General features: G+C 46.5%; 1 protein-coding gene across 9 annotated transcripts; it reads left to right on the top strand.

Moving 5' to 3' along the window:
- Nucleotides 1-6943: 6943 nt before the first annotated feature.
- On the top strand, nucleotides 6944-10919 carry LOC123117641 (uncharacterized). Of its 9 annotated transcripts, XM_044538384.1 has the most exons (7): nucleotides 6967-7381; nucleotides 7479-7768; nucleotides 7847-7925; nucleotides 8025-8067; nucleotides 9666-9703; nucleotides 10385-10473; nucleotides 10574-10919. In XM_044538384.1, the coding sequence occupies exons 2-7, from the start codon at nucleotides 7508-7510 to the stop codon at nucleotides 10631-10633; spliced, it is 570 nt and encodes a 189-aa protein (XP_044394319.1). In that variant the 5' UTR covers nucleotides 6967-7381; nucleotides 7479-7507; the 3' UTR covers nucleotides 10634-10919. The 9 variants fall into 9 exon arrangements, 4 of the variants coding, with proteins under 4 accessions (XP_044394367.1, XP_044394319.1, XP_044394418.1 ...); XM_044538432.1 differs by having other exon boundaries at nucleotides 6944-7768; XM_044538483.1 differs by having other exon boundaries at nucleotides 6969-7768; nucleotides 10442-10473.
- The last annotated feature ends 56425 nt before the right edge of the window (nucleotides 10920-67344 follow it).

The following is a 67344-nucleotide window of genomic DNA, read 5'->3' as shown; positions in this document are numbered from 1 at the left end:
AAGTTATAAAAATCCTACTGAGTGAAGAGCAACCCTCTCACTCGGGGGCTTAGCTGCAGCCCTATGCTCGCCTAAGTTATAAAAATCCTACCGAGTGAAGAGCAACCCTCTCACTCGGGGGCTTAGCTGCAGCCCTATGCTCACCTAAGTTATAAAATCCTACCGAGTGAGGAGCAACCCTCTCACTCGGAGGCTTAGCTGCAGTGCAAGCACTCGCCTAAGTTATAAAAATCCTACCGAGTGAAGAGCAACCCTCTCACTCGGGGGCTTAGCTGCAGCCCTATGCTCGCCTAAGTTATAAAATCCTACCGAGTGAGGAGCAACCCTCTCTCTCGGAGGCTTAGCTGCAGTCCAAGCACTCGCCTAAGTTATCGAAATCCTACCGAGTGAAGAGTAAAACTTCTCACTCGGGGGCTTAGCCACAGCCCAGTGCTCGCCTAAGTGGATTAAAGAATAAGTCGATTGCAGAAAAGGCGCCTTGCTTTGAACCTGCAAAAGACATTTTGAGCCGAAGGCAATCATATTCAAGCGCCAAATTCAAGTTCGAATCGATATCTAAAGGAACCGAAAGTGCTCAGGCGTCAAGCCCGTTAAGGTTTGTCGGTTACAATTCCACTCGGCATACCGAGGCAAATTTAAAGCGTCGAGCCAGAAGAAGTTTTTTACCCCTCCTGTGGAGGGCTGGAAGGTGCAACAAATTCATCAAGGTCAATTCCGTCGGCGATCCGAGTGGCAGCTGCAAGGAAAGTCTCCATAAAGGACCTGAAGTCGTGCTTCTTGGTATTGGCCACCCGAAGGGCCGCCAGCTTCTCTTCTCGCACATCTTTGCAGTGGACTCGGGCCAGACACAGAGCGACATCTGCACCACACCGAGCCAAGGACTTCTTCCACTCCTGCACTCGACCAGGGATCATGTTCAAGCGGGTCATCAGCGACTCAAGGTCATTCTGAAGTGTCTCCTCAGGCCAGAGTGTCGAGTCGATGCGAGATGTGGCGGCCTTCAGCCGCGAGATAGTCCACGACAGCTGCAACACGAGACTCCAGTCGGAAAACATCCATGGCAACTTCGTCGTTCACCGGAGAATTGACGGGGTCGAGGTTTGGCTCCAGTCGGCTGGTTTCTTCTTCAAAGTTCTGACAAAATTCTGCAAGGATGATCACTAAGTCAAGAGGATAGTCGAATGGAAAAAGCCACAATTGGAAATATTTGCCAAACATGGAGGTTTACCTTCAAGCATAAGAAACAGCTTCTTGGCAAGGCCACTCAGGAAGGCCTCCAGTGCAGTTTTCTTCTCAGTCAATTTGCTGACTTGGTCGGTCAGGGCAGCTTTATCAGTTTTCAGTCGACTGACTTCCTTGTTGGCAATCCCAAGAGCAGCTTTCAGATTGGTATTGTCTTGTTCGAGCTTGGTGACTGAAGCTAACTTCTCGTCAGCAAGCTTGATCTTCTCAGCTAGCTCAAGGTCTTTCTTCTGCTGGGCCTCCCTTACCTTACCTGCAAGTTACAGCAAGATCAGATTCTGAAACAAGCAAGGGGAAAAGCAGTCGTCAGGGTCTCACCAAACATACCTTCAGTCTCCTCCTTCGCCTTTGTCAATTTCTCCTGAACCAGCTTCAAGCTCAGCTCGACTTGAGTATGTTTTTGTTCCAGCTCTGAGTAGCGAGCCACAAGATCACAAGAGTTCTGCGAAGAACCAATCGACTAAATGTCAAAAATAATTCACTTCCGAGTGAAAAAGGGAAAAAAACACACGTTTCTAAGACTACAGCCAAATACAAACATTCGACCGTAGTCTCGGGGACTACACCCAGTGGGTGCACTCAGCGTGCCCCCACTAATCCTGTTGAAGACAAAGTCGACCAGTCGACCTCAAAAAAAAGAAAAAAAAGGAAAGAGATGCATTCTCTAAGACTATGATCAACTGCAAGCAGTCGACCACAGTCTCGGGGACTACACCCAGTGGGTGCACTCAGCGTGCCCCCACCGGTTTGTGAAATCCAGTCGACCAGTCGACTGACGGAAAGATTGACATCATAAAGCCTAAGGCCGACTGCAAGCAGTCGACCTTAGCCTTGGGGACTACACCCAGTGGGTGCACTCAGCGTGCCCCCACCGGTTTGTGAAATCCAGTCGACCAGTCGACTGACGGAAAGATTGACATCATAAAGCCTAAGGCCGACTGCAAGCAGTCGACCTTAGCCTTGGGGACTACACCCAGCGGGTGCACTCAGCGTGCCCCCGCTAACACGGAGTTTATTCGACATACCCAGTGGGTGACTGCTATAAATTCCGGAAAAGAAAAGTTTTTGGTAGCATATCCAACAGAACAAACAACGGTCGACTGACCTGGACATTGCTTTGGAGGGCAGAGCTGGCGTCATAAGCTGCCTGGCTCGCGTCCCGGATGGTCTTCAGCTGCTCCATCATGAGTCCCACCTGGCGTATTGCTTCCTTCGCTACACCAGCTTGGTCCTCTGGGACGTGGTGAGTCGTGAAGAGGGAGGGCTGCTGAGCACTCGTCAGTGGATTTGCGAAGGACACCGTGTGTCGAGTGGTGTTCTCTTCCTCCACAGTCAGAGTCTCAGGCGCCGTCACATCCTGAGGCACCTTACTGGCGGGCGTTTTCCGACTCTTCCTGCGTGCCAGTGGTTCTTCATCCTCGTCGTCGTCAGGAAGATTGATAACAGTATTGGGCGGAGCTGCGGAGAAGAATCAGGATCAGAGGTCGCGAGTTAGTCGACTAAAAACGGTGTTAAGAATACAGTACCTGGGTTCGAAGTTGCCGCATCCTCCATCTCGTGGTCATCGGCCCGGGCCGAGGTCTCAGAAGTAGCAGCACTGCAACTCCAAAGGATCAGTCGACTAACTTAAGCGTCGACCAGAGATAAAGTTCACACAGAATAAGAAAATATGAGCAGCACAGTTACCCTGATATGGTGGGGATAGACACCTTCATCTTCGGCAAGAGCTTGATCGGCTTCGACGAGGCCGCCCTGGGCTGCTTCGGCGCCTTTTCAGTCGGCACCGGAGAGGTGGTCCGAGGGCGCTTGGTCGACTGAGTGGCGGTCGCAACCCCCTTACCACGTTCGGTCGAAGGATCGTGGACAAGCTTTGACCGCCTTTCTGAGCGCGGTGGTACGACCTCCTCCTCCTCTTCTTCTTCGTCCTCGACGTCGTCTTCGTCACCGTCATCATCATCGTCGTCGTCATCGTCTTCTGCAACATCCGAGTCCCATTCCTCCTCTTCCTGGCTCTCGCCCCAGCTCGCCTCGCCCTCCTCAGTCGAAGCTTGTGCCCCATTGGGCATCGAGTACAGTTCGGTGAGGGCCTAGCAGATGCCCAGACAAGGATCAGTCGACCAGTCGACAGGGTTAGCAGAAATGAATACGACGAAGGCGCAGTGGAGAGCAGAGCAAGTGTACCTTGTTTGAGTCGCTGTTGTGGTCGAGTGGAGGAATCCTTCTGGCTCCGCGTGGGTTGTCCTTGTTTCCGGTGACGGCTGCCATCCATCTTTCCAGAGTGACATCGTCGACTGCTTCTGGATGGACTCTAGTCTCGTCTTCGGTCCCACAGTACAACCACATGCAGTGACTCCGGAACTGGAGAGGCTGGATGCGACGCCTGAGGAAAACCTCCAGGAGGTCCATGCCCGTCACTCCCTCCCGAACCAACTGCACCACGCGCTCCATCAACATCTTCACGTCGGCTTTCTCTTCCGGAATCAGCTTCAGAGGGGAAGGCTTGCTCACTCGGTCCATGGTGAACGGAGGGAGTCCACTCGACTGCCCTGGCGTCGACTGGACCTGGCAGTAGAACCAAGTCGACTGCCAACCTCTGACGGACTCGGGAAAGGTCATGGGCGGGAAGGTGCTCTTATTCCTCACCTGAATCCCCAGGCCCCCGCACATTTGGATGACTCGGGTTCTCTCATCACCTGGGCTCGCCTTCTTCACGGTCTGAGATCGACACGTGAATATATGTTTGAACAAACCCCAGTGCGGTCGACAGCCCAAGAAACCCTCACACATGGACACGAACACAGCAAGATAGGCAATGGAGTTTGGGGTAAAGTGGTGGAGCTGCGCTCCGAAGAAGTTCAAAAAGCCACGAAAGAAAACACTCGGCGGCAAGGAAAACCCACGATCGATATGAGTGGCCAAAAGCACACACTTACCCTCTTCTGGCTGGGGCTGCCACTCCTTCCCCGGAAGCCTCGCAGCTCCGTGGGGGATCAAGCCCTCGTTGGCCATGTCGAGGAGGTCATTCTCCGTGATGGTCGACTGGATCCAGTCTCCCTGGACCCAGCCCTTCGACAGGCGGGATCTGGACGAGGATCCTCCGCGGCTGGTGGATCTCCCCTTCGCCTTCTCCGATGCCGACGCCTTCTTTGCACGCTCCAGCGCCGCCGTCTTCTCCTTGGCCATGGTCGCCGGCGAGATGCGCGAAGAGAAGCGGTGCAGGGGCGAGAGCGAGCACGCTGAGCAGGGAGGAAAGAAGCAGAGAGAAAGGGAGAATGCTAAGGCGCAGCACAGAAATCCTCGCCGGGCACATTTATAAGGTCCCTTCCGAGTGGATGACAGGTGGGCCCGGTCGATCTAATCATATCTGGAGCAGTTATGCGGACGGGGTACGTGGCGAAAAAGGCGGCGCGGAGATCGAGGCGTCCATGTCCCGTCCCATCCGAACGCCGCGGTCCGCCCCGCTTCGCGCGCGTCCCCAAATTTCGCATCCCGCGAAATCCGTGAACAGCAAATCAGTCTGTCAGGCGCGGTGTTTCCGGCGATCCGTCGCTCGGAGATCGTCGAAGCCTGAAAGATCACTCGACGCAAAAGCAGAATGGATCAAGTCGACTGAAGGCAAGTTGTTTCCTGTCGACGAAGAGATTCTTTGGTACAGAACAGCGCACAACCAGAGCGCAAAGGTTAATCGGAAACGACATCAACTCCTTCTTCACTCGAAGCCTCAATCCATTCGGGGGCTAATGATGGGGTTATGTACCTAGGGGAGGGTCATGGACCTGATCCAAGTAACTTACCCCAGGACATCCTTAGATGAGGTCGCCTTCCAGTCGACCAACGAGGATTCACTCGACTGGCCTGAAGGACTCGACCACGAAGACTCACTCGACCACCAGGAGGTCAAGAGGCACTCTGCACTGCAACGGCCTGTAATCAAGTAGACTTTATGATAGTAAAGGCACTTTATGTGGGGCGTTACCAGTAACGTCCCAGACTTAACTCACCTTAAACCCTCTCCTTCGTGGGCTGGCTGGGGTCCTGGCGTACTCTATATAAGCCACCCCCCTCCACAGGCAGAAGGGTTCGGCACCTTGTAGTTCATACACTCATAATCCACTCGACCGCCTCCGGGCTCCGAGACGTAGGGCTGTTACTTCTTCCGAGAAGGGCCTGAACTCGTACATCCTTTGTGCTTACAACCTCTCCATAGCTAGGACCTTGCCTCTCCATACCTACCCCCCACTCTACTGTCAGGCTTAGAACCACGACATGATGCAAAATGGACGTATCAACTCCCCCAAGCTTAGACCTCGCTTGTCCTCAAGCGAAAACCGAAATCGAAAAATATGTCCACATGTTTGGAGATAGAGGTGTCGATAAAAATAAAATACGGACATGAGGGCATCATGATCATTCTTAGAACAACAACATATGTATATATTGTCATATGATCTCTTATGCTAAAGTAACAATTCAATCACAATTTCAAGTACGAATCATAAACTTCATTGAAAACTAACAAACTCTAATCTCAGTCATTAAGGCAATGGCAATTTATCATAACATATGAAAGAGTTAATATAGGAGCTTTTCAGCAAGTCCACATACTCAACCATCTTTTAGTCTTTCATAATTGCTAACACTCACGCAATATTTATGGGTATGAAATTTTAGTCGGACACAAAGAAAGATAGGGGCTTATAGTTTTGCCTCCCAACATTTTACCTTAAGGGTAATGACAACAATAATAGTTCATGAAGACTCACATCCAATTAGCTATATATATCAGGATCTTTCCAACACATTGTGCTTGCCAAAGGATAAAATTTAAAAGGAAAGGTGAAGATCACCATGACTCTTATATAAGGTAGAAGATAAAAGTAAAAGATAGGCCTTTCGCAGAGCGAAGCAGAGGTTGTCATGCGCTTTTTTGGTTGGATGTGCAAAATCTTAATGCAAAAAATGTCACTTCATAGTGCCACTTGTGATATGAACCTTTATTATGCAGTCCGTCGCTTTTAGTTCTTCCACATCACAAGATCGTATTTAAACCAATAATGAGGGTGGGCAAGTCGCTCCCAGAATGCTCCCCCGATCGCTTCCTTCGATGGCCGTTCGATCCTGGTCAACAAAGTCTTTTTTTGCCTCCTGCCCGTCGGATCTTTGCTGGGAATTGACTTCTGCCGTTTTGACCGCGTGATGAGATCTAGACAGTGTGTGACCTGTGGGCTCGGGCTGGATCGAATTGGCTGGGTGCCAGTTTGTTGGGTGCGCGATGCAGCCTGTCCTGCCGCGCCACGTGCACGCGAGGCCTGCGTCATGGGCGCGGGTTATGCGCTGCTCCCCGTGTTTCCCCTCGCTGGCTAGTGCTGCGGCTACAGGTGGGCTTGCCTTCCGCATGGTCCCGTGCGTCAGCTTCGTGGTCTGTTTTTCTCGTGTACGCGTATTTCCTGGTTAACTCGGTCAACTGCTCCTAGCACAACGCTCCTCAAGCGCTTCCCGCTCGTGCGTCATGGGAAGTTACTTTGTCCTGCGTCAGCATCAGAGGGTGGATCGACGCATGTGCACCCAGATTATGCACACGCGTTTGTGCTAGCACGATGACGGGTGGGCCACCGCTGATCTGGTCCCGCTCGTCGGCTGCTACTCCTGTGTTAGTGCGCGTGTACGCCTTTCCTGTGCGCGGTGTTGCCTCTCGCCTGCATTTGGACTTTGGAGAGAGAGGATGGACTGCAGATGCCCGATGCATGTGCTTGTGGGGCTTGGCTGACCGATGCATCGTGCGTGCCTCACCTCCATCTGCAGTTGGAGAGAGAGAGAGAGATGGACTGGCACCTACGATGCTCTGGTCGATGCCGCGGCCGCCGCCGTCCACGAGCTCGGGTGCACGGTGGTGCTCACGGACCTCCACCGCTGCCTCCACGCCTTCAGCAATTCCTGCGACCGAGCCGAGGGCCTCGGCCCCGCCGCCTCCCGCCACGACGACCTGTGCCGCGTCGTGCGTGCGGTCGACAAGGATCTCTGGGCTGCCTCTGGCGGCCGGGAGGAGAACGAGATGGAAGAGGAGAAGAATCGCCCTCCGACCACGCCACCGGCGGCTGAGGACAAATAGCCCAATCGATCTACCTCATCTCCTGTTGAGGTGATGTTCATCGTTCTTGTTTTTTCCATGTGATGTGATGTTCATCGTTCCTCTTATTTTCTTGGTTGATGTGCTAACCGTGTTAGTCATCTAGAAGATGAATGAAACTGTGACGGGAAAGGAGAGATGGACTGGGATATTTTGCCTTGCCGTGCCGCATGTTGGACGAGATGCGGTAGCCCCATGCTTTGTTCTGATGGGCCTCCTCTGCTTGATGGTTGCCGCTGGTTGAGGTTCATCTTTCTCTGGTTCGCATGTTCTTTGCCGCTGCTTTGGATTCGTCGTGCTAATTTCGCATGTTTGCTTTGTTTCGTTCATGCACAATCTGGTATGGTTTCCTGTTATCGCTTCCGTCGAGCCTTGGGTCCGTCTCTCCTTCTCATTGAGGTTAGTCCACTCCTCTTGTGCTTGCCTATAGAATGTTTGATGAAATGTATGTGTGCTGATGCTTGTTCTACGGTTCAGCCTACTTCTCCTGTCACTGGCGCTTCTTCTTCTCGTCCGTCATGCTGCTTACCCAACGTGCTTCTGCTTGCTGCCTCAGGTAAATAGGCCGTTTTGTTGCTTCTGTGACCGGCGAGTGTTCATTGCATGCATGTGTGTCATTGTGCTCTGACCGGTTGTTTTTTTGTGTATTTTGCAGGTTGTATGATCTCTTCTGTCGCTGCGTCATTCGACTCATCAAGGTTTTCTTCTTTCCTTTCTACTACATGTGTGCGTATTTTACTTTCAGTATCTTCTGTGTCATGTTGTCTGCGTTGGTGATCTTTTAAATATCTGTATGTCGTGCTGATCGTTTAAATATTCCGGATATGTTCGGGCGCTGTGTGTTGTTTGTCCTCGTCCTGCTTATATTTCGTGTATGGGTGTGAGCAGCATTTGTCCGCTTGTTTCGGTTATTATACCTATTTTGGAGGCCGTGGTAACTCGATGCCCCCCGCGCTCACTCTTTCTGTTGTACACAGAAGCATATTTGTCCAATTCTTGGACTAGTTTTTTGAAAGAAACCGCACTTCATTAGAACGCCAATTATGGATATGGATCCATCTTGTTGCGCTGGATGAAGGACTGGATTGCATGTGACAATTGCTCATGAATAGTATTTGTTGTACAAACATCCAGTTAATTCTTGAGATACAATAGAGACACTATAATAGTACTACTTTAGTCAAATACATTATCCACTGATTGTTGTAGTGAAATGCCGCTCTAGCTATTAATTTGCAGAATCTTGCACGACAAACTATAGGCATGTGATCTCTATGGTGTTCCAGTAAATAAAGAAAACTGGAACATGTGCCTTCAAATTTTCTATTTATATACAAAAACCATGCATTGGTACATATGAACCATATGAATAGGACTGAAGAAGATCTATTTTTTTGTCATGTTTGTGAGTTTTCTGTTATTTCCGCTCAGTGTGAATAGGACTGAAGAAGATGGACATAGCCCTTTAGGTAATTTCACTTTTTTTGAATAGCAAACCGTAGAACAATATTTCTATGGTATATTTTCATTAAAAAACAGTATGTTACAAAGGGAAAGGAGAACATAGAAACAAAAGAAAAAAGATCTAAGCTAATGGGGCAGAGCTGTTATCCAATTTTAGTTTTGGGCAACATGACAATCATTTTAAAATTGATCTGACAGCCTGCTTGAACAAGGTGGAATGCTCGTCTTTGATCTTGTGTTGAAGTAGAGTAGTTGAAGATCCTTTTTTACTTCAAGCCTCCAATTTGAGACTGTCGGCTTGATGTTTCTGAAGACCTTGCCTCACTTTGTCCTGGATTAATAACAGATTACAAATTTAGTTGTTTAAATAGGACAGGTTATTTACGAAGGTATACCATTTCTATTGACTGGATAATTTACATGTTGGCAAGGACTTATTGGTGCAGCCTGGTCATAATTGCTCAGCCAATTTCCCAACCCAAATCCAGAACCGCTTCATCTTTAGATCTTTACATGATTGATGAAATGCCTTAGAGACTAAGATCTGCACTTTGTTTTTCTCTGTTCTCCTGCTCACGTAATAACTGATGGCTATAAGACCCAGAGAAGCATTAGGAACTGGTCTGCAGTGTCTTCCAGTGTATGCGTACACACAATTCACTTTCCTTTTCTTTTTGCCCTTTGTATAGATGATGTGGTTGAGTTACGAAGCCTCTTCTTGCAGTGTTGTCTGCAAGGCCGAAGGGAAGTTATTAATGCATTTGAGCTACTCTATCTGATTGTTCATCTCCTGAACCTGTTTTAGTTGATATAAAAGTGTTCTCTATTTCAGAAAGCCACAACACGAGATTGTGCCCCCTCTTGCTCCAGGTGCATGTTGCTGCCCTCCTTTCCCCTCTGATTTGACTTGCTTTACCTTGTATGAAGTTTTATACTTTCAACTTTACAAAGCTATATCAAGTTCGCTTTCAACTGTACTTGGCTACACCTGTAACATGATGCATTTCTCTTTCAGTTTATTGAATACATTTTGAAGGAGTGAATGCTCTATCTAGTACTGTCCTATGACTCATTTAACAGTGTGTCAATTTGCTCACAAACCTCCTCATGTACATCATACAATGAGTATTCTGTCACATATCACACAACATCTAGATCTTTCAGCTAATAATATGCTGTAATTTTTTAGGCATATCACTGTTTGCAGCTTTTGGGTTCCTTATGTGTGTTGGGAGATAATGCTCTTAATAAACTTTAGCTTTCTGCAATACTAGGCCGGAAAACTTCAGTACTGAAAATCTAGACTGTTCTTTCCACTCTGTAACAACTTCTATGCTTGCACCACCATGATATCACTACAACATTTCCCTGGAAATTTTTATTAGTTGCATGTAAACTGAATTGATTTACCAGTAAAGTTGCAAACAACAATTTGGCATTACCAGGATATGTCATGTATGTGCTCTGAGTCGTAGTAGGATGCAAAAAGTACAATAAGAGATAGAATGTATGCACTATGGCTAGCAGTAACATTTTTATTGACTTGTGCAGTATTCGATACTATCTATTTCTGTAGGCTATTCCTCATGTTGCAACCTTTTCCTGTAGAATGGAAAGGAAGATGGAAGAAATTGCAGGAGGTATACTTTGTGTTCCATTAGTCTTACTATCATATTTCCATGTTAAGTTATTCACACTATATTATTGCTCGATATCTATAGCATGCTATTATTTGATCAGGAATGGTGTTCCCAGCGTGACATTGAAAACCAGTACGTCAAGACTATAAAGGGGCTGTGAAGGGCAAAATGTTATGGATCTAGACTGGGAGATGAGTTACCAACAATGTATCAAGGATAAACCGGGACATGGATTCCTAAGTTCCAACTTACATAGCAAAATTATATAGGGAGAATGCCCGCATTTTGAAAACTCTATTACATAGTTTGAAGCTATGTTTCTTTCAATTTGTATTATTAAAAGGATCTAATTATTGCCAATTTGTCAAGCATTTATTGTCGAATAACTCTTTGTTTCAAATGAGACCTGTGGCGCAAGAGGTAAATTTATTATACATCTTATTGTAGACAGCAAGTCTCTTCTATTTTTATTAAGAGGAGTTAAATTTGCTACCATATGTGCTTTCTCACAACTAAACCAACTAAACCATGAATTTTCTATTCGATATGTTTTTTTTTAAATTTAGATATATAATCATTATAACCATATTTTCAACTAAAACAATGCTTCCTTAGCTAGTTTGTACATGTTATACAATTTTTTTTCAAACTCAGAATTTCGCACCGTGATAGCCATATTTTGAATATAACATGGTTTAACACATGAGCTTTGTACTACCAATATTGAATAGGTTCTTGCAAAATGAAACTATTTTCATCGACAACATGGCTTTAGCGGGTCTCTGCGCCTAGCACCATTTGGCGCAACGGGTCAACTAGTAAAGCTTATTTTCTCCACATTAATAAGTCATACATATTTAGAGAGCAATTTTTATTGCTTGCACCGATGACAACTTACTTGAAGGATCTTACTCAATCCATAGGTAGATATGGTGGACTCTCATGGAAAAACTGGGTTTTAAGGTCATTTGGAAGCACAAGTAGTATCTCTACTTGGTGCAAAGAAATTGGATAGAATGAGAGGGGAAGGACTCTCATGGAAGCACAAGTAGTATCTCTAATTTATCTCAGATGTAAGAAAACATAACCCATTACATTGTCTTCCTTGTCCAACGTCAACTCTTTAACATTTCTTACTTTAATGAGTGCTCACAATCATAAAAGATGTCCAAGATAGTATATTTATATGTGAACCTCTCTTTCTTTATTACTTCCTATTAATTGCAACGATGACCAAAACTACGTTTGTCAACTCTCAACAACTTTTATTCATCATACTCTTTATATGTGAGCTCATTACTCCTCATAAGATCCATATGATCTCTTTATTTCTTCTATTTTATTTTATTCCCTCAAGTTCATAGCATGGTAATCAAGCCCTGGACTCAACACTAATCTTTATTATATATAGCTCATGGACTCGATTACATAGAAGGATCATAAAGCAAAACTCACAACTAGATCATACTAAATTTTATTCTACTAGATCAAGATATTATCAAAATGATCGAACTAAGAAAAACGGTAAAGATAAAAGTTGTGATGGTGATACGATAGCGGGGCTGAGGGAGTCCTAGATTAGGGGGTGTTCGGGTAGCCGGACTCCAGGACTATGAAGATACAAGATTGAAGACTTCGTCCCGTGTCCGGATGGGACTTTCCTTGGCGTGGAAGGCAAGCTTGGCGATGCGGATATTCAAGATCTCCTACCATTGTAACCGACTTTGTGTGACCCTATCCCTCTCCGGTGTCTATATAAACCGGAGGGTTTTAGTCCGTAGGACAACTTCATCATACAACAATCATACCATAGGCTAGCTTCTAGGGTTTAGCCTCCTTGATCTCGTGGTAGATCTACTCTTGTACTACCCATATCATCAATATTAATCAAGCAGGACGTAGGGTTTTACCTCCATCAAGAGGGCCCGAACTTGGGTAAAACATCGTGTTCCTTGCCTCCTGTTACCATTCGGCCTAGACGCACAGTTCGGGACCCCCTACCCGAGATCCGCCGGTTTTGACACCGACATTGGTGCTTTCATTGAGAGTTCCTCTGTGTCATCGCTTTTAGGCCCGATGGCTCCTTCGATCATCAACAACGATGCAGTCCAGGGTGAGACTTTTCTCCCCGGACAGATCTTCGTCTTTGGCGGCTTCGCACCGCGGGCCAATTCGCTTGGCCACCTTGAGCAGATCGAAAGCTACGCCCCTGGCCATCAGGTCAGGTTTGGAAGCCTAAACTACACGGCTGACATCCGCGGGGACTTGATCTTCGATGGATTCGAGCCACAGCCAAGCGCGCCGCACTGTCTCGATGGGCATGATATAGCACTGCCGCCGAACAGCGCCTTGGAGGCCGCACACGCATCGGTTCCGACCATTGATTCAGAGCCTACTGCGCCGATCGAGGATCAGCGGTTGGGCGCTGCCTCAGGGGCTGCGATCTCAGAGGCGATCGAGCCAAACTCTAGCCCCGCACTCCGCATGGCCCGTGACTCCGAGGAGCCGGATTCCTCTCCGAACTCCGAGCCCCCCGCACCCCTGCCGATCGAATCCGATTGGGCGCCGATAATGGAGTTCACTGCCGCGGACATCTTTCAGCACTCGCCCTTCGGCGACATCCTGAATTCTCTAAAGTCTCTATCTTTATCAGGAGATCCCTGGCCGGACTACGGTCAGCAAGGTTGGGATACGGACGATGAGAAAATTCAAAACCCACCCACCACCCACTTCATAGCCACCGTCGACGACTTAACCGACATGCTTGACTTCAACTCCGAAGACATCGACGGCATGGACGACGATGCAGGCGACGAACAAGAACCAGCACCTGTAGGGCACTGGAAGGCCACCTCGTCATATGACATATATATGGTGGACACTCCAAATGATGGAGATGGCGATGGAACAGCAAGTGACGATACCTCTAAGAAACAGCCCAAGCGCCGGTGTCAGCGGCGCCGCTCTAAATCCCGCCAAAGCAAAAACGGTGATTCCGGCACGGGAGATAATACTACTCCGGATAGCGCCGAAGAACACCCCCTCCAGCAAGATTCAGCATAGGAGGATAGAGAAGCCAGCCCTCACGAGAGGGCGGCGGACCAAGAGGTTGAGGACGATAATTATACGCCTCCCTCCGAAGACGAAGCAAGCCTCGACGACGACAAGTTCGTCGTGCCAGAGGATCTCGCCGAACAAGAGCATTTTAAACGCAGGCTTATGGCCATGGCAAGCAGCCTCAAGAAAAAGTAGCAACAGCTTAGAGCTGATCAGGATTTGCTAGCTGACAGATGGACTGAAGTCCTTGCGGTCGAAGAGTATGAACTCGAACGCCCCTCCAAGAGTTACCCAAAGCGCAGGCTGCTACCCCGACTAGAGGAGGAAGCACCTACATCACCAGCGCATGACATGGCCGATCGGCCACCTCGTGGCTGCGACAGAGAGGCCTCTTGTCCCTCCACTCAAGCCATGCCCCGACGCCGCGTCAAGCATACTAAGGCACGGGAAAATGCGCCCAACCTGCGCGACATACTAGAGGACAAGGCAAGGCAAACAAGATCGATCTACGGATCGCGCAGGCGCCCCATGGCACGTGACGGTGATCGTCAGTCCGGATGCAATAAATCCGGCCGGGCCGAACTCAACAGACAAAGCTCCTTCGAGCTGCGTCGTGATATAGCCCAATACAGAGGCGCCGCACACCCACTATGCTTCACAGATGAAGTAATGGATCATAAAATCCCTGAGGGCTTCAAACCCGTAAACATCGAATCATACGATGGCACAACAGATCCTGCGGTATGGATCGAGGATTATCTCCTTCATATCCACATGGCCCGCGGTGATGATCTACACGCCATCAAATACCTCCCACTCAAACTTAAGGGACCGGCCCGGCATTGGCTTAACAGCTTGCCGGCAGACTCAATCGGTTCTTGGGAGGACCTGGAAGCCGCATTCCTTGATAACTTCCAGGGCACTTATGTGCAACCACCGGACGCCGATGACCTAAGCCACATAATTCAGCAGCCGGAGGAATCGGCCAGGCAATTCTGGACACGGTTCCTAACAAAGAAAAACCAGATAGTCGATTGTCCGGACGCAGAGGCCTTAGCAGCCTTCAAGCATAATATCCGTGACGAGTGGCTTGCCCGGCACCTGGGACAGGAAAAGCCGAAATCTATGGCAGCCCTCATGACACTCATGACCCGCTTTTGCGCGGGAGAAGACAGCTGGCTAGCTCGCAACAACAATTTAACCAAGAACCCTAGTAATTCGAATACCAAGGACAAAAGCGACAGGTCGCGTCGGAACAAACAAAAGCGCCGCATTAACAACGACATCAACGAGGATACGGCAGTTAATGCCGGATTCCGAGGCTACAAATCCGGTCAACGGAACAAGCCATTCAAAAGAAATACTCAGGGCCTGTCCAGTTTGGACTGAATACTCGAACGCTTGTGCCAGATACATGGCACCCCCGAAAAGCCAGCCAATCACACCAACAGGGATTGTTGGGTGTTCAAGCAGGCAGGCAAGTTGAGAGCCGAAAACAAAGACAAGGGGCTGCATAGCGACAACGAGGAGGAGCCCAGGCCGCCGAACAACAGTGGACAGAAGGGATTTCCCCCGCAAGTGCGGACAGTGAACATGATATACGCAACCCACATCCCCAAGAGGGAGCGGAAGCGTGCGTTACGGGACGTATATGCCATGGAGCCAGTCGCCCCAAAGTTCAACCCATGGTCCTCCTGCCTGATCACCTTTGATCGAAGGGACCACCCCACTAGAATCCGTCACGGTGGCTTCGCCGCATTGGTTCTAGACCCAATCATTGACGGATTTCATCTCACAAGAGTCCTCATGGACGGCGGCAGCAGCCTGAACCTGCTTTACCAGGATACAGTGCGAAAAATGGGCATAGATCCCTCGAGGATCAAGCCCACCAAAACGACCTTTAAAGGCGTCATACCAGGTGTAGAAGCCAACTGTACAGTCTCAGTCACACTGGAAGTGGTCTTCGGATCTCCGGATAACTTCCGAAGCGAGGAGTTAATCTTCGACATAGTCCCGTTCCGTAGTGGCTATCACGCGCTGCTCGGGCAAACCGCATTCGCAAAATTCAACGCGGTACTGCACTATGCATACCTCAAGCTCAAGATGCCAGGCCCTAGAGGAGTAATCACGGTCAATGGGAACACTGAATGCTCCCTCCGAACGGAGGAGCACACGGCAGCGCTCGCAGCAGAAGTACAAAGCAGCCTCTCTAGGCAGTTCTCCAGTTCGGCCTTCAAAAAGTCGGACACTGTCAAGCGCGCCCGGAGTACCCTACCACAAGACCGCCTGGCACGTTCTGAGCTAGCGTAGCAATGCGGCCCCAACCCTAGCCCTCGCAATATAGCGAAAACAATGCTTCGCATACATAACTATGCTCTTGAAATACCATGGGCACAGGGGAAGGGGCACTATCACGGCACACCCGAGATACGGCTTAAACCGCACCAAGGGCTACCGGATTCCTTTTTTTCTCTTACTCTCAGGACTCCATACTTCGGATGACCCGTTCGGCAATTCAACTGCCGCACAAACGATGCAAGATCCAGGAAAGCAGACAAGCCACGTCGCATTATGGAACTCCCAGGTGGTCTCTATTGCGAGAAGTATACCTGTTTTTTAATACAATTCCGCGGCCTGCCCCTGGCCAGGACATGTTAAATAGTCCAATTTCTTTTGCTTATCGCACTATTTGTATCGTTCCGCTTTCATAGCAGCCTTTCTATAAACAATGCATAGCTTTTTGTCTATTTTTTGCATTATCCTCTTTTTTATATATATGTTTATTAATAACATGTTGCATCCGTACACTCTGGTACGGCAAAAATACACCAGGGGCTTCAGTACCCATCAATATGCCGTGAGAAGTCCGTACACTTTCACAAGTGCGGCACCCCGAACTTATAGCACTATATGCATCGGCTCCGAATCATGATTTGGGTCAATAGTTGGGTTTGCCCGGCTCCTATCTTTTGGTGCCTTACGTTCCACTATATCGGCTAAGGTAGCACTAGGAGAACTACTGCGATTGTGCCCCAGTTGAGCTGGGCTGAGCACCTCAGTAGAGAAAGCTAAAACTGACTGTCATGATGTGGCGAGAGACTGGTCGTTGTTCGAGAGGTTTTTCGAGTCCTTAAAGACTTATGCCGCTTCGAGCGAGGAACCGGCTTTGTCCGGCCAAGCCGTGGATAGCGCCCCAAACTCGGTCTTCCGAATACTAGGGCTTCGCCGAAATTTAAAATTATAGAGTTCTATGGCTAAGTGAGAGTGTTCAAGCATTATAGTCCGATTGCCTTGTTCGTTGTGCTGAGCGCCTCCCTCGACGGACCCAATCATGGGAAAAAGAGCGCTCAGGTTTATCCCGAACACCCCAGCACTAGTGGCATGGGGGCAGAAGCCGACGACTGGCCATCTCTCAATTTTTCGATAAATGGCCGCACAGAAAGTAATATTTTAAATTTAACAAGCATTGCTTAGCGCATATGAACAAGTTTTCAGCGCACATGATAACACGAGCGAGTTCATTCAAAAATTACATCATTGGTACATTCATCCGCCATAAGGCGGGCACCAGCCAGAACATCCTTGTAATAGTTCTCAGGCTTGCGATGCTCCTTCCCCGGCGGCGGCCCATCCCTCACAAGCTTCTCACCGTCCAGCTTACCTCAGTGCACCTTTGCACGGGCAAGGGCCCTACGGGAACCTTCGATGCAGACGGAGCGCTTGATGACCTCGAGCCTTGGACAAGCCTCCACCAGCCACCGCACCAGTCTGAAGTAGCTCCCAGGCAGGGCCTCTCCAGGCCACAGCCGAACTATGAAGCCCTTCAGGGCTTGTTCGGCCGCCTTGTGGAGCTCGACCAGCTGCTTCAGCTGGTCGCTCAAGGGCACAGGGTGTCCGGCCTCAGCGTACTGAGACCAGAACACCTTCTCCGTCGAGCTGCCTTCCTCGGCTCGGTAGAATGCGGCGGCATCGGATACGCTGCGAGGAAGATCTGCGAATGCCCCTGGAGAGCTCCGGATTCGGGTAAGTAACAAGTAGTTTACTTTTATATGTCTGCTTTGCATAGAGAATGCCTTACCCGCCGCTATCTTTTTCACCGCATCCAATTCCTGGAGGGCCTTCTGGGCTTCGGCCTTGGCAGATTGGGCAGTTTTAAGGGCCGCAGCAAGCTCGGACGCTCGCGTCTTCGAGTCGAGCTCCAAACTCTCATGTTTTTTCATGAGAGCCTGAAGCTCTTGCTACACCTCGCCGACCTGTGCCTCAAATTTCTCCCGCTCGGTGTGCTCCATGGCCATTTTCTTCTCGGCCTCGGACAGCGCCTGCTTGAGGGTCGCCACCTCAGTTGTGGCCCCTACAATAAGCAGTTTACTCCTGTCATTTTTTGCAATTGCGTCTTCTTATAGGCATTTTTCTATAAGGTATCTCTTACCTTCTTTCTCCTCGAGCTGCCGTTTGGCAAGGCCGAGCTCTTGCTCGGTCCCCTCGAGGCCCTGCTTCAGGGCACCCACCTCCGCAGTCAGTGCGGCGGTGGCCAGCAGCGAAGCCTGCATACGTATATTGACTCCTTTTTAGTTAGACTCCTGCGATATTTAATAGATCCTCTATTCGGCTTTTCTTTCCGAACGCCAAACAGAGCATTAGGGACTACTGTCTATGCGGTAATATTTTTACATATTTTTTGCTTACCTCGAAGCCTGTTAGAAGGCTAGCACAAGCTTCAGTCAGTCTGCTTTTGGCGGACCGAACCTTCTGGACCACCGTACTCATGATGGTACGGTGCTCCTCGTCGATGGAGGCGCCCTTAAGAACCTCCAGCAGATTGTCCGGCGCCTCCGGTTGGACGCAGGACGCCGGCTCAATAGGCTTGCTCCTCTTGGCAGGAGTTCGCCTGCCACGGTCCGGAACCGTTGATGATTCCGGCGCGGTGTCCGGCTTAAAGCCGGACTTGGAGCCCTGGGGGGTCTGGTCCCCTTTACTCCTGGAGTCCGGGAGGTCGCCTCGCGGTTCCTCCTGGACCACCTCCTCTTGCCCCGGAGCTTGTCGTGATGCAACTTCGGCGTCATCCGCAGCACAGGGGGAGGTAGCGGGCGGAACCGAATTCACGTCTGATGAATCCAAGGAGCCGCTCGACGACTCGTCGAGCCCGTCCTTGGGCGGGCTGCTTGATTATATTCGACATTAGGGAAAGCTGCGCAACAAAAGGAATATCATGAGTTACTCTGGTATCCGAAGACTTATGATTTCGTCGGACACTTGGCCCTGTCCGGCCACTCCTCTTCGTCCTCGTCGGCGTCGGGGGCGTAGTCCGGCGGAGCGGTTTTCCTCTTCTTGGACCCTTCAGCCTCCCCTACTGGGGCGGCCTTCCTCTTCTTTCCTCCCCCCCGTTGGAGGGGGAGAGGCCTCTTCTTCCTCCTCCTCGTCTTCACGGGAGGAGTGCGTCTCGGACTCGTCGGACGACGAGTCTGACACCACCATATGCCGGGAACTCTTTCGAGTCCCCGTGGCCTTCTTCTTCTTGGCCTTCTTCTCCGGCACCACATAAGGTGCTGGAACCAGCAGCTTCACTAGGAGAGCAGGGGCTGGGTCTTCGGGCAAGGGAGCCGGACAGTTAATCAGTCCGGACTTCGCCCGCCAATCCTGTCAAAGGTGAGGGAGTTTAGATCCCGCATAGAGTCAAACTATGAAGAAAACTTAACATCCTGTAAAAGATGAAAATATTTTACCTCGCCAGCAGGACGCTACGAGCTAAATCCGTGGTCTTCGGAGGCGGATGTGGGAGCCTCGGCGCCTTTGGTTAGCCCCCTCCAGACATCTTCGTACGTCGTGTCGAAGAGCCTGCTCAGAGCTCGGTGCTGCGCCGGGTTGAACTCCCACAAATTGAAGTCCCGTTCTTGACACGGAAGGATCCGGCGGACGAGCATGACCTGGACTACATTGACAAGCTTGAGCTGCTTGTTCACCAGGGACTGGATGCATTTTTGCAGTCCGGTCACCTCTTCTTCGTCACCCCACGACAAGCCCGTCTCCTTCCAGGACGTGAGCCGCGTAGGGGGTCCGGATCGGAATTCAGGGGCTGCGATCCGCTTCGGATCGCGTGGCTCGGTGATGTAAAACCACCTTGACTGCCATCCCTTCAAGGTCTCCACAAAGGATCCCTCGAGCCATAGGACGTTGGCTATTTTGCCCGCCATGGCACCTCCGCACTCCGCCTGGTGGCCGCACACCACATTTGGCTTGACGTTGAAGGTCTTGAGCCAGAGGCCGAAATGGGGACGGATGCAGAGGAAAGCCTCACACATGACGATAAACACCGAGATATTGAGGATGAAGTTCGGGGCCAGATCGTGGAAATCTAGGCCATAGTAGAACATGAGCCCGCGGACAAATGGGTGGAGAGGAAAACCCAGTCCGCGGAGGAAGTGGGGAAGAAATACTACCCTCTCATGGGGCCTTGGGGTGGGGAGAAGCTGCCCCTCCTCAGGAAGCCGGTGCACGATGTCTTTGGACAGGTATCCGGCCTTCCTTAGCTTTTTGACATGGCCCTCCATGACGGAGGAGACCATCCACTTGCCTCCCGCTCCGGACATTGTTGAAGAAGGTTGAGGTAGGAAGTGCGGGCTTGGGCGCTGGAGCTCGGGTGCGCAGAAGATGGATAGGCAAAGGAGGAAGAAGGCGTAGGTAAAAAGGTGGATCCTTATCCCCTTATATGGGCGGATGCGACTATGCATCCCCACCAGCCTAGTAAAACTCGCTTGCCTCCCAAGCACCGTGATAAATGGAGCGGTTGGGTTACCCACGTCCGTATTGATGAGAATCCCGTAAATGGGGGACACGATCTCTGCTTTGACAAGACGTGCCAAGGAAAATGCCTCGCAAAACACGCTCAGGTGGAAAAGTGAAAACGATTCGAATAAAGGCTTGGCCGTAGTGTGATGTCACACTGCGGAATACGTCATCAGATTAGATTTGTGTTAATATTATTCTCTCTGTGGCAATACGTGGAAACTTATTTTGCAGAGCCGGACACTACTCTTGGTGTTTACAAACTTCTATGAAGAATTTGGAGGAGGAACCCGCCTTGCAATGCCGAAGACAATCTACACGCCGGACTCGTCGTCATTGAAGCCTGGTTCAGGGGCTACTGAGGGAGTCCTGGATTAGGGGGTGTTCGGGTAGCCGGACTATACCTTCGGCTAGACTCCAGGACTATGAAGATACAAGATTGAAGACTTCGTCCCGTGTCCGGATGGGACTTTCCTTGGCGTGGAAGGCAAGCTTGGCGATGCGGATATTCAAGATCTCCTACCATTGTAACCGACTTTGTGTGACCCTATCCCTCTCCGGTGTCTATATAAACCGGAGGGTTTTAGTCCGTAGGACAACTTCATCATACAACAATCATACCATAGGCTAGCTTCTAGGGTTTAGCCTCCTTGATCTCATGGTAGATCTACTCTTGTACTACCCATATCATCAATATTAATCAAGCAGGACGTAGGGTTTTACCTCCATCAAGAGGGACCGAACCTGGGTAAACATCGTGTTCCTTGCCTCCTGTTACCATTCGGCCTAGATGCACAGTTCGGGACCCCCTACTCGAGATCCGCCGGTTTTGACACCGACAGGGGCACTCCCCCAAGCTTGGCAGTTGCCAAGGGGAGTGCCCATACCCGATGCTCAGTTCTTATTTGTTGGTGAAGATGATGGTTTTGTTGATGGTGTAAGCTTCTTCCTTAATTTGCGCTTGAGGACAGAGTTTTGATCCCTCAGGTCATCGATTTCCTGCTCCAGGCTTAGTATCTTTTTGCATAATTCCTGCTTGTTTTCCTGCAAGAGGCGAAAAGGGATAAATTCGATCTTAGGTTTCTTTGCTCTATCCGGGAGGCTCGACTTTTTGAACTCCACATGCATGTCCTCAGGTTGAGGTAGTGGGACTTCATCTTCATCTGAGCTCGTCTCCTCCTTTCCCTTAGGTTCATAGTCCTCTTCTTCTTCCGTAGTCCAACCACAATGCTCTACATCCCCATAGACCTTGGGATCTGCAAGGTAATCAGCCACATAGCTTTCTCCTTCCGAATCCTGGGATGACATGTTGCTCAAATCTGCAGCAGAATAGCTCGAAACAAAGACATGAGATTTTTGGGTGATACGGTGGTCAAAACCTTCGGGAGATTATATAATGAATTTTTACCGGCCAAAAGAAGTGTCGTGCAAGAAAACGGAGTCCGAAGAGAACACGGGGTGCCCACGAGGCAGGGGGGCGCCTCCCACCCTTGTGGAAGCCTCGTGTCCTTCCCGGACTGCTTCTTATTTTCCTATTTTTCTAAATATTCCAAAACGGAGAAAAATTGCCATTAGAACTGTTTTGGAGTCGGTTTACTTACCGTACCACATACCTATTCCTTTTCAGAGTCTGATACGTTCCGGAAAGTGTCCCTTATGTATTACTCCGGGGTTACGGTTTCAATAATATTACTTTCAACATTTATGGGATTACCTCAGATATAATGTTTGATTCTTTGACCGTTCACCACCTTCGGATTTGTGCCTTCGAAGTTGTTGATTTTTATGGCACCGGAACGATAAACCTCCTTGATAACGTAAGTACCTTCCCATTTAGAGAGAAGTTTGCCTGCAAAAAATCTTAAACGAGAGTTGTATAGCAATACATAATCACCTATATTAAACTCACGCTTTTGTATCCTTTTGTCATGCCATCTTTTAACTTTTTCTTTAAGCAGTTTGGCATTCTCATAGGTCTGGGTTCTCCATTCATCAAGTGAGATAATATCAAATAACCTCTTCTCACCGGCACGTTTGAAATCATAATTGAGTTCTTCAATGGCCCAATATGCCTTATGTTCTAGCTCAAGAGGTAAGTGACATGCTTTGCCATAAACCATTTTATATGGAGACATACCCATAGGATTTTTATATGCAGTTCTATAAGCCCATAATGCATCATCAAGTTTCTTGGACCAATTCTTTCTAGATCTATTAACAGTCTTTTGCAAAATTAATTTGAGCTCTCTATTACTTAATTCTACTTGACCACTAGACTGTGGGTGATAAGGAGATGTAATTCTATGATTAACATCATACTTAGCAAGCATTTTATGAAAATCACCATGAATAAAATGTGAACCACCATTAGTCATTAAATATCTAGGGACTCCAAACCTCAGAAAAATAACTTCTTTAAGCAGCTTAATAGAGGTGTTATGATCAGCACTACTAGTTGGAATAGCTTCTACCTACTTAGTAACGTAATCAACAGCGACTGAAATATGTGTATACCCGTTAGAGGAAGGAAAATGTCCCATATAATCAAAGCCCCAAAGATCAAATGGTTCAATAACAAGTGAATAATTCATAGGCATTTCTTGACGTCTACTAATATTACCAATTCTTTGACATTCATCACAAGACAAGACAAACTTACGGGCATCCCTAAAGAGAGTAGGCCAATAAAAACCGGATTGCAATACCGTATGTGCAGTTCTATCTCCAGCATGGTGTCCTCCATAAGCCTCGGAGTGACACTTGCGTAGGATTTGTTCCTGTTCATGCTCAGGTACACAACGTCTAATAATACCATCTACTCCTTCTTTATAAAGATGTGGGTCATACCAAAAGTAATGTCTCAAATCATAGAAGAACTTTTTCTTTTGCTGGTATGTGGAACTAGGTGGTATAAACTTAGCAAAAATATAATTAGCATAATCAGCATACCATGGAGGAGTTCGAGAAGCATTTATGACATTTAATTGTTCATCAGGAAAGCTATCATCAATAGGTAGTGGGTCATCAAGAACATTTTCTAACCTAGACAAGTTGTCTACAATAGGGTTCTCAGCTCCCTTTCTATCAATAATATGCAAATCAAATTCTTGTAGCAAGAGAACCCATCTAATAAGTCTAGGTTTAGCATCTTTCTTTTCCATAAGATATTTAACAATAGCATGATCAGTGTGAACAGTTACTCTATAATCAACAATATAAGGTCTGAACTTATCACAAGCAAATACAACTGCTAAAAATTCTTTTTCAGTAGTAGCATAATTTCTTTGGGCACTGTCTAGGGTTTTACTAGCATATTGAATAACATTTAATTTCTTATCAACTCTTTGCCCTAGAACAGCACCTACAGCATAATCACTAGCATCACACATAATTTCAAAGGGGTAAATTCCAATCAGGTGGCTGAACAATAGGTGCAGAAATCAATGCTTTCTTAAGTATTTCAAACTTCTACACAATCATCATCAAAGACAAAAGGAATATCTTTTTGTAATAGATTAGTCAGAGGCCGATAAATTTTTGAGAAGTCCTTAATGAACCTCCTATAAAAACCGGCGTGACCGAGGAAGCTTCTTTTACCTTTAATGTCCTTGGGACATGGCATCTTTTCAATAGCATCAACTTTAGCTTTATCAACTTCAATGCCTCTTTCAAAAAATTTATGCGCCAAGACAATACCTTCATTAACCATAAAGTGGCATTTCTCCCAATTCAGAACAAGATTAGTTTCTTCACATCTCTGCAAAACTCGATCAAGGTTGCTCAAGCAATCATCAAAAGAGGATCCATAAACGGCGAAATCATCCATGAATACCTCACAAATCTTTTCACAAAAGTCAGAGAATATAACCATCATGCATCTTTGAAAGGTAGTAGGTGCATTACATAAACCAAAAGGCATACGTCTATAAGCAAAAGTACCGAAAGGGCAAGTAAAAGTGGTCTTTTCTTGATCATCAGCTGACATAGGTATTTGAGAGAAGCCGGAGTAACCATCTAGAAAGCAAAAATGTGTATGTTTGGATAATCTTTCTAGGATTTGATCAATAAAAGGCAAAGGGCAATGCTATTTTTTAGTAGCTTTATTTAATTTGCGGAAATCAATTACCATCCTATAACCTGTAATAATTCTTTGCGGGATCAATTCATCTTTATCATTAGGAACAACGGTGATACCTCCCTTCTTAGGGACACAATGGACATGACTTACCCACTGACTATCAGCAACGGGATAAATTATACCTGCCTCAAGGAGCTTTAATATTTCCTTTCTTACCTCTTCTTTCATCTTAGGATTCAGCCGTCATTGGTGATCAATAACTGGTTTGACGTTGAGGGAGTCCTGGATTAGGGGGTCTCCGGATAGCCGGACTATCTCCATTGGCCAGACTGTTAGACTATGAAGATACAAGATTGAAGACATCGTCTCGTGTCCGGATGGGACTCTACTTGGCATGGAAGGCAAGCTAGGCAATACGTATATGGATATCTCCTCCTTTGTAACCGACCTTGTGTAACCCTAACCCTCTCCGGTGTCTATATAAACCGAAGGGTTTTAGTCCGTAGGACAACAATCACAACATACAATCATACCATAGGCTAGCTTCTAGGGTTTAGCCTCTCTGATCTCGTGCTAGATCTACTCTTGTACTACACATATCTTCAATATTAATCAAGCAGGACGTAGGGTTTTATCTCCATCAAGAGGGCCCGAACCTGGGTAAAACATCGTGTCCCTTGCCTCCTGTTACCATCCGACCTAGATGCACAGTTCGGGACCCCCTACACGAGATCCGCCGGTTTTGACACCGACATTAGTGCTTTCATTTAGAGTTCCTCTGTGTCGTCGCCGTTAGGCTTGATGGCTCCTACTATCATCGATAGCGATGCGGTCCAGGGTGAGACTTTTCTCCCCGGACAGATCTTTGTATTCGGCGGCTTTGTACTGCGGGCTAATTCGCTTGGCCATCTGGAGCAGATTGAAAGCTACGCCCCTGGCCATCAGGTCAGATTTGGAAGTTTGAATTACATGGCCAACATCCGTGGAGACTTGATCTTCGACGGATTCGAGCCACAACCGGACGCGCTGCGCTATCGCGATGGGTATGACCTAGCTCTGCCACCCGACGGTACCCCAGAGGCCGCGCCCGCATCAGCTCTGACCCTTAGCTCGGAGCCAACTGCGCCAATCGAGGACGGGTGGCTAGACACCGCCTCAGGGGCTGCAGTCTTGGCGGCGATCGAGCCAAACACCAGCATAATCCTTTGCGCAGCCCGTGACTACAAGGTGTCGGACTCTCTTCCGGACCCCAAACCATCTGCGCCCCTGCCAATCAAATCCGATTGGGCGCCGATCATGGAATTCACCGCCGCGGATATCTTTCAGCACTCGCCCTTCAGCGACATTCTGAATTCACTAAGGTCTCTCTCTTTGTCAGGAGAGCCCTGGCCGGATTATGGCCAACATGATTGGGATGCGGACGACGAAGAAATTTGACGCCCACCCACCACCGACTTTGTAGCCACTGTCGATGATTTAACCGACATGCTCGACTTCGACTCCGAAGACATCGACGATATGGACGACGATGTAGGAGACGAACATGAACCAGCACCTATAGGGCACTAGAAAGCCACCTCGTCGTATGACATATACATGGTGCATACACCCAATGAAAGCAATGGCGACGAGATAGCGGAGGATGACCCCTCCAAGAAGCAACCCAAGCGCCGACGTCAGCGGCGCCGCTCTAAGTCCCGCCAAAGCAAAAGTGGTGATACAGGCACAGGAGATAATAACACTCCAGATAGCGCCAAAGACAACAACAATTCCCTCCAGCAAGATTTAGAGCAGGAGGATGAAGGAGCCAGCTCTCTTGAGAGAGCGGCTGGCGGAGAGGAGGAGGATGACAATTACATGCCCCCCTCCGAAGACGAGGCAAGCCTCGGCGACGATGAATTCGCCGTACTAGAGGATCCCGTCGAACAAGAGCGCTTCAAGCGCAGGCTTATGGCCATGGCAAATAGCCTGAAGAAAAAGCAGCAGCAGCTTCAAGCTGATCAAGATCTGCTAGCGGACAAATGGACTGAAGTCCTCGTGGCCGAGGAATATAAACTCGAGCGTCCCTCCAAGAGTTGCCCAAGGCGCAAGTTATTACCCCGACTGGAGGAAGAAGCGTATGATACAGCTGATAGGCCACCTCGTGGCCACGATAGAGAGGCATTCCAGCCAAAAGCTCAGCCTCCACCTCAATGCCACCCAAATAAAAAGGCATGGGGAGATATGCCAGACCTGCGAGACATATTGGAGGACAAAGCAAAGCATTCAAGATCGATCTACGGATCACGAGGGCGCACCACTCTACGAGATGGTAAACGTCACGCCGGATACAGTAAAAGCAAATCCGGCCGGGCCGAACATAGCGGGCAGGACCCATTTGAGCTGCGTCGCGATATAGCCCAATACAGAGGCGCCGCACACCCCTTATGCTTCACAGACGAAGTAATGGAACATAAATTCCCATAAGGTTTCAAACATGTAAACATTGAATCATACGACGGCACAACAGATCCCGTAGTATGGATTGAGGACTTCCTCCTTCACATCCACATGGCCCGCGGTGATGACTTACATGCCATCAAGTACCTCCCACTAAAACTCAAAGGACCAGCGCGACATTGGCTTAATAGCTTGCCAGCGGACTCCATTAGTTGTTGGGAAGATCTGGAAGCCGCATTCCTCGATAACTTTCAGGGCACTTATGTGCGACCACCAGGCGCCGATGACTTGAGCCACATAATTCAGCAGCCAGACGAGTCGGCCAGGCAATTCTGGACTCGGTTCCTTACAAAGAAAAATCAAATCTTCGACTGTCCGAATGCGGAGGCCTTAGCGGCTTTCAAGCACAACATCCGAGACGAGTGGCTAGCCCGGCACCTTGGTCAGGAAAAGCCGAAATCTATGGCAGCTCTCACGACGCTCATGACACGCTTTTGTGCGGGAGAAGACAGCTGGTTGGCTCGCAGTAATAACATATCAAAGAACCATGGTACCTCAGATACCAAGGACGGCAATAGCAGGTCACGTCGCAACAAGCATAAGCACCACATTAACAGCGAAAGTACTAAGGATACGGTAGTCAATGCCGGATTCAAAGGCTCTAAACCCGGTCAGTGGAAAAAGCCATTCAAACAAAGTACGCCGGGTCCATCCAGCTTGGACCGTATACTCGATCGCTCGTGTCAAATACACGGCACCCCAATCAAGCCAGCCAATCACACCAACAGGGATTGTTGTGTGTTCAAGCAGGCCGGCAAGTTAATTGCCAAAAACAAGGACAAGGGGCCGCATAGCGATGATGAGGAAGAACCCCGGCAGCCGCACACTGGAGGACAGAAGAGGTTTCCCCCGCAAGTGTGGACGGTGAACATGATATACGCAACCCACATCCCCAAGAGGGAGCGGAAGCGTGCGCTCAGGGACGTATATGAGTTGGAGCCAGTCGCCCCAAAGTTCAACCCTTGGTCCTCCTGTCCGATCACCTTCGATCGCAGGGACCACCCCACTAGTATCCGTCATGGCGGATTCGCCGCACTGGTCCTAGACCCAATCATCGACGGATTTCACCTCACTCGAGTCCTTATGGACGGCGGCAGCAGCCTGGACCTGCTTTATCAGGACACAGTGCGCAAAATGGGTATAGACCCCTCAAGGATCAAACCCACAAAAACGACCTTTAAGGGCGTCATTCCAGGCATAGAGGCCCACTGCACAGGCTCAATTACACTGGAAGTGGTCTTCGGATCCCCGGATAACTTCCGAAGCGAAGAGTTAATCTTCGATATAGTCTCGTTCCGCAGTGGTTATCACGCACTGCTCGGACGAACCGCATTTGCTAGATTCAGTGCGGTACCACATTATGCATACCTCAAGCTCAAGATGCCAGGACCTCGCGGAGTTATTACAGTCAATGGAAACACAGAGCGCTCTCTCTGAACAGAGGAGCACACCGCGGCCCTTGCAGCAGAAGCGCAAAGCAGCCTCTCAAGGCAACCTACCAGTTCGGCGTTTCAAAGCCCAGACACCTTCAAGCGCGCGCAGGGCAATCGGCAAATAGACCGTCTGGCACGATCTGAGCTCGCTTAGCAATACGGTGGCCACCCCAATCCCGGCCCAACGGCGATATTCGTGCCGCGCGTACATAATTACGCATTAAAAATACCATGGGCACAGGTGGGGAGGGGGGCACAACTGCGGCACGCCCCAAAACGCGGCCTAAACCGCACTAGGGGCTTCCCGTTTGTTTTTTTTCTTTCAGGACTTTAATCTCTGGAAACACTGTCCGACAGCTCTATTGTCGAACACATGATACAACAACCAAGGAGGCAGACAACTACGTTATACAACGGAATTCCCATGTCGATTACAGATTTCATATCATTCCTCAGCTCGCCCTTGGAAGGGACATAGTCCTACTCTTTTGCTTATTGCACTATCTGTATCACTCTGCTTTAATGCAATTTTTTAATATACAATGCATGACATTACGACTATTATTGCATTTTTGTTATATATATATATATATATCTATGTGTTCATTAATGACGCCTTGCAACCGTACACTCTGGTACGGCCAATGCACCAGGGGCTTACGTACCCACAATATGGTGTGAAAAGTCCGAACACTTTCACAAGTGCGGCACCCCGAACTTATAGCATGATATGCATCAGCTCCGAATCATGTCTTTGGTCAAATGTTGGGTTTGCCCGGCTCCTATGTTTTGGTACCTTACGTTCCGCTCTATCGGCTAAGGTAGCGCTAGGAGAACTACTGCGATTGTGCCCCGGTTCTGCCGGGCTGAGCACCTCAGTAGAGAAAGCTAAAACTGACTGTCATGATAAGGCGAGAGATTGGTCGCCGTTCGGCGAGGTTTTTCGAGTCCCTAAAGACTTATGTCGCTTAGGGCGAGGGGCCGGCTCCGTCCGGCTTACAGGCATGTATCGTGCCCCGAATTCGGCCTTCCGAATACCACGGGCTTCGCTGAAATTTAAAATTATAGAATTCTATGGCTAAGTGAGAGTGATAAAGCATTATTAGTCTGGTTGCCTTGTTCATTGTGCTGAGCACCTCCCTCGAAGGACCCAAACATGGGAGCAAGAGTGCTCTGGTTTATCCCGAACACCCCAACACTCGTGGCATGGGGCAGAAGCCGAGGACTAGCCATCTCTCAGATTGGATAAACAGCCAAATAGAAGGTAATATTTTAAATTCACACAAGCGTTGCATAGCGAATATGATACAAGTTTTCATACATACAGGACAAAACGAGCAAGTCTCATTCAAATATTACATTTTGTGAACACTCATCCGCGATAAGACGGGCGCCCGGCAGAACACCCTCGTAGTACATCTGGGGGTGGCGGTGCTCCTTGCCCTCCGGCGGCCCCTCCTTGATCAGCTTCACGTCGTCTAGCTTGACCCACTGCGTTTTTACACGGGCGAAAGCCCGGCGTGCACCTTCAATGCAGACGGATTGCTTGACGACCTCCAGCCGTGGACAGGCATCCACAAGCCGCCTCACCAGGCCAAAGAAGCTGTTCGGAAGGGCGTCGCCAGGCCACAACCAGACTATGAAGCCCTTCATGGCCTGATCGGCCGCCTTATGTAGCTCGACCATCTGCTTCAGCTGGTCGCTCATTGGCACCGGATGTTCGGCCTCAGCATACTGAGACCAGAACAACTTCTCCGTTGAGCTCCCATCCTCGGCCTGGTAAAATTGTGCGGCATCGGACACACTGCGGAACAAATCTACGAATGCTCCTGAAGAGCTCCGGATCCGGGTAAGTAATCGGTAATTTACTTTTACATGCTTGCTTTGCATATAGAAAGCCTTACCCGCCGCTATCTTTTTCATCGCGTCGATCTCCTGAAGGGCCTTCTGGGCCTCGGACTTGGCACTCTTCGCGCTCTCACGGGCCGCGGCAAGCTCAGATTCTCGCGTCTTCAAGTCAAGCTCCAACGTCTCGTGCTTCGTCACGAGAACCTGGAGCTCTTGCTGCACCTCGCCCACCCGAGCCTCGTGCCTCTCTCGCTCGGTGCGCTCCTTGGCCGCTGTCTCTTTGGCCTTGGTTAGCGCTTGCTTCAGGGCCGCCACCTCGGCCGTGGCCCCTGGCAAAACATACAATGATCCTGTCATTCTGCAATCGTGTCCTTTCTTATATATACATATATCTATAGACGGGGTATTACTTACCCTCGTTCTCCTCGAGCTGCCTCTTGACAAGGCCGAGCTCTTTCTTGGACCCATCGAGGTCCTGCTTCAGTACGGCGACCTCCACAGTTAGTGCGGCGGACGCCAGCAGAGAAGCCTGCATATGCATATTGACATACTTATATTAGATTCCAGCGATATTATTTGATCCTCTATTCGGCTTTTCTTTGCGAACACCGAACAAAGCATCAGGGGCTACTGTCTATGCGGTAATACTTCTACTACATTTTAAAACACTTACCTCGAAGCCTGTTAGAAGGCTAGTACAGGCTTCAGTCAATCCGCTCTTGGTGGACTGAACCTTCTGGATCACCGCACTCATGATGGTGCGGTGCTCCTCCTCGATGGAAGCACTGCGAAGCGCTTCCAACAGATTGTCCGGCGCCTCTAGATGGACAGAGGTCACCGGCACAGGCGTCTCACCCCTCTTAGAAGGAGACAGCCTGCCCGAGCCAGGAACCGCTGGAGGTTCCGGCGCGGTGTTCGGCTGAGGGCCGAACTCGGAGCTCTCAGGGGCCCCGTCCCCTCTGCTCCCGGAGTCCGGAAGGTCGCCTTGAGGCGCCTCCGGGACTGTCTCCCCTCGATTCGGTGCCTCTTGAGACAACACCTCGGCGTCGTCGGCAGGATGAGGGGAGGTGGCAGTCGGGACTGGATCGCTATCCATGTTCGACGAACCCAGGGAGCCGCCCGATGATACCTCGATATTGGCTCGTGGCGGCCTGCGTAATTATGTTCAGCGATTAGGGAAAGCAATGCGACAAAGGAATCCTATCGGTTACTTCGGTATCCGAATACTTACGATCTCCCCTGGGGCTTGGCCCTGGGCAATTACTCGTCTTCACTTTCGTCGGCGGCGGTGGAGCTTCCCGGAAGGAGAGTCCTTCCCTTCTTGGACCCTCCGGCCTCCCCAGTTGGGGCGGCCTTCCTTTTCTTGTCTCCCCAAGTCGGTGGGGGAGCCTCTTCTTCCTCTTCCTCATCTTCGGGGGAAGAGTGCGCTGCAGAGTCATCGGACGGTGAGTCCGACGACGCCTGGTGTCGGGAACTCTTTCGAGCTCCCTTGGCCTTCTTGGTCTTCTCCGACACCTTATAAGGGGCCGGAGTCAACATCTTCGCCAGAAGGGCGTCTGCAGGGCCTTCGGGCAAGGGAGCCGGATAGTCGATTTGTCCGGCCATCTTCTGCCAGTCCTGTTAACAGCACGGGAGTTTAGATTCCGCATAGAGTCAATCTATATAGAAATAAGTATCCTGTGAAAGGTAAAACAACTTACCGCGCTGGCTTGGCGCTTCACGCTGAATCCACGATCCTCAGTAATGGGGGGAGGGACCTCGGCGCTTTTGAACAACACCCTCCAGGCATCTTCATGAGTCGTGTCGAAGAGCATGTTCAGAGTTCGGTGCTGCGCCGGATTGAACTCCCACAAGGTGAACTCCCGTTGTTGGCATGGGAGTATCCGGCGGATGAGCATAACCTGGACTATGTTGACGAGCTTGAGCTTCTTATCCACCATGTTTTGAATACATGTCTGGAGTCCGGTCAGCTCTTTTGAATTACCCTAGGACAGGCCCTTCTCCTTCCAGGAGGTGAGCCGCATGGGGGTGCCAGATCGAAACTTGGGGGCCACTACCCATGCGGGGTCGCGCGGCTCGGTGATATAGAACCACCCGATTGCCATCCCTTTATGGTTTCCAAAAAGGAGCCCTCGAGCCATGTTATGTTGGGCATCTTGCCCACCATGGCACCTCCGCACTCCGCCTGGTAGCCGCCCACCACCTTTGGCTTGACGTTGAAGGTCTTCAGCCATAGGCCAAAGTGGGGCTTGATGCAGAGAAAGGCCTCGCACACGACGATAAACGCCGAGATGTTGAGGATGAAATTCGGGGCCAGATCATGGAAATCCAGGCCGTAATAGAACATGAGCCCTCGGACGAAGGGATGGAGAGGGAATCCCAGTCCGCGGAAGAAATGGGTGAGGAATACAACCCTCTCATGGGGCCTGGGGGTGGGGATGAGTTTCCCCTCATCTGGGAGCCGGTGCGCGATGTCGTCGGGCAGGTATCCGGCTCTTCTCAGTTTCTTGACGTCTCCCTCCGTGACGGAGGAGACCATCCACTTGCCTCCCGCTCCGGACATGGTTGGAGAAGGTTGAGATGGAAGTGAGGACTTGGGCGCTAGAGCTCGAGTGTGCGGGAGCGGATGAGCAGAGGAGGAAGAAGGTGAATCCTTATCCCTTTATATGGGCGGACAAAATTAAGCGTCCCCACTTGCCTGGTAAAACTCGCTTATCCCCCAAGCATCGTAATTGATGGCACGGTTGGGTTACCCACGCCCGTATTGATGAGAATCCCATAATAAGGGGACACGATCTCTGCTTTGACAAGACGTGTCGAAAAACTGCCTCGCATCATGTGCGGGGCTGGTTAAAAGAAACGGTTCGAATAATCACCGGGCCATGACGTAATGTCATGTTGCCAAAACAAGCTAGCGAATTAGATCTGTGAAAACATTATTCTCTCTACGGTGGAATGTGGAACTTATTTTGCAGGGTCGGACACTATCCTCGTATTCAAATTCTTCTGTGATGTATTCGGAGAAAGAACCCGCCTTGCAGTGCCGAAGACAACTGCGCGCCGGACTCATCGTCATTGAAGCCTGGTTCAGGGGCTACTGAGGGAGTCCTAGATTAGGGGGTCTCCGGACAGCCGGACTATCTCCATTGGCCGGACTGTTAGACTATGAAGATACAAGATTGAAGACTTCGTCTCGTGTCCGGATGGGACTCTACTTGGCGTGGAAGGCAAGCTAGGCAATACGTATATGGATATCTCCTCCTTTGTAACTAACCTTGTGTAACCCTAACCCTCTCCGGTGTCTATATAAACCGAAGGGTTTTAGTCCGTAGGACAACAATCACGACATACAATCATACCATAGGCTAGCTTCTAGGGTTTAGCCTCTCTGATCTCGTGCTAGATCTACTCTTGTACTACACATATCTTCAATATTAATCAAGCAGGACGTAGGGTTTTACCTCCATCAAGAGGGCCCGAACCTGGGTAAAACATCGTGTCCCTTGCCTCCTGTTACCATCCGGCCTAGACGCACAGTTCGGGACCCCCTACACGAGATCCGCCGGTTTTGACACCGACAGACGTCTTTGTCCAAATTTATTTTGTGTTGACATAGAGTGGGACTAATGCCCTTAAGATCATCAAGAGTATATCCAATAGCAGCATGGTGCTTTCTTCAGAGTTTTCAATAATTTCTCTTCCTCCTTCTCTGAAAGGTTAGCGCTAATAATAATATGATATATCTTCTTTTCATCAAGATAAGCATATTTAAGAGTATTAGGTAATGGTTTAAGCTCAAACACGGGATCACCCTTGGTTGGAGGAGGATCCCCTAGGATTTCAACATGCAATTTGTGTTTTAGAATAGGTCCCAGTTTAAAGAATACTTCATCTATTTCCCTTCTTTCATTCACGAACATATCATTTTCATGGTCTAGCAAATATTGTTCTAAGGGATCAGTAGGAGGCACGGCAATAGAAGCAAGACCAATAATTTCATCTTTACTAGGCAATTCTTTATCATGGGGTTGTCTATGAAATTTAGCAAAATTAAACTCATGAGACATATCCCCTAAACCAACAGAAACAATATCCTTATTGCAGTCTATCTTAGCATTGACAATATTCAAGAAGGGTCTACCAAATATAATGGGACAAAAGCTATCTTGTGGGGAACCAAGAACAAGAAAATCAGCAGGATATTTAACCTTCCCACACAAGACTTCAACATCTCTAACAATCCCAATTGGTGAAATAGTATCTCTATTAGCAAGCTTAATGGTAACATCGATATCTTCTATCTCGGCTAGTGCAATATCATGCATAATTTCTTTGTATAAGGAAATAGGTATTGCACTAGCACTAGCACCCATATCACACAAGCCATGATAACAATGATCTCCTATTTTAACAGAAATAACAGGCATGCCTACCACAAGTCTATGTTTATCTTTAGCACCAGATTTAGCAATTCTAGCAGTCTCATCACAAAAGTAAATAACATGCCCATCAATATTATCAGCCAAGAGATCTTTAATAATAGCAATATTAGGTTCAACTTTAACTTGCTCAGGGGGTGCATAAGTTATAATATTACTTTTACGAACCATAGTTGAAGCTTTAGCATGATCCTTTATTCTAACAGGGAAAGGTGGTTTCTCAACATAAGCACTAGGAACAATAGGATCATTATAAGTGATAGTCTTTTCTTTAACTTTAATAGGTTCAACTACTTTTACTTCTATGGGAGGATGATATTTAAACCACTTCTCCTTAAGGAGATCAACATGAGTAGCAAAGGATTCACAGAAAGAAGCTACTATCTCAGAGTCAAGTCCATATTTAGTGCTAAATTTACGGAAAACATCGGTATCCATAAAAGATTTAACACAATCAAACTTAGGTGTTATACCTGACTCCTTACCTTCGTCAAGATCCCAATCTTCAGAGTTGCGTTTAATTCTCTCCAATAAATTCCATTTGAATTCAATAGTCTTCATCATAAAGGGACCAGTACAAGAAGTATCGAGCATGGAGCGATTGTTGTCAGAAAGTCGAGCATAAAAGTTTTGAATAATCATTTCTCTTGAGAGCTCATGATTGGGGCATGAATATAACATTGACTTAAGCCTCCCCCAAGCTTGAGTGATGCTTTCTCCTCCGCGAGGCCAAAAATTATATATATAATTACGATCACGATGAACAAGATGCATAGGATAAAACTTCTGATGGAATTCCAATTTCAACCATTTGTAGTCCCATGATCCCATATCATCACATAGCCTATACCATGTCAATGCATCTCCCTTCAAAGATAAAGGGAATACCTTCTTCTTGATAACATCATCGGGCATACCTGCAAGCTTAAATAATCCACAAACTTCATCCACATAGATTAAGTGTAAGTCGGGATGCAATGTTCCATCTCCTGCAAAAGGATTAGCCAGCAGTTTCTCTATCATACCCAAAGGAATTTCGAAGTAAACATTTTCATTTTCAATAGGTCCAGTAGGTTGAGGAGCAACTATTTGCTCTACCGGTCAGGGTGAAGATACCCCAAACAAGCCCCTCAAAGGATTACTTTCCATAGTAACAAGTGACAGTAAATTTTAGCACACTATATAAATTTTTCCTTACCAAATTCCACCTACCAAAGGCGCTTCACTCCCCGGCAACGGCGCTGATACGTCTCCAACGTATCTATAATTTCTGATTGCTCCATGCTATATTATCTACTGTTTTGGACATTATTGGGCTTTATTACCCACTTTTATATTATTTTTGGGACTAACCTATTAACCGGAGGCCCAGCCCAGAATTGCTGTTTTTTGCCTATTTCAGAGTTTCGCAGAAAAGGAATATCAAACGGAGTCCACACGGAATGAAACCTTCGGGAACGTGATTTTCGGAATGAACATGATCCAGGAGACTTGGACCCTACGTCAAGAAATAAAGGAGGAAGCCACGAGGTAGGGGGCGTGCCTACCCCCCCCCCTCCCAGGCGCGCCCTCCACCCTCGTGGGCCCCCTGTTGCTCCACCGACATACTCCTTCCTCCTATATATACCTACATACCCCCAAACGATCAGATACGGAGCCAAAACCCTAATTCCACCGCCGCAACCTTCTGTATCCACGAGATCCCATCTTGGGGCCTGTTCCGGAGCTCCGCGGGAGGGGGCATCCATCACGGAAGGCTTCTACATCAACACCATAGCCTCTCCGATGAAGTGTGAGTAGTTTACTGATACGTCTCCAACGTATCTACTTTTCCAAACACTTTTGCCCTTATTTTGGACTCTAACTTGCATGATTTGAATGGAACTAACCCGGACTGACGATGTATTCAGTAGAATTACCATGGTGTTATTTATGTGCAGGAGCAAACGTTCTCGGAATGACATGAAACTTCACGGAGACACTTTTCAGAAAATAAGAAAAATACCTGCCAAAGATGAAGGCCAGGGGGGCCACCACCTTGCCACGAGGGTGGGGGGCACGCCTGCCCCCCTAGGGCGCGACCCCTACCTCGTGGGCCCCTGTTGCCTCTCCGACTCCAACTCCAACTCTATATATTGAGTTTCGGGGAGAAAAAAATCAGGGAGAAGAAATCATCACGTTTTACGATACGGAGCCGCCGCCAAGCCCTAAAACCTCTCGGGTGGGCTGATCTGGAGTCCGTTCGGGGCTCCGGAGAGGGGAATCCGTCGCCATCATCATCACCAACCATCCTCCATCACCAATTTCATGATGCTCACCGCCGTGCGTGAGTAATTCCATCGTAGGCTTGCTGGACGGTGATGGGTTGGATGAGATCTATCATTTAATCGAGTTAGTTTTGTTAGGGTTTGATCCCTAGTGTCCACTATGTTCTGAGATTGATGTTGCTATGACTTTGCTATGCTTAATGCTTGTCACTAGGGCCCGAGTGCCATGACTTCAGATCTGAACCTATTATGTTTTCATCAATATATGAGTGTTCTTGATCCTATCTTGCAAGTCTATAGTCACCTATTATGTGTTATGATCCGTTAACCCCGAAGTGACAATAATCGGGATACTTACCGGTGATGACCGTAGTTTGTGGAGTTTATGTATTCACTATGTGTTAATGCTTTGTTCCGGTTCTCTATTAAAATGAGGCCTTAATATCCCTTAGTTTCCGTACGGGCCCCGCTGCCACGGGAGGGTAGGACAAAAGATGTCATGCAAGTTCTTTTCCATAAGCACGTATGACTATATTCGGAATACATGCCTACATTATATCAATGAACTGGAGCTAGTTTTGTGTCACCCTAGGTTATGACTGTTACATGATGAACCGCATCCGGCATAATTCTCCATCACCGATCCATTGCCTACGAGCTTTCCATATATTGTTCTTCGCTTATTTACTTTTTCGTTGCTATTGCTATCATCACTACAAAATACCAAAAACATTGTTTTTACTATTGTTACCTTTTGCTACCATTATCACCACTATCATATTACTTTGCTACTAAACACTTTGCTGCAGATATTAAGTTTCCAGGTGTGGTTGAATTGACAACTCAGCTGCTAATACTTGAGAATATTCTTTGGCTCCCCTTGTGTCGAATCAATAAATTTGGGTTGAATACTCTACCCTCGAAAACTGTTGCGATCCCCTATACTTGTGGGTTATCAAGACTATTTTCTGGCACCGTTGCTGGGGAAGCATAGCTCTATTCTTTGAGTCACTTGGGATATATATCTGCTTATCATTATGAAGAACTTGAGAGATCCAAAAACCAAGATCTATCCCTCAACTACGAGGGGAGGCAAGGAACTGCCATCTAGCTCTGCACTTGATTCACCTTCTGTTTTGAGTAAGCTTGCGACACCTACACCCGCTTCTGCTATTCGTTCTGATATGTCGCATGTTATTGATGATGCCACTTCTGCTATGCATGATACTTATGATGAAACTACCTCTATGCCTGATACTACTATGCCACTTAGTGCTTTTCTTGGTGAACAACTTTCTAGGGCTAGAGAAATTGAAAATATTGAATCTGATGATACTGATGAAAGTGATGATGAAGAAACACTTGCCATTCCTAAACGTTATGTTTTTGATCGAGATGCTTCTTTAGCCATTTTAGCTTGCAGAAATAGAACTGAACTTAAAAAATTATTAGCTAAATGGAGTAAGCAATCTCTAAATGCTAGAATGAAACCTGACCCTGCTCTTGCTACTTCACCTTTCTTTGTTACTGATAAGGATTATGAATTCTCTGTTGATCCTGATATAATTACTTTGGTTGAATCTGATCCTTTTCATGGTTATGAATCTGAAACTGTTGTGGCACATCTTACTAAATTGAATGATATAGCTACTCTGTTCACTAAAGATGAGAGAACTCGTTACTTTTACATCCTTAAAATATTTCCGTTCTCATTCAAGGGTGATGCTAAGATATGGTTTAATTCTCTTGATCCTGATTGTGTGTGTAGTCCCTAGGATATGATTTATTACTTCTCTGCTAAATATTTCCCTGCTCATAAGAAACAAGCTGCTTTAAGGGATATATATAATTTTGTGCAAATTGAAGAAGAGAGTCTCCCACAAGCTTGGGGGAGGCTTCTCCAATTACTTAATGCTTTGCCTAATCATCCTCTTAAGAAAAATGAAATACTTGATATCTTTTATAATGGACTAACTGATGCCTCCAGAGATTACCTGGATTCTGGTTCTGTTTTCAGGGAAAGAACACCGGATGAAGCTGAAATTCTATTGAATAATATGTTGACAAATGGAAATAATTGGACACCTCCGGAGCCAATTCGTGAGCCTATTCCTAAACCAACTTCGAAGAAGAGGGGTATTCTATTTCTCAGTCTTGAAGATATGCAAGAGGCAAAGAAATCTATGAAAGAAAAGGGTATTAAAGCTGAAGATGTTAAGAATTTACCTCCTATTGAAGAAATACATGGTCTTAATTTACCGCCTGTTGAAGAAACATATAATCCAAATCCTTTACCTATTGAAGAAACTCATGGTCTTGATAACCCGACATAGGTAGTAAAGGTAAATTCTCTCTATAGATATGATAAAGCTGTAATCCCATCTACTAAGTTTGCTAGCCCATGCTTAGATGAGTTTGATAAATTTATAGCTAAGCAAGAAGACTTTAATGCTTATTTTGGTATACAATTAAAATACAATTCAAATATGCTTGGACACTTGGGTGATTATATGGCTAATGTCAAAGGTGAACTTAAACTTATTAGTAAACATGCTTCGATGGTTACCACTCAAGTAGAACAAGTACTTAACGCTCAAAATGATTTGCTCAATGAATTGAATAGTAAAAATAATGATAATGCTATTAGAGTGGCTACTAGAACTGGTAGAATGACTCAGGAACCTTTGTATCCTGAAGGCCACCCTAAGAGAATTGAGCATGATTCTCAGAGAAATAATTTAGATGCACCTAGTTCTTCTAAAAAGAAGAAAAAGAAAAAAGATAGGACTTTGCATGCTTCTAGTGATCCTATTGTTGAAACACCTGAGAATCCAAATGGTATTTCTATTTCTGATGCTGAAACTCAATCTGGTAATGAACCTGAAACTAGTGATAATGCTAATAATAATGTTCATAATGGTGCTCAACCTAGTAATGATAATGATATAGAAATTGAACATGCTGTTGATCTTGATAAACCACAATCAAAGAATCAACGTTATGATAAAAAAAGACTTTGTTGCTAGGAAACATGGTAAAGAAAGAGAACCATGGGTTTAGAAATCCATCCCTTTTCCTCCCAAACCATCCAAGAAAAAGGATGATGAGGATTTGGAGCGCTTTGCTGAAATGATTAGACCTATCTTTTTGCGTAAGCGATTAACTGATATGCTTAAAACCAATCCTTATGCTAAGTACATGAAAGATATTATTAAAAATAAAAGAAAGATACCGGAAGCTGAAATTTCCACCATGCTTGCTAATTATACTTTTAAGGGTGGAATACCAAAGAAACTTGGAGATCCAGGAGTACCCACTATACCTTGGTCCATTAAAAGAAATTATGTTAAAACTGCTTTATGTGATCTTGGAGCCGGTGTTAGTGTTATGCCTCTCTCTTTATATCGTAGACTTGATTTGAATAAGTTGACACCTACTGAAATATCTTTGCAAATGGCTGATAAATCAACTGCTATACCTGTCGGTATTTGTGAGGATGTGCGTGTTGTAGTTGCAAACGTTACTATTTCAACGGACTTTGTTATTCTTGATATTACCGAGGACGATAGTATGTTTATTATTCTTGGAAGACCCTTTTTGAATACTATAGGGGCTGTTATTGATTGCACTAAAGGCAATGTCACTTTTCATGTTAATGGTAATGAGCACACGGTACACTTTCCGAGGAAACAACCACAAGTTCATAGTATCAACTCTATTGGAAAAATTCCATCGATTATATTTGGAGGTTTTGAATTTCCTCTTCCAACTGTCAAGAAGAAATATGATATTCTTATTATTCGGGATGTGCATATCCCCGTTGAGGTAACATAGTATTATTCGAAATTTCTCCGGTTCCATGTTATTCGGAATGAGTTCGTTAACAAGACTTGATCAACCTTGTTAGTGGATTCCTTTTAATAATCATGAGATGGATGAAACTAGGAGGCACAACCTTCTGTACCCCACTTTTACTTTCTAATATTTATATTAAATAAAATAAAAATTTGTCTGTCTGTTATCTGATTATCCGTGCAATATAAAAATACCTCGAAAATAAAAGTTCTCCAAATGCCCTGAAAATTAAATATGATTTTTTCTAGAATATTTGAGGATTTATGGAACTGAGAACACACCAGGGGGGGCAACCACCTGCCTACGAGGGTGGAGGGCGCGCCCCCTACCTCATGGGCCCACGGTGGCCCTCCTCCACTTATCATTTCACCCATACACTTCATCTTCCTCCCCCAAACACGAATAACCAGCTCAAACCCAAGTCCAAGCTCGTTTTGTTGCCATTTTCGATCTCCTTACTCAAAGCACCTCTCACAAAACTACTTGGGGAGATTTTTCCTTGGTATGTGACTCCTCCATTGGTCCTATTAGTTTTTGTTCTAGTGCTTTATTCATTGCAATTTTTTTGCTGCTTAGGTGACCATGTTCTTGAGCTTGCATGTCAAATTTATATGGTCAAAAGTAGTTTTGATGCATGATATAGGCCCTAGGCACTTGTAGGAGTAGTTACTATCAATATTATTGAGTTTGGTTTACTTTTATTTTGAAGTTACTAAAAATTTTCAGAATTTTTCAGAGGAAGAAAAATGCTTAGGAAAATGTTCCAAGGTGGTTCTTCAAGGAAGTAAGGACCCAGGCTTGCAATGCGTGATGCTGACGAAGAGCCACCAAGAGACGCTCTTGTGCGTCCTTGTGAGTGGCCTTCTGAAAATTTTATGGATCGAGCGGGAATAAAAGAAGAATTCAACGCATATTTGTGTAACGCTGATCTCATGAGCTTCGAGGAAGAGAAGTGCAGTCAGTATCATAATCTCACTAGTTCCTTTGTGAGGAGGTTTGAATTTTCAACTTCACGTAATTCTCCAACTTTCCTGTTTGATCTTTATGATAAATCTTATACCATGGACTTAGAGGATTTTACCACTGCTTGCAAACTTCCATAATGGGGTAGTATAAGGGATCCTCGCAAATCTAAATTTAGAGATTTTCTTACTAATATAACTGTGGGAGAATCTAGAGATATTACACAAGCTACCATAGGGAGCATTCACTTTCCTACTATACATTATTTTGTTCTCTTCATAGGTAGATGCATAAATGGTAAAGATGAGGCATGTCACATGTGTGTCCCTGACCTCAGTATTCTTAGGAGTGCTGTGGTAGGAGACAAATCTTATAATTTGGGAGCCATTGTTGCACGTAGGTTGCATCTTAATAGATTTAATGGAGATTTCTTTGGTGGAATTTATGCAACCCGCGTAGCTAATTTTCTTGGTATAGATGTATGCGAAGATGATATTGAATTACCCCCTGCCTATCTAGATTTTAATGCTATGGTTCACCACCAGTTTGTCCAGAGGAATGAATCACCTCTCCAGTGTCGACTAATTTTTGACAGACGCCGTGTTGTCCGTATTACTCTCCCCGCTCCTGCTTCCTTTGATTATCAGGCAAGAGGAGGATATACTATTACCAGAGAGGAGGTAGATGAGTACGAGAGGAGAGAGGAGGCCGCTCGTCGCCACGCTGCAGCTCAGCAGGCGATAGCTGGTGCATCACAGTACGACCCCAACTATTATTATGGATATCCGCCAGGCCAGCCGTGGCCATAGACCAACTTAGGCCAAAAGCCTAAGCTTGGGGGAGTACGTATTTCCCACCGACATTACATTTACGTTCACACACTCATTGCTAGATGTCGGTGCTCATACTTTTTCATTGTATCATCCATGCTAGTTTATTTTCCTTTTTATGCTTTCTTCTTGTGTGTTTAATAAACCTTAAGAAAAACCAAAAAAATTAGTTGTAGCTTTTAATTAGTTTAGTTTCCATGCTTGTAGTAGTAATTAAAAAGAAAACCCAAAAGATTTCCTATTCTTCTTTTGCTTGTTGGGAGCTTTCCCGTGTAAATAGTTTTATTTCTTTTCTTTTCTTTGGGGGTCGATAGGAGAAGACCACAATTAAATTGTTGAAGTGGCTCTTATATGCATTATTGTTGATCTGACAAAAGAGCCCATATTGCCTTGTCTTCTCCTGTTTATTGAATGCCTGCAGATTCCAGCTTAGTCCAATGCACGTGCACTATTATTATTATTCACATCGTTCGGTCGTGCAAGTGAAGTGCAATTATGATGATATATGATGGATTGGCTGAGATGAGAAAAGCTGGTATGAACTCGACCTCTTTTGTTTTTGTAAATATGATTAGTTCTTCGTTCCTGATTCAGCCTATTATGAATAAACATGTTTGCAATGACAACTAGAGATCATAGTTTCTTGTGCCATGATTGATTAGCTATGAGTTATAATGGTTTACCTTGCGTGCCAACATGCTATTAAAATGGTTATGATGTGGTATGATAGGTGGTATCCTTCTCTGAATGATTTAAGTGACTTGACTTGGCACATGTTTACGCATGTAGTTGAAACAAAATCAGCATAGCCTTCACGATATTTATGTTCATGGTGGATTATATCCTACTCATGCTTGCATTCAGTGTTGATTAATTTTAATGCATGTTCATGACTGTGGTCGCTCTCTAGCTGGTCGCTTCCCAGTCTTTTGCTAGACTTCACCTGTACTAAGCGAGAATACTGCTTGTGCATCCAATCCCTTAAACCCCAAAGTTATTCCACATGAGTCCACTATACCTACCTATATACGGTATCTACCTGCCGTTCCAAGTAAATTTGTATGTGCCAAACTCTAAACCTTCAAATAAATATCCTGTTTTGTATGCTTGAATAGCTCATGTATCAACTAGGGTTGTCTGTATCTTCCATGTTAGGTAGGTTATTCTCAAGAGGAGTGGACTTCGCTCCTCACTCACGAGATAAATGGCTGGTCACCGGGATGCCCAGTCCCATGCTTTATGCAAACTAAATCAAAATAATTGCAAACAAAACTCCCCCTGGGACTCTTGTTAGTTGGAGGCACTCGTTGTTTCGAGCAAGCCATGGATTGATGCTTGTGGTGGAAAGGGGAGTATAAACTTTACCATTCTGTTTGGGAACTGCCTATAACGTGTGTAGCATGGAAGATATCGCCATCTCTTTGTTGTTATGTTGACAATGAAAGTATACCGCTCAAAATATTATTCACCTCTATTTCAAAACCGAGCTCTGGCACCTCTACAAATACCTGCTTCCCTCTGCGAAGGGCCTATCTATTTACTTTTATGCTGAGTCATCATCCTCTTATTAAAAAGCACCAGTTGGAGAGCACTACTGTCATTTGCATTCATTATTATTAGTTTACATTGAGTATGACTTGACTGGATCTCTTTTACCATGAATTATAATGTCTAGTCAGTCCTTGGTCTTTAAAGGTGCTCTACATTTATGTTTTGCGGTCTCAAAAAGGGCTAGCGAGATACCATCCTGTTATATCATATTATGATTGTTTTGAGAAAGTGTTGCCATCCGAGTTTTATTATTATACCTCGCTAGTTGATTATGCCATTGATATGAGTAAAATTGAGACCTATGCATTATTGCAAATGTGGTTAGTTATAATCTTTGCTGAAAACATGAATGCTGGCTTTACATATTTACAACAACAAGAGCAAACAGAGTTTGTAAAAGTTTTTCTTTATCACTTTCAGTTTATCAACTGAATTGCTTGAGGACAAGCAAAGATTTAAGCTTGGGGGAGTTGATACGTCTCCAACGTATCTACTTTTCCAAACACTTTTGCCCTTGTTTTGGACTCTAACTTGCATGATTTGAATGGAACTAACCCGGACTGACGCTGTTTTTAGCAGAATTACCATGGTGTTATTTATGTGCACGAGCAAACGTTCTCGGAATGACCTGAAACTTCACGGAGACACTTTTCACAAAATAAGAAAAATACCTGCCAAAGATGAAGGCTAGGGGGGCCACCACCTTGCCATGAGGGTGGGGGGCACGCCTGCCCCCCTAGGGCGCGTCCCCCCTACCTCGTGGGCCCCCTGTTGCCTCTCCGACTCCAACTCTATATATTGAGTTTCGGGGAGAAAAAAATCAGGGAGAAGAAATCATCACTGAGGGAGTCCTGGATTAGGGGGTCTCCGGACAGCCGGACTATATCCTTTGGCCGGACTGATGGGCTATGAAGATACAAGATTGAAGACTTCGTCTCGTGTCCGGATGGGACTCTACTTGGCGTGGAAGGCAAGCTAGGCAATACGGATATGTATATCTCCTCCTTTGTAACCGACCTTGTATAACCCTAGCCCCCTTCGGTGTCTATATAAACCGGAGGGTTTTAGTCCGTAGGACAACATACAATGATACCACAGGCTAGCTTCTAGTGTTTAGCCTCTCTGATCTCGTGGTAGATCTACTCTTGTACTACCCATATCATCAATATTAATCAAGCAGGACGTAGGGTTTTACCTCCATCAAGAGGGCCCGAACTTGGGTAAAACTTCATGTCCCCTTCCTCCTGTTACCATCCGCCTAGACGCACAGTTCGGGACCCCCTACCCTAGATCCGCCGGTTTTGACACCGACATTGGTGCTTTCATTGAGAGTTCCTCTGTGCCGTCGCCAGAAGGAAGGATGTCTCATCTCGTCTTTAAAGACGGTACTACTGTCGGGGGAGCTTTGGCTGTCGGCCAAACTCTCCGGCTAGGCGGTTTCATCATGACCGCCTGTTCGGCCGCCGCGCCGACGATGACTTCTCGGGTCATCAAAAACAGCCTCCACGTCAAATTGGCACTCGCCGAATAGATGGATCCAATGGAGCTCGCCTCCTTAAACGAGCTCTTAGATCGCATCACCGCCTTGGGAGTCGCTACGGACTATGATCGGATTAGGCTTAAACCTGATCAAAGGGAGATTAACTCTCCACCGGTCACCCATCATATTGCAGTGGTGGAGGAACAATGCGGCAACCTTTCCTCCATCTTGAGGACCAACTATGTCCGGATTCCCGAGCTCTCTGAGCCGGACGCCCGTTCGCGGGAGGACAACATCCAATCCCTGAACTTAGAGTCAGGCAGCGGGCCAGGATTATAGGGTCACACCCCAGAACCGGAACTTCCAAAATTGGAAATTCCTCGGCCCCTGGATCCCAGATCAGGTGAGGGTTCGGATTCAATTCCACCCACCCACCCAAACATAAGCGATCTTTCCCACATCAAGTAAGAGCCCTAGGAAACAGTACATCACTATTGGGCCAGATTCCTCCTTGCGATGAACAAGGTTAAGGACTGTCGCGAGGAAGACACAATCCTATTTTTCTGCAATAATTGCACGGACAAGGGAATCCTTAATGCCATAAATCACCATGAGATAACACGCTTCGCTGACTTGGCGTCGATAGTACGAAAGTACTGTGCGATGGAAAGTGCCTGGAAAACCGAATTAAACTTTTGGGATAATCCGGCCCTGAATACAAACCCAGTCCGAAACAAAAGGGTGCATTATCACAACACACCCGGGTCAACTACCAAAAAGCAAAAACCCTCTACAGGGTATGGAACCGTACTGGAAGGATGGCTCAACGGACCCTGCAAATTCATAGTACAATACCAACGCACAACCTTAGAGCATGTTGGATACTCCGGCAGGTGGCCAAAAGTGGTGAGGATCTACTTCTCCCAAATACCACAGAGCACCATCCCGTGGATAACAATACGGTGTTAACGGTCTTTGAGACCTTCGCGTCAAATAATAGACGCAAGCGAACACTCCGCAGTATGGCCGAAATCTGCCACGTAGCAGCAATAAATCCATGGAGCGATACGGCTATTACCTTCAATGCCAGTGACGAACCTAAATTCCGAACAGTCCGAGCACCAGCCGCACTGGTCCTCAGTCCAATCGTGGACGACTTTCGACTCACCAAAGTACTCATGGATGGCGGCAGTGGATTAAACCTCATCTATGAGGAAACTCTTCAAAAGATGGAAATAGACTGGAGCCGCATTAAGCAAAGTAGCACAACCTCTAGAGGAATCATCCCCAGTCGGGAAGCATGCTGTGCTGGGAAAATCACACTTGATGTGGTATTCGGCACGCCGGATAATTACAGGTTCGAAGAAATTACATTCCAAGTGGCCCCGTTCAGTAGTGGTTATCACGCTCTTTTAGGACGGGAGGCATTCACAATCTTCCAAGCCGTACCCCATTACGGGTACATGGAAGCTCAAAATGCCCGGGCCCAACGGAATCATCACTCTCGCCAGCGATCCGGACACAGCACTCCGCGCCAAAAACAAAACAGCCGCATTGGCCCTCGATCCGAAGCCCTCTCGGCCGAGGAATTAACCATGCTACGCTCCACTGTGGACAGGGACGACGTGATACTCGAAAGAGATCCAAGTCCACCTCTTTTAAACCAGCGGATGAAATAGTCAAATTCCAAGTCCACCCGACGGACCCTACAAAAACAGCCTCCATCGGGGCACAGCTAAGCCCCGCTGTGGACGCTGCACTACGAGAGTTCCTGCGCGAGAACTGGGACATATTCGCCTGGCATCCCTCAGACATGCCAGGAATCCCACGCAGGCTGGCCGAGCATAGCCTCAATATCCTAAAGGGATTCAAGCCGGTCAAGCAAGTTCTTTGGCATTTCTCCAAACCTAAGAGACAAGCCGTGGGAGAGGAACTAGCCAAGTTATTGGAGGTCGGATTCATCAAAGAAATAAAACACCCGAACTGGCTAGCAAACCTGGTAATGGTACCAAAGAAGGACAAATCCTGGCGCCTTTGTGACGATTTCAAAGACCTCAATAAAGCTTGCCGAAAGGATCCCTTCCCCTCCCACGCATCGATCAAATCATTGATGCTACCGCAGGACACGAGTCATTGTGTTTCCTCGATGCATACTCCGGTTACCACCAAATCAAGATGGTGGAGTCCGACCAAGCCGCAACAGCATTCATCACACCATACGGTCCCTTCTATTTTAACACAATGCCTTTTGGGCTCAAGAACGCCGACGCAACATATCAGCGCATGATTCCGACATGTCTGGAGAAGCAAATCGGCAAAACAGTAGAGGCATATGTAGATGATGTGGTTGTTAAAACCAAACACGTCGACTCTTTGATAGACGACTTGAGGCTCACATTCGACAACCTCTGAACATACGACATCAAGCTCAATCCGGAAAAATGCATTTTCGGTGTACCATCCGGAAAGCTCCTGGGTTTCATTGTCTCCAGCAGAGGTATCGAAGCTAATCGGCCAAAATCCGAGCTTTGTCACAGTTGGCTACACCAACAGACCTCAAACAAATCTAGAAGTTAACTGGATGTGTGGCGGCTCTAAGCCGCTTTATCTCCTGCTTAGGAGAAAAAGCTTTACCCCTTTATCGCCTTCTTTAGCGCACCGAACACTTCGAATGGATGGACGCTGCCTCAGCCGGGTTGGAAGAAATAAAGGCCATTTTGGCAACCAACCCAATCCTGGCCGCGCCAAACATTGGCGAACCAATGCTATTGTACATTGCGGCAACTCATCAAGTTGTAAGCGTAGTGCTCCTCGTCGAACGAGAAGCCGCCGGACATAAATTCCCTCTTCAAAAGCCGGTATACTATGTATCCACTGTCCTCACTCCATGCAAATCACGGTACCCACATTATCAAAAGAGAGCCTATGCGGTATTCATGGCGTCCCAGAAGCTACGACACTACTTTCAAGAGTGTTCGATTACGGTAGCCTCGGAAGTGCCACTTAATGATATTATAAACAAACGCGACGCTACGGGCCGGATTGCCGAATGGGCCATTGAGCTCCTCCCGTTCGACATAACATACAAACCCCGACGAGCCATTAAATCGCAAGTATTGGCCGACTTCGTCGCCGAATGGACGGAGGCCGAACTCCCTAAAGAGTACGGCGCATACTCCAACTGGATCATGCACTTCGACGGTTCTAAAATGTTGGTCGGTCTAGGGGCTGGCGTCGTCCTGACATCCCCAACCGGGGATACCGTTCAGTACATACTGCAAATATTGTATACAGACTCCAACAATGCAGCCGAATACGAAGCTCTGTTGCATGGTCTTCGGATGGCAGTCTCCATGGGCATTCAACGCCTGGAGGTGCGTGGGGATTCAAACCTCGCAATATCCCAAATAAATGGAGACTTTGACGCCAAGGATCCGAAAATGGTGGCCTATCAAAACATCGTCCTAAAAATGTCAGCTCGATTCGAGGGGCTCGAATTTCACCATGCGGCTCGAGAAAACAATCAGGTGGCGGATGTCCTTGCCCGCATCGGCGCAAAACGCGATACGGTCCCCCCCAACATATTTCTGGAAAGGCTGTTCAAGCCATCCGTAGTATGGGAAGGAGACACCGGTAACAATAGTTCGGACCCGGCCAAAATGCCCAATACCGAATACTCTGACACAATCGGAGGCTCTGCCACCGAAATAACACCTTCAGCCCACGTAATAATGGCCATTATTGCCCCGTGGACAGAACCATTCCTGGCCTACCTAACTAGACAGGAACTTCCGGAGGACCAAAATGAGGCACGCTGCATAGTACAGCGATCCAAGGCCTACAGGGTCCATGAGGGAGAATTGTACAAGAAAAGCACTACCGGAGTCCTTCAAAGGTGCATCTCCGAAGAGGAAGGGCGGAATCTTTTGGCAGAAATTCACGCCGGACTTGGCGGTCATCATGCCGCAGCCCGGGCTCTTGTAAGCAAGGCCTTCCGCACAGGATTCTATTGGCCAACAGCCCGGGCAGACGCACAAGACTTGGTCCAACGTTGCGCCGGTTGCCAGCTCTATGCAAATCAAAGCCACATGCCACCCACCGCCCTCCAAACAATCCCCATTACATGGCCCTTTGCGGTCTGGGGGCTTGACATGGTTGGACCCCTTAAAGGGGGAACCCACAAGAAAAAATACTTATTGGTCATGGTGGATAAATTCACCAAATGGATAGAGGCCAAACCTGTTAAAACAGTCGAATCCGGACCGGTGATAGACTTCATATCCGGGGTTGTACACCGTTATGGCGTCCCCCACAGCATCATCACTGACAATGGCACAAACTTCACGGCCGACGAGGTAAAACTCTGGTGCAGCAAAATGGGCATCAAGCTCGATTATGCTTCAGTCTATCACCCACAAACCAACGGTCAAGTCGAGCGAGCAAACGGTCTTATAATGAGCGGCATTAAACCCAGATTAGTGCGTTCCTTAACGGAGTCTGACACGCACTGGGTAGAGGAGCTCGACTCCGTACTCTGGGGGCTGCGGACCACGCCGAATCGTAGTACCAGATATACACCCTTCTTTATGGTGTACGGCGCAGAGGCAGTCTTGCCCTGTGACATAATTCATGACTCACCTCGAGTGCGCATGTACGAAGAAAGAGAAGCCGAGCTCGATCGGCAGGATAGTCTGGACACCTTGGAGGAGGAGCGCGACGTAGCCAAAGCCCGTTCCGCATTTTATCAGCAACAGGCTCGCAGATACCAAAGCAGAGAAGTACGGGCCAAAACTTATAACGTTGGCGAACTAGTTCTACGCCTGCCGGATAAGAAAAAGAACAAGCTCGAGCCCAAATGGGAAGGTCCCTTCATTATTGACCAAGTTCTGACCGGTGGAGCGTACCGACTGCGGGATGCATCGACTAGTCGACTCGAGCCGAACCCATGGAACGCGGCTAGGCTCCGAAGATTCTACGCCTAGCACCGGACTCTATGTTAGTCCCCTCCCTTTGTCCATTTTTGCATATACATCATCTGTCTTGTTTCCCTTTCTTTCTTTCTCTTATTATTTCTCTAGGCCTTCAAGGGTCACCTTGTGCCTCACTTGTACATTACAGATGCGCTAGCCGCACTCTTCATACCTGGGGGCTTCTTTCACAGAAGCTTAAATTATTTATCTGGGCCTCACGCCCAACACATGTGTTATACTTCCGCATGTACCTTTTTTCACCATTATATGCATCGATATGACTTAAGTTTTGGCCAAGCTGGGTTGCCTGGCTCTTGTATTTATGCCCTACGTTCCCGTTAATTCGGCTAGGGCATAAGGGGAGCACCTCTGCGATTGTTACTGCCGGGTCAGCCGGATGTGTACCTCAGACTGGGTGAAGCCGAAAGCTAGCGTTCTTAAGGGAATATTCGGTCGGTGAACAAAAGATGATTTTTATTTATTGTCCATATCTGCCCCCAGATGCTTTTTCTGCGTTTCTTATCGCAGTCCGGACATGCACTTTAGAGCATGCTTACCTAGGGAAAGGAACCCTTAACGGAACTATTCTCCTTGGAAGATGTTTCTTACTACCCATGTAACATAACATAACTAGTTGGGAACTTGTCTGATAAAGCACTAATGACCCCTACGCCTGGTCTCCACGCATACCCCGGTTCTTATATAACTGAGTGGGGATTCGAATTCACTCCGGACTATCGGGCCCGGAGGTTGAAGCGAAAAGGTCCGCAACGACAAATGATCTACAATCCGGCTAGAAGGCATTATACATGTCACTTTAATTACATAGTCATGCAGACTAACTAAACTCCTCCTCTATACCATCCAACAGGTGGTCTAGCTTACAATCCTATTGGGAATACTTTGCGGCTAATTCTACTTGCCCATAAACTAAGCTAACGGGGATCTCTTTTCGGTCGAGCCCCACAGGTCCGACCTCGGCCATGTGATTTGGATCTGCCTTGGTATACCGAGTCTTCACCATGGCCCAGGCCTCTCTGGCACCCTGTCGGTAGGCCGATATCTTCCATAATCGGAGGAGCCGCCGTGCTCCCTTGAGCTTCTCCGTAAGGTCTACAACGCCCTCTGGCAGGGAGACAGATGGCCACAAAGCCTGGGCAAAACCTTGCATCACCTGCCGAACTTGTTCGTGCAGATGTGACAGCTCGGATAGAAGATCACCCACAGACCCAGGCATTTCCTCCGCGGGACAACCCGTCAGCATACCTACAGACATAACGCTGTTAGTCGGCTTCTTCGCCGAATTCCTTTAAAAGGATTCGTTCAAGCACTCACTGAAAATGCCGCGCCGAAGCCGCTTATTCTCCTTCTCGGAGTCGGCAAGCTAGCCCCGAACGTCTTTTAGTTCCACGCTCAGCTTAATATTGGCGTCTTGGAGATTGTTTTTCTCCCGCCTAACCTCAGTCAGCACGCGTTTGCCAGCCTCTAGCTGTCGCATAACATGCTGGTCCTCCGGATTTTCTCCGGATTCATCTGCAACATCTGTTATTAAATCTGCAGCCATGCCACACATTATATGGTAACCATTACTCTTTAACATAAATGTTACCAGCAGGTGACTTTTTCGGTTCCTGCAATGCGGCCACAGCAGCCCGCAGTTGGGTCTTGCATTCCTCTAGCTCCTGTGTTAGCCTAGTATTCTTCTCTGTAAGAACCTGCACAATCAAGATGATCCTTAAATCAGTTCTGCTAACTGTTTCAAGTCTCAGGGGCTACTGATACATATGAATCATCAGATTCACTTACCCGTACATCCTATACATATTGATCTGCGGCTCTGACTAGGCCATCTTGAGCAGCACGGAGGTACGCCTCTCCGGAATTAAAGGCATCAAATGCCTTTGGTGAGAAACAAGCATCCCGGAGTACGGCCCGGTGGCGCCTATGGTTCATGGCGCTTTCCACTTCCAAGTTAGTAGCGGATAACCTATCCGCATCCTCCGTAGAGGGATTATCCGGCGCCTGCCCCATATCGGCTTCCGCCTCTATGTCCGGTCCTGGCGCCCGGCTGGTGGAAGCATGATTAGTAACATCGCCGGACATATTCCGGCGAGCATTTTTTCTGTTAAAGAAATGCGGGCGTCATTATATTTCAAGAGAGACGACAACCATGGAGCGGGGTTTGTTATACCTTTGCGCTGACGTCTCCATCCTGACCGCCTTCCTTTTTGGCCTACCCGGCCTCGGTGCCTCCTGTTGGCGTGTTGCCATGGGCTCGGCGGGGCGTCCCGAATGCCTTCCCTATAAAATGCCATGTGTATGTGGTGGGTGAAGTGTCTAAAAGGGGATCCTAGTTTTGGAGTTGGGATTTTTTGGTTTTTCTTACGTGCGATGCAGGGAGCAGTCCGGGATAGTCGGCCGTAATGGCCACCATGGCATCATCGCAGCTTAACTGATAGAACTGCCGGTCTATCAGCTCCACGGATATAACCGAATCTTCTTCGAGTCCAGAGTCAAGGGCCCGGTCAGGGTCCTCTGGTTGTGGAGAAGAGCTGCTGGCCTCCTTTATGGCTTTTCACAGTTCCTGCCGCAAAGTGGCAATGTGAATACTTACGACAAATAATGCGGGAAAAATGGGAGCAGGGAGATATAACTTACCCAGCTTGGAGGATTGTACATGGAGAATCCATCCCGTGGTTTGATGCAGGTGAACTCCTCCTCCTCACCCTTGAACAGTTCGGACAGAATCTTTGCTAGAGCAGCAGCATTGTCCGGACCCTTACGCCCGCAGCGGGTGGCGTCATCCGTCCCGTTATAACACCACAAGGGGTGCCCACGATATTGAAGTGGTTGCACTCCCCGCATTATGCAAATCGACATAACTTCAATTATTGTCAATCCTAATTGAGCCAGTGCTTTGATTCGGTTCATCAGGTAGAGGACTTCTCCGTTGTCTTCGGCCTGGGGGCTCCGTGGGCGCCAACTTCGGCGCTTCTTCAGAGGAGCATTGTTGAACTCAGGTAGACCCCGCCAAACAGGGTCCGAAAGGGGGACGTCCTCCATATAAAACCATTCCGAAGGCCAGTCTTCGGACGACTTCTTCGGGGTACCGGACAGGTATCCGGTAACGACGATGCACCATATTTCGGCTCCGCCCACTTGATAAAGTGATTCCCTCTGTGTGTGAGGGACAAGGTAGAATAGCCTTTTCCACAGCTCAAAGTGAGCCTCGCAGCCCAGGAACAACTCGCAGAGAGCAACATAGCCGGCGATATGTAGAATGGAGGCAGGGGTGAGATTGTGTAATTGGAGGCCGTAGAACTCCAGGAGCCCGCGGAGGAACGAATGAGTTGGAAATCCGAGTCCCCTTAGTAAATAAGGAACAAGGCAGACCTGTTCTCTCATGGAGGGACAAGGAACGCTCTCCGCTTGCGCCCCGCCATTATAGGTGGCGAGCACGGCTCGAACGGGCACCATATACGCCGGAGGGAGAAATCCCTTAGTCTGCAGCTCGACTAATCGGCTGTGCGGGACTGAACACCTCTCCCAATCACCAGGCTTAGGGCTACGGGGGCGGGAGGAGGAGCTGCGGAGGTCGGCCATGCTGGAATGGATCTTTCTGAAACACGCTCTGATGAATTCTCGCTGGGGGAGGATGATATGGATCGGATCTAAGAATCCCCATCCCATTAATAGACAATTTATTTATCTGGCTAGGGGGGCGAATGTAAAAACGCCCTGGCGCCTTGTATCCATTCGACGCATGGGAGATAGCCCTTATTGGGCACGGAAGCCAAGAGGTTCAACATTTATGGAGCCAGACACTGCTTACGAACACTTGAAAGTAGGAGAAGAACCCGCCTTGCAATGCCGAAGACAACACTGCGCGCCGGACTCATCGTCATTAAAGCCTGGTTCGGGGGCTACTGAGGGAGTCCTGGATTAGGGGGTCTCCGGATAGCCGGACTATATCCTTTGGCCGGAATGATGGGCTGTGAAGATACAAGAATGAAGACTTCGTCTTGTGTCCGAATGGGACTCTACTTGGCGTGGAAGGCAAGCTAGGCAATACGGATATGTATATCTCCTCCTTTGTAACCGACCTTGTGTAACCCTAGCCCCTTCGGTGTCTATATAAACCGGAAGGTTTTAGTCTGTAGGACAACATACAATGATACCATAGGCTAGCTTCTAGTGTTTAGCCTCTCTGATCTCATGGTAGATCTACTCTTGTACTACCCATATCATCAATATTAATCAAGCAGGACGTAGGGTTTTACCTCCATCAAGAGGGCCCGAACCTAGGTAAAACTTCGTGTCCCGTGCCTCCTGTTACCATCCGCCTAGACGCACAGTTCGGGACCCCCTACCCGAGATCCGCTGGTTTTGACATCGACAATCACGTTTTACGATACGGAGCCGCCGCCAAGCCCTAAAACCTCTCGAGAGGGCTGATCTGGAGTCCGTTTGGGGCTCTGGAGAGGGGAATCCGTCACCATCGTCATCACCAACCATCCTCCATCACCAATTTCATGATGCTCACCGCCGTGCATGAGTAATTCCATCGTAGGCTTGCTGGACGGTGATGGGTTGGATGGGATCTATCATGTAATCGAGTTAGTTTTGTTAGGGTTTGATCCCTAGTGTCCACTATGTTCTGAGATTGATGTTGCTATGACTTTGCTATGCTTAATGCTTGTCACTAGGGCCCGAGTGCCATGATTTCAGATCTGAACCTATTATGTTTTCATCAATATATGAGTGTTCTTGATCCTATCTTGCAAGTCTATAGTCACCTATTATGTGTTATGATCCGTTAACCCCGAAGTGACAACAATCGGGATACTTACCGGTGATGACCGTAGTTTGAGGAGTTCATGTATTCACTATGTGTTAATGCTTTGTTCCGGATCTCTATTAAAAGGAGGCCTTAATATCCCTTAGTTTCCGTAAGGACCCCGCTGCCACGGGAGGGTAGGACAAAAGATGTCATGCAAGTTCTTTTCCATAAGCACGTATGACTATATTCGGAATACATGCCTACATTATATCAATGAACTGGAGCTAGTTCTGTGTCACCCTAGGTTTTGACTGTTACATGATGAACCGCATCCGGCATAATTCTCCATCACCGATCCATTGCCTACGAGCTTTCCATATATTGTTCTTCGCTTATTTTCTTTTCCGTTGCTATTGCTATCATCACTACAAAATACCAAAAACATTGCTTTTACTATTGTTACCTTTTGCTACCGTTATCACCACTATCATAATACTTTGCTACTAAACACTTTGTTGCAGATATTAAGTTTCCAGGTGTGGTTGAATTGACAACTCAGCTCCTAATACTTGAGAATATTCTTTGGCTCCCCTTGTGTCGAATCAATAAATTTGGGTTGAATACTCTACCCTCGAAAACTGTTGCGATCCCCTATACTTGTGGGTTATCATTTACCTCAGACCTTCGGGTCCATGGTTATTAGCTAGATGGCTTCTTCTCTCTTTTTGGATCTCAATACAATGTTCTTTCCCTCTCTTGTGGAGATCTATTCGATGTAATCTTCTTGTTGCGGTGTGTTTGTTGAGATCGATGAATTGTGGGTTTATGATCAAGATTATCTATGAACAATAATTGAATCTTCTCTGAATTCTTTTATGTATGATTGGTTATCTTTGCAAGTCTCTTCGAATTATCAGTTTGGTTTGGCCTACTAGATTGATCTTTCTTGCAATGGGAGAAGTGCTTAGCTTTGGGTTCAATCTTGCGATGTCCTTTCCCAGTGACAGTAGGGCAGCAAGGCATGTATTGTATTTTTGCCATCGAGCATAACAAGATGGGTTTTTTATCATATTGCATGAATTTATCCCTCTACATCATGTCATCTTGCTTAAGGCGTTACTCTGTTTTCATGAACTTAATACTCTAGATGCATGCTGGATAGCGGTTGATGAGTGGAGTAATAGTAGTAGATGCAGGCAGGAGTCGGTCTACTTGTCTCGGACGTGATGCCTATATGCATGATTATACCTAGATATTCCCATAACTATGCTCAATTCTGTTAATTGCTCAACAGTAATTCGTTCACCCACCGTAAAATACTTATGCTCTTGAGAGAAGCCACTAGTGAAACCTATGGCCCCCGGGTCTATCTTCATCATATTAAATCTTCCAATACTTAGTATTTACTTTGCTTTTATTTTACTTTGCATCTTTATCATAAAAATACCAAAAATATTATCTTATCATATCTTTCAGATCTCACTCTCGTAAGTGACCGTGAAGGGATTGACAACCCCTTATCGCGTTGGTTGCGAGGAGTTATTTGTTTTGTGCAGGTACGAGGGACTCGCGCGTAGCCTCCTACTGGATTGATACCTTGGTTCTCAAAAACTGAGGGAAATACTTACGCTACTTTGCTGCATCACCCTTTCCTCTTCAAGGGAAAACCAACGCAGTGCTCAAGAGGTAGCAAGAAGGATTTCTGGCGCCGTTGCCGGGGAGGTCTACGCAAAAGTCAACATACCAAGTACCCATCACAAACCCTTATCTCCCGCATTACATTATTTGTCATTTGCCTCTCGTTTTCCTCTCCCCCACTTCACCCTTGTCGTTTTATTCGCCCTTCTTCTCTTCGTCTTTCCTTTTCTTTGATGTCTTACTTGGCTCGTTTGCTCGTTTGGTAGGAATAGTTGTTTATTTATTACTAATCAGAGAACCTAAGATCTATGGATCCTCATCCGCTTGCTAATCTTTTTAAGAGATCCAATTATGATGAACCAATTGCTAGAGAGTTTTGTGCACTAGATTATCTTTATGAAGTTTTGCTTGAAATTCGTGAATCTGAAAAGTGTGATGAATTACTTTATGAAGCGATTCACGATAGATCTTTGAATAAAAAGCATGATTGCAATGATTTTATTATAAATTCTATTTATGTAAATTGTGTTAATAATATGCAAAACCCTAAGCTTGGGGATGCTAGTTTTGCTATGTCCTCTACTTGTTGCAATGATCAAGATTGGGGTGATTCTTCTTATGGTCTTGAAAATTTATTTAAGCCCCATGATGAATATGAGATTGATAATAGTGTTTGCAATATTATTGAAAGTGGGTTTGGAAGAGTGTCAACTTTATATCCCACATATTTGGAGAATGTTCAATCTTATGAAATTTTTGATAAAAGTGGGTTTGGAGAGGTCATGACTTTAGTTAATGTTAATCCCACTATTTTGGAAGAGTGTCAACTTTGCATGCATGTGGATCATGTTGAAAATATTTTATGTGATAGCTATTTTGTTGAAGTTTCTTACGATCCTGCATATAATTATTATGAGAGAGGAAAAAATGGTGGTAGAAATTTTTATGTTACTAAATTACCTCTCGTTATGTTGAGATTGCTATTGTTTCTTTCCGCTTCCTTGCATATGCTAGTTTTTGCTTGCCTTGATAATTTGTTTGACTATAAGATGCCTATGCATAGGAAGTATTTTAGACTTAAATGTGTTTGTCACATGTTTTATGATGCTCTCTTTGTGCTTCAATTCTTGTTTTTCATGTGAGCATCATTGAAATATTATGCCTAGCTATAAGGCTTTAAAGAAAAGCGCTTGTTGGGAGTCAACCCAATATTTATCCTTGCTGTTATTCAATAAATAATTTACCTAGCCTCTGTTTTGGTTGTGTTTTTTGTGTTTAATTAGTGTGTGTGCCAAGTAGAGCCATTGGGAAGACTTGGGGAAAGTCTTGTTGAACTTGCTGTAAAAAATAGAAACTTTAGCGCTCACGAGAACTGCTGCCATTTTTGTAATTGGAAAGTGCTATTTAGTTAATTCTTTTTGCAGATGATTAATAGATAAATTCCTCACGTCCATCAATTTATTTTAGAATTTTTGGGGTTCCAGATCTTGCGCTAGCTACAGATTACTACAGACTGTTCTGTTTTTGACAGATTCTGTTTTTTGTGTGTTGTTTGCTTATTTTGATGAATCTATGGCTAGTAAAATAGTTTATAAACCATAGAGAAGTTGGAATACAGTAGGTTTAACACCAATATAAATAAAGAATGAGCTCATTATAGTACCTTAAAGTGGTCTTTTGTTTTCTTTCCCTAACGGAGCTCACGATATTTTCTACTTTAAGTTTTGTGTTGTGAAGTTTTCAAGTTTTGGGTAAAGATTTGATGGATTATGGAACAAGGAGTGGCAAGAGCCTAAGCTTGGGGATGCCCATGTAACCCCCAAGCCTAAGCCCCGGAAGGCATCCCCTCTTTTGTCTACTTCTATCGGTAACTTTACTTGGAGCTATATTTTTATTCACCACATGATATGTGTTTTGCTTGGAGCGTCTTGTATGATTTGAGTCCTTGATTTTTAGTTTACCACAATCATCCTTTCTGTACACACATTTTGAGAGAGACATTCATGATTTGTGATTTGTTATAATACTCTATGTGCTTCACTTATATCTTTTGAGTTATATAGTTTTGCTCTAGTACTTCACTTATATATTTTAGAGCACGGTGATGGATTTGTTTTATAGAAACTATTGATATCTCATGATTCACTTAGATTATTTTGAGAGTCTTAAATAGCATGGTAATTTGCTTAAATAATCCTAATATGCTAGGTATTCAAGATTAGTAAAAACTTTCTTATGAGTGTTTTGAATACTAAGAGAAGTTTGATGCTTGATGATTGTTTTGAGATATGGAGGTAATAATATCAAAGTCATGCTAGTTGAGTAGTTGTGAATTTGAGAAATGCTTGTGTTGAAGTTTGCAAGTCCCGTAGAATGCATGTATGGTAAACGTTATGTAACAATTTGAAACATGAGGTGTTCTTTGATTGTCCTCCTTATGAGTGGCGGTCGGGGACGAGCGATGGTCTTTTCCTACCAATCTACCCCCCCCCCCTAGGAGCATGCGCGTAGTGCTTGGTTTTTGATGACTTGTAGATTTTGCAATAAGTATGTGAGTTCTTTATGACTAATGTTGAGTCCATGGATTATACGCACTATCATCCTTCCATCATTGCTAGCCTCTTCGGTACCGTGCATTGCCCTTTCTCACATTGAGAGTTGGTGCAAACTTCGCCGGTGCATCCAAACCCCGTGATATGATACGCTCTTTCACACATAAACCTCCTTATATCTTCCTCAAAACAGCTACCATACCTACCTATTATGGCATTTCCATAGCCATTCCGAGATATATTGCCATGCAACTTTCCACCATTCCGTTTATCATGACACATTCATCATTGTCATATTGCTTAGCATGATCATGTAGTTGACATAGTATTTGTGGCAAAGCCACCGTTCATAATTCTTTCATACATGTCATTCTTGGTTCATTGCATATCCCGGTACACCGCCGGAGGCATTCATATAGAGTCATATTTTGTTCTAGCATCGAGTTGTAATCATTGAGTTGTAAATAAATAGAAGTGTGATGATCATCATTTTATAGAGCATTGTCCCAAGTGAGGAATTAAAAAAAAAGAAAGGCCATAAAAAAGAGAAGGCCCAAAAAAAAGAGAGAGAAAGAGAGAAGGGTCAATGCTACTATCCTTTGCCACACTTGTGCTTTAAAGTATCACCGTAATCTTCATGATAGAGAGCCTCTTGTTTTGTCACTTTCATATACTAGTGGGAATTTTTCATTATAGAACTTGACTTGTATATTCCAACAATGGGCCTCCTCAAGTGCCCTAGGTCTTCGTGAGTGTAACATCCCAAATTTTCAATTTGGAATGTTATACATTAGATCATCATGCATACCATATTTCTTTTGCATTTTGGTTAATCCTAGAAATTCTACGTAACTCAATGACCCCGGAGAGAGTTGGGGATTACGATATTTTCATATTTGAGTTCTCTCAAATTTTGAGAATAGGATCATTTGGTTTTATTTATTTTATCATCAATAATTTCTACTACAAAAATATGAGAGAGGGAATAAAATGACTTTCCCAAAATAAAGAAATATTGAGGATTTAATAATAAAATCAAATAAGATTTTATTTCGGAGTTTTTTTCGGTGTTTTATTTGAATTAGGAAAAATGCATTTTTTAAAATTTCATTTAGGTCCCAAATAAATGTTCACCTTGTGAGGCTTGATTTTAGAAGCCCGTGAAAATTTATTCGGGAATTTTTGGAGTCCGTTTAGTATTTCTTTTTCTTTTTCTTCCGAGCGGAATATTTAAAAAAAACCGCGCCCGACTGGGCCAAGGGCCCAGCCGAGCCAGGCCGACCCAGCCGCCGCCGCCTCCCGCTCGAGCAGCCGCCGGACTCGGGAGGAGTCCGAGCCGGAGCCGCCTCGCCGCCGCCCGACCCCCTCCCCAAGGCAGCACCCCCCTTCTCTTAAATACCAAGCCACCCCGCCGCCCTCACCTCACCCCGCCCCGCCGCCCGCCAGCCGCAGCCGCCCCCGCCGCCTGCTGCTGCCGCCGCCACCGCTGCCGCTGCTGCGCCGCTGCCGCTGCCGAGCCGCCCCGCCGCCCCGCATAGCCGCCACCGCCGGAGCCCCACCCCGCCCGCCGGAGTACCTCGCCGGAGGTATAGCCACCGCCGTTCGCCATTCGGTTTTTTTAGAAACCACCTCGGTTTTTTTTCGAAACCCTAGATCGGTTTATTTCTCTGGTTTACTTAATTAGTGAACGTTCACCGATTCGTTCGTTTTAACGAATGCGTTCATCATTTAGTTTCAGATAACGAACATTCGTTCGTTAATCTATTCTTCATTTTTCTTTTCTCGGATTAAATCCGCGATTTTTCTGATCGCGATTTCTGATCCGATTTTCGTTTTAGTTTAACTTTTCGCTCGTTTATCGGAATCAGGCGATTCAAGCGCCTAGCAATTCGTCTCGAACCCCTCTATCCGTTTAACCAACCTAAACAAGATTTTTCTACTATAAAAATTGCCCTAGATCCAGATTGCTAGAACGAAGTTGTTTTCTTTCGCCTTTTGACTTTTGTTGCTTCGTTCGATTTGTTTTTTTGCCAACCGGAGTTTTTAAGTTGAACCTTCTTGTTAGATCTCTTATTCGAGTTTTACCTGTGCATTAGATGAGTACTTATTGTATGCTCGTTTGTTTGTTTGCGATAGAATATCCGGAGTGCGCCGCTTGTTACTTCGAATCGCTAGGTTTCCCGGATCATCAGCAAGGCAAGTAACACTTTGATCATACCTTTTCTACTACCCAATTTTATTGCATTAGATCAATCCTCACACATTGCATGATTAGGATCTAATTAAATTGTGGGATGGGAAGTAGATGAGGTAGTACCTATTACCAGTTTATTTTCAAACCTTTGGGAGTTACTTCTACGTTTGCTTATCATGCCATGCTATGCTAGTAGACGTGGTTTGGGTGAGTGAAATCCATTGACAGATGTGAGATTGATAATTAATGGTTTATCTAAGGTGGCAACTTAAACACACATCTGGGTGGATTGAGGCACCTGGGTATTCCAGGACTTGCCTGTTTTTCTTTTGGACCGCCACCTAGGCTCAAAGGGATCATAAGACTATTCATACTAGAAACTTCCGTGTGCAGCCACAAGCTATTATGGGCTCTAGCATAGTTGACTAAGTTGTGCGAACTCTTGCAGTGGTAGACTAGCAGATGTAGGGGACATAGGTGGTACGGTCTACCCGATCATAAGGTGCTAGCGCTTCTGAAAGACTATGTCTCGGTCATCCGTCTTCTCAAACACCCTATAGTGCGAGAAACCAAATGGAGGCGATCGAGTCTTGTGGGGAAAAGTGCGCAAACCTCTGCAGAGTGTAACAAACTAATCATGATTAGCCGTGTCCCCGGTTATGGACATCTTGAGTATCTAGTACTTGGATTTTCATGTGAATCTCAACATGTTACTCTAAATTAATTTTGTTGGGTTGTGTTTAATGATGATGCTTAATTGGGATTGAGAATGCTGTCAACCATTCTCAATGTTTAACAACTACCATGATAGTTAAATAAATTTTATTCCTTTGTAGTAGGGAAAAATTGGCTTTACGCAAAAACTGTAACCATAGAGCTTTCCACCAGCCAAATATGCATATAGTATAGCTGTTGCATTCCATTATTCTCTATGTGTTACCTTGCCAGCATATTCCATGTGCTGACCCGTTTTCGAGCTGCAACGTTACTGTTGCAGACTTTTCAGACGACGATTAAGGAGTTTTTAGGTCGTGGTTCTATACTCAGTGATGCCGTTGGAGTTGATGGACTCACTTATCTTCCAAGCCTTCCGCTGTTATCATTATTAGATGGCCTTAAGCCATATTTATTGTAATAAATTCTCTTTTGAGACACTCGATGTAATAAGTGTGTGATTGCTAGTCTGCTATAAATCCTCCGAGTACTGTGTGGTGTCAGCATTACTGATCCAGGGATGACACCGGAGCACAGAGATCAGACTGTTTGAGGTCTGGTCGCTACAGAGATGGTATCAGAGCACACGCTGACTGTAGGACACGACCACTAAGCTAAAAGACCTAGATCACTATTCACTCTCTTCTTCTCTGACCTCTCATCTTTTCTACTCTTTAGGATGGCGGATGCAAGGAACAAGTTCACACAACCGGATGAAGATACACCCTTTGGACGCCACTTGAAGGAAGTCACTAGATACCTGAATATAGGAGTACCAAGCTTCACAGGAACCTACAACACCACTTTACCTGAAGAAGAGCGCTGGATGATTCAAGTTCAAGTTCCAGGAAGGACGTTCATGCCAGTCACTGAACCCATAGAGTTTTCTTTTGATGCACTAACTTGGAGTCTAGGAAAGAGCATGGCAGCTCACATAGCCATGGGACGCATTGGAGAAGTCTACCGCAAGGATCTCAAGGATACTATCTACCAGATTTGTGGGCGCCGAGATGAGCACTGGGAGATGATCAGCACCCGGAAGGATAGATCAATTGCAGCTTTTATCCAGGAGTTAAACCAGCACATTCGACGATAGGAGAACCAGATGTGTGCCGACATGATAGATCTGAAGAAGGCTAAGACTAGAATCAAGGAACTGGAGGAAGAACTCGAGGCTACACGTGAAGATTATGAAGAAGAAATTGAAAGTATTGGTGGAGAAGAATGACGACCTGATCAAGAAGATTGGAATATTTATGGGAGGCTCGACACCAGTAGATGAAGACGAAGAACCCTAGGAGATTAGTCCGGAAGACTACATCATCATCAACGGCCGACTCGGAACCAGATAGTAGCGATGATGACTATGTTGATGAAGCTGGAGCAGATATTATGGAGTCAACGACCAAAGAATATTTCTAGTAGACCACCTCATCAGTAGTAGTAGTCCACCATGTAAATATAGTAGCCCGAGCACTTTTGCGATAGTTATATCGATTGTATGCCCTTGTTTGATTGAATGAAGTGAATTGTTTGCTTTTGCCTCATGTGCATATGGGTAGTGTTTTCTCTTTAGACACCCTCTATTCTTACATCTCATCTTTTCTAAACCCTCAGATGCCTCCGAGACGTGACCCCGGATTTGCCTTTCCACCGGAGCTCACCCAGTTGATCCAGCAGCAGAACACATTGCAGTTGCTAGTCCAGAATCAGAATCAGGGGAACAACAACAACCCACCACCACCACCACCACCTGTTGACCACTTAGCCCGTTTTCTTAGGCTGAATCCGCCAGTGTTTTCCAGTAGCACCGAGCCGATAGTAGCAGATGATTGGCTCCGCAAGACAGCTAGGGAGTTGACCACAGCAGGATGCATAGATGCGAAGAAGGTGAAGTTTGCCGCACATCAGCTAGAAGGACCTACAACATCATGGTGGGAGAATTTCACAGCCACTTTCCCAGTCGACACTGTCACATGGGACCAGTTTCAGCAGGCTTTCCATACTGCCCATGTTTCAGCAGGAGCTATGGCCATGAAGAAGCGTGAGTTTCACAACTTGCGCCAAGGAGGAAGGACAGTTGGCCAGTATGTGGAGGAATTTAGTAAGTTAGCACGTTATGCCCCAGATGACGTCGCTACGGATGCAGCTAAGCAGGAGAAGTTTCTAGAAGGACTGAATGATGAGTTGATCATGCAGTTGATGGTAGCCACCTTCAACAACTACCAGGAGTTGGTAGATCGTGCCCTTATGATTGAAGGGAAGCAGCAGCAAATTGAGAATCGCAAGAGGAAGTATGGACAAGGAAAGTACAATTCAGGAGCTCAGCAGAAGCCACGTTTTACCCCTAGACCAGGAGGGCATTTTCGGCATACCCATGGAGGAGGTAGCTCGCACAATCACAATGGCACCAAGAATGGTAATGGCAATGGAGGAAGCAACGGCCAGAACCGCACCAACCCCTCGACCCCAGCCAAGAAGGACCTAAGCCAAGTCACTTGCTATAAGTGTTCGAAGACCGGACATTATGCCAATGAATGTCCTGAAGGCCAAAATGGCAATGGAAGTTCTAGGAAGAAGCCGAACCCTTTCAACAGGGGACAAGTGAACCACGTTAGCGTGGAGAATGTTGAAGCTCGGCCCGATGCAGTAATAGGTAAGTTTTTGGTTAAGTCATTTACTGCACTCATTCTTTTTGATACTGGAGCATCGCATTCATACATCTCAAGGGGATTTGTGGATAAGTATAACCTACCAACCCAAGCCCTTAGGTCACCCATGTTAGTAACCTCGCCCGGAGCAGAGTATGTGGCTAGTCTATGGTGTGATCGGTTACCATTAAGGATTGGTAACTATGTTTTTCCCTCAGACCTAATAGTATTGGAATCTCAAGGATTGGATGTGATATTAGGCATGGATTGGTTATCAAAGTATGAAGGGAGTATTGAATGTGCTAGTAAGTCAATTTTTCTTACCACCCCAGAAGGGAGAAGGATCAAGTATGTATCCCGGCATGTGCCAAAGAGGACTCAAGTAAATTGCCTAACAGGAGTTGTGCAGGAGGAAGTACCAGTGGTAAGGGATTTCCCTGATGTATTTCCAGAAGAGTTGCCAGGCATGCCCCCGGATAGAGATATTGAGTTTTTGATTGAGCTATTGCCCAGCACTGGGCCAATATCAAAGAGACCTTATAGGATGCCAGCAAATGATTTGGTGGAAATTAAGAAGCAGATAAAGGAGTTACTGGATAAGGGATATATTCGCCCAAGTTCTTCACCTTGGGGATCGCCAGTACTTCTAGTGGAGAAGAAGGATGGATCGTTAAGGATGGTTGTTGATTATCGAGGATTGAATGAAGTAACGATCAAGAACAAGTACCCACTACCAATGATCAACGATCTGTTTGATCGATTGCAAGGAGCGAAGGTATTTTCCAAGATCGATCTGCGATCAGGATACCACCAGTTGAAGATTCGAGAACAGGATATTCCGAAGACAGCTTTTTCTACCAGGTATGGGATGTATGAGTATACCGTTATGTCATTTGGTCTGACTAAAGCACCTTCCTATTTTATGAACATGATGAACAAAGTGTTTATGGAGTTTTTGTATAAGTTCATCGTAGTGTTCATTGATGATATCCTAGTTTATTCGAAGAATGAAGAGGAGCATAAGGAGCATTTGCGTTTGGTACTTGGAAAGCTCAGAGAACACCAATTATATGCCAAGTTCAGCAAATGTGAGTTTTTGTTGAAAGAAGTAGGATTCCTCGGACACGTTATATCCGGAGAAGGTATAGCAGTAGATCCCGCTAAAGTTGAAACCGTGACCAAGTGGGAAGCCCCAACAACAGTTGGAGTGATCCGGAGTTTTCTTGGACTCGCAGGATACTACCGGAGATTTATTGAGAATTTCTCAAAGATTGCGAAGCCTATGACTGAGTTGTTAAAGAAAGATACCAAGTTCATATGGACAGAGGAGTGTGAGGCTAGTTTTCAGGAGTTGAAGAAACGCTTGGTTACCTCACCAGTGTTGATTTTGCCAGACCAGACCAAAGATTATGAGGTGTACTGCGACGCTTCACGTCGATGACTTGGAGCAGTGCTTATGCAGGAAGGGAGAGTTGTTTCATATGCCTCAAGACAACTGAAGCCTCATGAGTTGAATTATGCCACGCATGATTTGGAATTAGCAGCCGTAGTGCATGCGCTGAAAACATGGAGACATTTTCTCGTTGGTAATCATTGTGAGGTGTACACGGATCATAAGAGTTTGAACTACATTTTCACCCAGAAGGAGTTGAATATCAGACAAAGGAGATGGCTGTAGCTTATCAAGGATTATGATATGAGATTGCATTATCATCCCGGAAAGGCTAATGTAGTAGCTGACGCATTAAGCCACAAGAGCCATGTCAATACATTAATGACGGGAGAAATACCCAAGGAGTTAGCAGAAAATCTTCGTGAACTATGTTTGGAAATAGTTCCGAGAAGCTATGTAGCAGCATTGGAGATTCAGTCAACTTTGATGGATAGAATCAGAGAAGCTCAGAAAGCTGACAAAGAGATTGCCGCTATAAAAGAGAAACTGAGCAAAGGAAAAGCTAAAGGATTTCGTGAGGATGAGCACGACACCCTATGGTTTGAAGACCGTGTTTACGTGCCCAATGACCCGGAGATCAGGAAGTTGATTTTGCAAGAGGCACACGATTCACCATATTCAATTCATCCAGGAAATACCAAGATGTATCTGGATTTGAAGGATATTTTCTGGTGGACCGGAATGAAGAAGGATATAGCGGAGTATGTAGCAGTTTGTGATGTATGCCAGAGAGTAAAAGTAGAGCATCAGAAGCCAGTGGGATTGTTACAACCATTGTCGATACCCGAATGGAAGTGGGATAAGCTAGGCATGGATTTTATCACGGGATTGCCCAG

This window comes from Triticum aestivum, chromosome 1A (genome assembly GCF_018294505.1).
Source record: "Triticum aestivum cultivar Chinese Spring chromosome 1A, IWGSC CS RefSeq v2.1, whole genome shotgun sequence".
Classification (NCBI taxonomy): Eukaryota; Viridiplantae; Streptophyta; class Magnoliopsida; order Poales; family Poaceae; genus Triticum; species Triticum aestivum.
This window is presented reverse-complemented; position numbering and strand designations above follow the sequence as displayed.

What these genes read in the sequence shown, in the direction of transcription:
- LOC123117641 (XM_044538432.1), top strand. Translation starts at nt 7,508, where the DNA reads ATGGACTGGGATATTTTGCCTTGCCGTGCCGCATGTTGGACGAGATGC. An exon ending in GCTTCTGCTTGCTGCCTCAG is followed by an intron (nt 7,926 to 8,024) that starts GTAAATAGGCCG and finishes TGTATTTTGCAG; the next exon opens with GTTGTATGATCTCTTCTGTC. An exon ending in GATGGAAGAAATTGCAGGAG is followed by an intron (nt 10,474 to 10,573) that starts GTATACTTTGTG and finishes TTATTTGATCAG; the next exon opens with GAATGGTGTTCCCAGCGTGA.